Consider the following 64,607-nt stretch of genomic DNA (forward strand, 5'->3'; position numbering starts at 1 on the left):
CCGTATACCCACTGTATATCAACCGTATACCCACTGTATATCAACCGTATACCCACTGTATATCAACCGTATACCCACTGTATATCAACCGTATACCCACTGTTTATTAACCGTTTACCCACTGTATATCAACCGTATACCCACTGTATATCAACCGTATACCCACTGTATATCAACCGTATACCCACTGTATATCAACCGTATACCCACTGTATATTTATACATCTGCTCATTCTCTTATAGCGCTATGCTCACTCTACCTAGTTGTATATAATGCAGGTAAACTTAGTATCAACTCAGTTGCCTGTATTCTGTCTCTAAATGTTGTCTATCACTAGTAGCACCGTATCACCATGTACAATTCTGAGTATGTGTAAATGTACCTGGTGAACAAAGGTGATTCTGATTCTGAAAGTGAGCAGCATTGCTGGAGAAAGCACATCAAGTCTAACCAGTCTGGTCAGCCAGTGTCTGGGCTGGGCGAGGGATTTCCTCCATGCTGCTTCGGTGTGCTCTGCTGCTCACTCCCTGCTCCATGTACAGGACAGGACGTCTGTGTCCCAAATTGCACCCTATTCCCCATACAGTGCACTACTTTTGGCCAAAAAGTGGGGTGTCATTTCAGTAGGCCCTGTGTGCGGACAGTCACAGGAAAATGCTCCATCTTATTGTAAGTGACAGAGCTCCAGACAATGCAGCTGGCTGCGTGGCAGAGCTGAGGCTAAGGAGGCAGGCTGGGTAGATGAGGGTGGCTGGGTAGAGGGAGGCAGGCTGGGTAGATGAGGCAAGCTGGGCAGAGGGAGGCAGGCTGGGTAGATGAGGCAGGCTGGGCAGAGGGAGGCAGGCTGGGTAGTTGAGGCAAGCTGGGCAGAGGGAGGCAGGCTGGGTAGATGAGGCAGGCTGGGTAGATGAGGGTGGCTGGGTAGAGGGAGGCAGGCTGGGTAGATGAGGCAGGCTGGGCAGAGGGAGGCAGGCTGGGTAGAGGGAGGCAGGCTGGGTAGATGAGGGTGGCTGGGTAGAGGGAGGCAGGCTGGGTAGATGAGGCAAGCTGGGCAGAGGGAGGCAGGCTGGGTAGATGATGGTGGCTGGGTAGAGGAAGGCAGGCTGGGTAGATGAGGCAAGCTGGGCAGAGGGAGGCAGGCTGGGTAGATGAGGCAGGCTGGGTAGATGAGGCAAGCTGGGCAGAGGGAGGCAGGCTGGGTAGATGAGGCAGGCTGGGCAGAGGGAGGCAGGCTGGGTAGATGAGGCAGGCTGGGCAGAGGGAGGCAGGCTGGGTAGATGAGGCTGGCTGGGCAGAGGGAGGCAGGCTGGGTAGATGAGGCAGGCTGGGCAGAGGGAGGCAGGCTGGGTAGATGAGGCGGGCTGGGCAGAGGGAGGCAGGATGGGCGTAGGGGGAAGAGGAAGAGAAACAGAGAGACAAGCTGGCGTGCAGGCCAAGGCAGGCGCCATGATAGATGATCTCATTAATCTGGGTAGTGAGAAGGCTGGACACTTCCTTCCTGAGAAACTGAACATCCTGACCCAAGGCTCTGCTTCCTCGCTCTCTCATTCTCTCTCGCTTCCTCTCTCTCGCTACCCAGCATTTCTCCCGAATATATCTTTATCTTTCTCTCGTCCTCTGTTGCTGAACCTCAATCCCTTTATTTTGGTTTTCTCTAAATGTCTTTGTGTATAATTGTATTTTTCCCTCTTTTCTCTGGATGAGTGATACACTATGGAAAACTATAAGACAATGACTTCGCTTTAGTACCGCATATCATGTCCCTTTTCACCTAACAGAATATGCACCATAAATACCCTAAACCTGGATAAAAACAGAGATTCTTCTTGGTAATGTTGACCTTCACCATGCTGGAGTTGTCACTAACAACAATGCCACCTATCCATCATGGCTGCAGTCATCATGCCTCACTACATGTCGAAAGCAATGCAAAGCCTGACATAAAGGAAACAATGGGAGGAAAATATGCCATTGAGCAGCTCACTCTCTTACCCAAACACTGACCTCACTCCTCATATGACTCTATAGGCCTACTATGCTGCAATCTGCATGCACCGTAGGCAACAACACTCCCACAAAGTCATTATTGCCAAGGAGCCCAACAAGACCTCATCCTTCAAGTGTGCTTGGATGGATAAGGAACGTGCTAAGCAATTGGAACACACATCTGATCTGGCAGTGGACCTAGATGGGAGATCTAGAGACTGTCAATCAACTGCACTTAATAACAACGGCCTCAGTGTTGTGTAACACCTGATCCATCTGAGGCCCATCTGGGCATTTATTACAGCATGGTGCTGCTTTTGGTCTTTAAATAGCACACACACACACACACACGCATGCACACGCACACACCACTGTCAAGCGAGACCAATTAAGAAGCTGACAGAAGCTGCAGTGTCTTAGTTTGGGAGCCTATGGATTTCTGAAACAGACGCAGATTAAAGGACTAAGAATATCAACACAACATTCATGTTGGAGGAGAGACAGCAAGACCAGGTGACCATGCTGATTGTGGAAGCAGAGTTTGGATGCAGACTAGAGTTGCCTCTGTGAACGCAACTCTCTGTTTCTCTTTCCCTCTTTCCCTCCTTCACACCTTCTCCCTGATGACTAACAGAGCAGTGTGACTCTAAACCACGTGGTTTCCATGCACACGGCGCTGGGATGACAAGGGGATTTTCACCAGGGTTTTTTAAGGGGGAAAGGAAGGAGGGTCCAGCTCCAGTTCCTCTCCTCAGTCTGGGCGTATGGCCTGGCGGTATGCTCCTCTTACATGGAAGGAAATACTCCACATAGCTGCAGACCAGGCCTGGGTAGCGGAGGCCAAGGAGCCGCCCTGTGTCCGGCCCGCTCCGCACCATTAAGATTCAGTGTGTGTCTAACCTGAGGCAAACTGACACAGTGACATGTGACAGGCTGTCCCCCCGAAACATCCCCGTCTGACATTAAAACACAAACACAACAGGAATACCCTCTGCAGCTGACCCAGGGATCCAGTGTCATGGCTGGGGAGGGGCCAGAGGGGAGAACTGGCATGATAGGCCTGTCTGGTGGAACCTCATTCCATTCCCCATGTTTGCTCACTCAGACACCAGGGCCGGCTCGCCCTACCATCCGGGAAAACACACGCACGCACGCACGCACGCACGCACGCACGCACGCACGCACGCACGCACACACACACACACACACCACGGGGGATTTTATAGTGCAAAGTCAACACTTGGAAGTGAGTGGCTTTCAATCCAAAGTGAGTGTGAACGTGCTACATACGGTGCATGGGAAAAACCTCTGCTACTGCTGTCCAAACAGTATTGACTGTATGCTAAGATCTAGTGCCAGAGGTACTATGTATGAGAGGATAAGTAGGTCTCTGACGCTGTTCTGTGTGCATACAGTCTATTTATAGAACTTCAATGGCCAACGTCCTGCTGGAGATAGACTATAGACAAGCTTACATAATGACAGACATGCTAGATATCAAGGCAGTAGAAAGTACTGTGGGATGATATAATGGCAAATGCTACTACTGTAACTGGAAAAATGATGGCCGCATCCTTTTAACATCTCACTAGTGACTTCACAGCACGATGTGCACTGTACTGTACAGTGACAGTGTTATGCAGTTCATCACTCTCATAACACCCTCCTGCCTCATATACAGCATATTTAATTGCCAGTGTGGGAACTCTAAAATGAAGCAAAGTTGAGCAGGCAACATCCCAATGAATACATTGAGAAAACAGTGCATATATCTTCCTCTGGAAATCAACATGAAAAAAAGGGTGAGATGTGTTTTATATCAGGGAGAGGAATTAGCCCTAAATTGCCACGTCTACTGAATCAGTTCACTTGAAGTTGAGTAAGTTCTGCCCAGGCAAAACGGTTTTTCCACTTTTCTTTAGGGGGTGAAATATTATTGCAAGGGTGGATAATTCAACAGATAAATTATTAAGCCATTCTACACTTGTGAATAATTCATTGTGTATTTCCCATTGGAGCTGGCATGGCGCGCACACACACACACACACACACACACACACACACACACACACACACACACACACACACACACACACACACACACACGCACACACACACACACACACACACACACACACACACACACACACACACAGAGCGACAGAGAGAGAGAGAGAACCACTTGGCCCATAGCACTCTGTGACTACAGTAGTACACTTACTGTCTCTTTTCTCAAAACTCTTTAGCATGCCCCTCTTAGCGCAACTCTTTAGCATGCCCCTCTTAGCGCAACTCTTTACTGTGCAACTCTTAGCGCAACTCTTTACTGTGCAACTCTTTAGCATGCCCCTCTTAGCTCAACTCTTTAGCGTGCCCCTCTTAGCTCAACTCTTTAGCGTGCCCCTCTTAGCTCAACTCTTTAGCGTGCCCCTCTTAGCGCAACTCTTTAGCGTGCCCCTCTTAGCGCAACTCGTTAGTGAGCTCCTCTGAGCTCAACTCTTTAGCGTACCCCTCTTAGCGCAACTCTTTAGCGTGCTCCTCTTGGCGCAACTCTTTAGCGTGCCTCTCTTAGCGCAACTCTTTAGCGTACCCCTCTTAGCTCAACTCTTTAGCGTACCCCTCTTAGCGCAACTCTTTAGAGTGCCCCTCTTAGCGCAACTCTTTAGCGTGCCCCTCTTAGCTCAACTCTTTAGCGTACCCCTCTTAGCGCAACTCTTTAGAGTGCCCCTCTTAGCGCAACTCTTTAGCGTGCCCCTCTTAGTGCAACTCTTTAGCGTGCCCCTCTTAGCGCAACTCTTTAGCTTGCCTCCTCTTAGCGCAACTCTTTAGCGTGCCCCTCTTAGCGCAACTCTTTAGCGTGCCCCTCTTAGCGCAACTCTTTACCGTGCAACTCTTTAGCGTGCCCCTCTTAGCTCAACTCTTTAGCGTGCCCCTCTAGCTCAACTCTTTAGCGTGCCCCTCTTAGCGCAACTCTTTAACGTGCCCCTCTTAGCTCAACTCTTTAGCGTGCCCCTCTTAGCTCAACTCTTTAGCGTGCCCCTCTTAGCTCAACTCTTTAGCGTGCCCCTCTTAGCTCAACTCTTTAGCGTGCCCCTCTTAGCTCAACTCTTTAGCGTGCCCCTCTTAGCTCAACTCTTTAGCGTGCCCCTCTTAGCGCAACTCTTTAGCGTGCCCCTCTTAGCTCAACTCTTTAGCGTGCCCCTCTTAGCTCAACTCTTTAGCGTGCCCCTCTTAGCACAACTCTTTAACTTGCCCCTCTAGTGCAACTCTTTAGCGTGCCCCTCTTAGCTCAACTCTTTAACTTGCCCCTCTAGCGCAACTCTTTAGCGTGCCCCTCTTAGCACAACTCTTTAACTTGCCCCTCTAGTGCAACTCTTTAGCGTGCCCCTCTTAGCTCAACTCGTTAGCGCGCTCCTCTGAGCGCAACTCTTTAGAGTGCCCCTCTTAGCGCAACTCTTTAGCGTGCCCCTCTTAGTGCAACTCTTTAGCGTCCCCCTCTTAGCGCAACTCTTTAACTTGCCCTTCTAGCGCAACTCTTTAGCGTGCCCCTCTTAGCTCAACTCTTTAGCGTGCCCCTCTTAGCGCAACTCTTTAGCGTGCCCCTCTTAGCTCAACTCTTTAGCGTGCCCCTCTTAGCTCAACTATTTAGCGTGCCCCTCTTAGCTCAACTCTTTAGCGTGCCCCTCTTAGCTCAACTCTTTAGTGTGCCCCTCTAGCGCAACTCTTTAGCGTGCCCCTCTTAGCTCAACTCTTTAGCGTCCCCCTCTTAGCGCAACTCTTTAACTTGCCCTTCTAGCGCAACTCTTTAGCGTGCCCCTCTTAGCTCAACTCTTTAGCGTGCCCCTCTTAGCGCAACTCTTTACCGTGCAACTCTTTAGCGTGCCCCTCTTAGCACAACTCTTTAACTTGCCCCTCTTAGCTCAACTCTTTAGCGTGCCCCTCTTAGTGCAACTCTTTAGAGTGCCCCTCTAGCGCAACTCTTTAGCGTGCCCCTCTTAGCACAACTCTTTAACTTGCCCCTCTAGCGCAACTCTTTAGCGTGCCCCTCTTAGCTCAACTCTTTAATGTGCCCATTTTACTGAAGCTCCACTCCTAACCCACAGCAGCACTTGAGATGGTTGGTACATATCTTTACTCTGGTGGAAAAACCAGCCTCACTGTAAATCTGTATCTTGTCTGGACACATGCCAGTGTTTGCACATCTCATATAAAGACAGACGACTCCAAAATTGCCTCATGGGCCAGATGCCTTATACTATTCTAAGACAAGTAAATGCAATTTGATTTAACACAATCAAATACTGTGTATTCTTGTGCATGGACAGTGATTACATCAGCTGATTCTTAGGGCACGCACACACACACACACACTCATACAACCTCCTCAAGTCTGAGATGTGGTGGGAATAGAGAGGGTGTTTTATCCTAGCCTGAAGTCCCTGAGACTGCTGCTATCATGCCAGGGTCCCAGAAGGTACTTTTTCGCATGGAAACTCTCCTTATCTCCCCCAGCAGACAACCCAGTGTGCCCACACAGAAAGGCCTGTCACCTGGGGAGAGAGTGGGAGTAGAGATCCACCTAGACCCAGGGCCCCTCTGACATCCACCCCCCAGACCACTGCAGCCTGGAAGACAGGGTGTGACCATGACAACAGCTACTCCATGTAGCAGCCTTGTAATAGGTATATCTATGAGTTTCCAGTATTTAACAGCCTGGAGATGGGTAGGAATGCTGTGGGGACAAAGAGCAGAGTAAAGAACGGAGATAATAACATGAGCATGACACTCACAAGGACATGACCTCATCTTATAGGGACATGACCTAATTTTAACGAGAACTAGGAGATCTGGGTCAAAGGTTGAAAACACAGAGGAGGTGTGTGATTGGACTAGTTCAACCATGACCATTTATCAACATGAACCTTTTAAGCTGAGTTGGTTTAACTGAGGTTGAGTGGTTTAACAAGATAACGTCTACAGTAGAACAATGCTGAAACCATCTTCTGTCAAACTAAATGTTAGCCTACATAACGATAATAACATAACTTGTTACTCAAAATGCCAAAAGGGTTATCCAAGTAATAACATTACTCAACATTTCATGATTGATGAACATGACACTTTTACACTCCATAATAAATCACAGTAATTACATGTGTATAAATAAAATACTGTCTCTCCGCTCTCTGCACTGACAGTTTACTTATTCACAAATTCAAAACAGTGCTATGAAACCGGCCTGACAGGGCAAGGGAAACCACTGGGTGAGCCACAGCATGCAAATCTGAAACAGCCCTCTCTCTCTCTCTCTCTCTCCATAATCAGTCAATCAATAACATTAGCATTTGACTTAGCGACCAAATTTTTGCGTGTTTGACCTCTTGACCTCTCACCGTTGGACATAGAAGTGCCTGTATGGATTTACATCCTCTTGAGAGACAGGGCAGCTTTAACAAAACAAAGGAAAACAAACTCAAAGCAGAATGTCTCACTTCCACTACTATCCCCCGTAGAGAGGCTCCCAGATGCATCCCCAAACTAGCTAAACAAGCGCCTTATTGTCTGTAGAAAGCAGTCAGAAGCTGCCCTTCCTGTTAGCCAAGTGAGCTAAGAGGGGACTCAGCAGCAGAATGACCAAACAACATGTGATCCCCATCTAAATAGTTTCCAGCATGATATCAGCCTGAATCGCTCCCGCCTACAAAAGGCTGCATTGTGTGCTGGGCATCAGGCTGATGATGTGCATGGGGCTGAAGGAGGGTCATTGTTGTGGAGACTGGTCCAAAATTCCTCCTCAACATGAGAGAAGGAAGGGGAAAACCAGGCTGACTGAAGGATTCATTCCTTTATCGATCAAAACTGGGGTGTCAGCAAGTTCTGTGTTTAGCTAATAACTGTCTGTGTGCATGGAGTTCGTTAACCCCATCATGGTTAGGAGGGTGTAAATGTGGACAGACTCCAGCTGTATCGGACAGACAGCGTATCTTGTTATGGAGTCCTTCAGACGATTTATTCTGGAGGTGATACGGCCTGCCACCACCGTATTACTCACTGTGGGCACTCCTAGGTTTATTTCCACGCTCTGGCCAATCAACACGAGTAAAAATACTTCACAAAGAGACGCCATCCACTGTGTGACCTCACATCCTCCCTGAAAGACCACCAGCATGGAGAGGTCAGATGACTGCTTATTTAAGACGTGCTGGGAGGAAGTGGGGAGGAGAGGAGGAGCTGAAGAGACCTCCAAATGGGAAAGCAGGAAACACACTGCTGTCTGGGAGGCTTCTCCACAACGTCCACCGCGCACAGCACAAGAAACAACACACACTAATCAATTTCATCCCAACACCGGCTATGAGGCATTCCTCCCCTCCAAATACCACAGTAGAGAACAACAGCCACCCCTCCCTCCTCCCTCTGTCCTGTCCCGTCAGCTCCATCTGGCATCTCCATGCAGTGTGAAATCTAAGCTGTTGTCTCTATTGAGGAGAGCAGATGAAGTGTGGCCTGTTGCTCTGGGACAAAGGAATTAGCCAGACTACACACGGATTTAGCCAGGGGAGAGAATGGGCATTTGGCCTGTCCAAATCAGCCCTCTGATCTCCAATCAAAGCCAATGAGGTCAAACCTTCTGATAAACTGGCCAGGGAGGGACTGGCAGGAACACCCACCCTCTGTCTGTCTGTCTGTCTGCTGGAGTGAGGGATCAACTGACACACCATCAGAACAAACAGTATTTGTTTACTAAACTCAGGTTTAGTCTTTGAATACTATTTGAACCCAGGTCTGACAAACCGCCAGAGAAAATTAGCTTCACCATTATGTCCTAAAAACATAGGCAAATACTGAAAGGTTCATTTAATGACATTTATAATCCCATGGATTCATTAATTTATCCATTTACTACTAAAACTTTCATTCATATATTATATTAAAACGTTCACTACTTGGTAATTAGTTTTATTCCAAAGGGAATTCTACAGTGATTGTAATATGATTCAAAGCCTCTTCTAATCCCTTCATACAGATTTGCTTGACCTTTATGGTTAATTAACAATTCTCTATTCTCTCTATCTTTCATTCGTTTTGGGTTTGGAGTGAGTCAAATATGTATTGGGTTTGCAGTGAGTCAAATATGTATTGGGTTTGGAGTGAGTCAAATATATATTGGGTTTGGAGTGAGTCAAATATATATTGGGTTTGGAGTGAGTCAAATATATATTGGGTTTGGAGTGAGTCAAATATGTATTGGGTTTGGAGTGAGTCAAATATGTATTGGGTTTGGAGTGAGTCAAATATATATTGGGTTTGGAGTGAGTCAAATATGTATTGGGTTTGGAGTGAGTCAAATATATATTGGGTTTGGAGTGAGTCAAATATATATTGGGTTTGGAGTGAGTCACATATGTATTGGGTTTGGAGTGAGTCAAATATATATTGGGTTTGGAGTGAGTCAAATATGTATTGGGTTTGGAGTGAGTCAAATATATATTGGGTTTGGAGTGAGTCAAATATGTATTGGGTTTGGAGTGAGTCAAATATGTATTGGGTTTGCAGTGAGTCAAATATATATTGGGTTTGGAGTGAGTCAAATATATATTGGGTTTGGAGTGAGTCAAATATGTATTGGGTTTGGAGTGAGTCAAATATGTATTGGGTTTGGAGTGAGTCAAATATATATTGGGTTTGGAGTGAGTCAAATATGTATTGGGTTTGGAGTGAGTCAAATATGTATTGGGTTTGGAGTGATAAAATGCAAATGAATTACTTAAAAATCATACAATTTGATTTTCTGGATTTTTGTTTAAGATTCCGTCTCTCACAGTTGAAGTGTACCTATGATAAAAATTACAGACCTCTACATGCTTTGTAAGTAGGAAAACCTGCAAAATCGGCAGTGTATCAAATACTTGTTCTCCCCACTGTATATTGGGTTTGGAGTGAGTCACATATGTATTGAAGAACACCGTACTCTTCATGATATCACTTCCTCAAACCAAGAACATTCTTGCAAGGAAGGAAGTGACCTCAACTGGTTCAGCAGACGTGCGGTTTCTGGTGAAACATGTACACAAATGAAAAATAACACACAGAATACACACAAGCAGATCGAAGGAATTGATTTCCTGACCAGCATCACAACAAACAGGGTCTGAGGCCTAATACCTGCTATGACCAGTCGTAATATTAAGACTGGGGGCTTCCTCTGGGATGTTACAGCTAGTGATAGGGGCAGAGCACTCACTGCTAGTGCTTGAGCAGAGGACAGGCAGGCAGGGCATGGGATGGTGTCCTCAAAGCCAAGTGACAGGGGATGGAATGTCCCAGAGCATGTGACACATGCCATCTTTCAGCTGTAACCCCCATCACAGCAGGGGCCATAGATGAACCACAGACTACTACAGCATACTGCTGCTATGTAGTACCCGTCTCCATATGGCAACAAGGCAATTCTACAATTGGGGGCAACAATCTGAGGTCTCAATTTATTCAACACATATACAGTCACTTACACAGTAGCTGTTGAGGATGTGTACTATGGATCTTTAATCTTCTACACAGAGTGACTCCAACCAGACAAACCCATTTACCTTTGACATATACACTACCGGTCAAAAGTTTTAGAACACCTACTCAGGGTTTTTCTTTATTTTTACTATTTTCTACATTGTAGAATAATAGTGAAGACATCAAAATTATGAAATAACACATGGAATTATGTAGTAACCAAAAAAGTTTTAAACAAATCAAAATATATTTTATATTTGAGATTCTTCAAATAGCCACCCTTTGCCTTGATGACAGCTTTGCAAACTCTTGGCATTCTCTCAACCAGCTTCATGAGGTAGACACCTGGAATGCATTTCAATTTACAGGTGTGCCTTCTTAAAAGTTAATTTTGTGGAAATTATTTCCTTCTTAATATGTTTGAGCCAATCAGTTGTGTTGTGACAAGGTAGGGTTGGTATACAGAAGATTGCCCTATTTGGTAAAAGACCAAGTCCATATTACGGCAAGAACAGCTCAAATAAGCAAAGAGAAATGACAGTCCATCATTACTTTAAGACATGAAGGTACATTAATACAGAACATTTCAAGAGTTTTGAAAGTTTCTTTAAGTGCAGTCGCAAAAACCATCAAGCGCTATGATGAAACTGGCTCTCATGAGGACCGCCACAGGACAGGAAGACCCAGAGTTACCTCTGCTGCAGAGGATAAGTTCATTAGAGTTACCAGCCTCAGAAATTGCAGCCCAAATAAATGCTTCACAGACACATCTCAACATCAACTGTTCAGAGGAGACTGCGTGAATCAGGCCTTCATGGTTGAATTGCTGCAAAGAAACCACTACTAAAGGACACCAATAATAAGAAGAGACTTGCTTGGGCCAAGAAACACGAGCAATGGACATTAGACCGGTGGAAATGTGTCCTTTGGTCTGGAGTCCAAATTGGAGATTTTTGGTTTCAACCGCCGGGTCTTTGTGAGACAAGTGTGGGTGAACGTATGATCTCAGAGTGAGTATTTTTGTGCTTGATACACTGCATCATAGTCTCCTGAGCACCATCAACAGACCGTGATAATAAAGTAAAAACGTTACAATGACGACGCGGTTTAGACGCTATGTCTGTATTTCATATCACTCAGTATTTAATATGTGCACCGTATTAGATGAAGAGGAGAAAAATAAGCTAATAATCTCTGTTTAGTGATCTTTTTTTGGAGCTACATTTGGCCATTCTCTCAGCTCTCACATGCCCTGGAATCTCCCCCACACATAACATTTGATTGACCTGTTTCAGACAAGCCCCTCACCTGTATCCTTACATCTTATTCCCTAATCTAACAAGGTGCCATAGGATCCTCTATCATCAAGTCATCTCTGAGGAAGTGAAGCTGGCCCTGGGGGATCATCAGAAGGGAGGCCAGCCAGGGTTCAGGTCTGAGGGGTCGGGGAGAGAGAGCAGGGGCGGACGGGCCTGCTGCAGCCAGCTGTGCTGCACAGAGAGTCATGGAAACTCCCAAACACAGGCACAGGAAGGCTGGGGCTATGGCTGGGGCAGACCCCATGGGAGATACAGTAGGCTGAAGAGGGCCTCCTCCGTCCTCACCCTGTAGATTGGGCTGAGGAAAACACAGACTCCTCCACAGAGATGAGCTCAATGTGTTGACAGGGGAGATAAGGGGGGACAAGGGATGACACATATCCCAGCTTCCCAGGTGTGCTCGTCATTGTGAGAGAATCCAAATAAACCCTCATCAGTCAGGTAACAGGTTATGGTGTGACTGAGTAATTAGGAGAGACAGAGTGGTGGTGATGAGTGTACATTAGTCAACCCCTACAGCAGCAGAACCAACTTGACTCACTGTATCTGGGTTACGTCCCCAGACTGAAGAACCTGACAGACTCTATTCACTGATTTCTTTTTCTGTTGAATCGCTGCTCTACATGCAAATGTCCTTCACTACTGTGCTCGCAACCAGAAGAATCCAGAAGACGGCTTCATTATTGCAGTGCGTGACGTGATCAACTGGGTGGCAACACTGGCATCACTGGTAGGCTTTACATCATCTTCCTGGCACAAGGCAATGCCAAGCACAACCACTGACAACTGGCCAATGGATGGAAGAGTTGGCATGGATCTGAAGTGTAGCACAGGCAGCAGACAAGAACAGGAGAGTAAACTAACGGGAAGGACAAGCAGAATTTCAGGATGACGTCATTACCAATTTCAATTGTTTTGACACAAAGATCTTAAAACACAACAGAACAGTTCAACTACAGAACCTTCCTGTGCTGTAGCACTTGGACGACTTCACTACTTCAGAGTGCTTTAACAAGAACAGCCAAGGCACACACTCCCTTACAGCAAGTAAGGGACCATGGTGGTCCCTCGAAACTGGAAATGTCAAACCTGCTGTCCAAGGGTAGCAGTGTGCTTCAAGTTTCAAGTACAAAGTGTACTCGGAGTGATCCAAGTGGTCTCCCTGTCAGTTATCATTAGTCATTCCTGGATCCACCTCCTCCCATAGGGCCAGGCAAGTCCAAGTCACAGAGCTGTTCAAAAAGCACACCCTCATTTCTTGGAAACTCCGTTACAGAGTGAGTTGGGCCCAAGGTATGTGATGGAGGTGGTGGTGTGGACTGTTGGTTGAGACTGTCCAGATATTACTGTGTATGACTCTGTGTGCTCTTCCATGCAGGGGAACAGTCTACTTGAGTTTATAGCGTGATACACTAATAGGGCAGGGTTTCCCAACTGGCGGCCCTTGGGTGATTTTCTTTGGGTTAGGGTTTGGGTTAACCCTAACCCCCCAAGTTTACTAAGCAAAAAAATGTGTTTTTGCTGTTGGACATAAAAGACTGTAAAAACACCAGCAAATCAGCTCCAAGTGATCTTCATTATGGAAATCTGTTCCAAAGTATTCCCACGCACAATAGAGCGTAATACAGTACCCTCTGAAATTATTAGGATAGTGAATCATTTTTTCTTCTTTTGAATCTGTACTCCAGCACTTTGGATTTGAAATGATACAAAGACTAAAGTGCAAACTGTCAGCTTTAATTTGAGGGTATTTTTATCCATATTGGGTAAACAGTTATGATAGCACTTTTTGTACACAGTCCCCCCATTTTAGGGGACCAAAAGTATTGGGACAAATTCACTTATTTTTGTATTAAGGTAGTCAAAAGTTTATTATTTGGTCCCATATTCATAGCACGTAATGACTACATCAAGCTTGTGACTCTACAAACTTTTTGGATGCATTTGCTGTTTGTTTCGGTTGTGGGTTGTGTTTCAGAGTATTTTGTGCCCAATAGAAATGAATGGTAAATAACGTATCGTGTCATTGGAGTCACTTTTATTGTAAATAAGAATAGAATATGTGTCTAAACACTTCTACATTAATGTTGATGCTACCATGAATACGGATAGTCCTGAAGGTATTGTGAATAATGATGAGTGAGAAAGTTACAGAGGGACAAATATCATCCCCCTGCAAAAATGCTAACCTCCCCTGTTATTGTAATGGTGAGAGGTTAGCATGTCTTGGGGGTATGATATTTCTGCGTCTGGAACTTTCTCACTCAACATATTCACGATAGTGAAACTCATGGTCATTGTATCATTTTTGTTTGGGCTTCTTGCGGTCAATTTGCAGTCTACAAATGATTTGTAATTATGTTACGGCCCCCTGACCATCCGCTCAAGAAAAAATCGTCCCGTGACTGAATCTAGTTGATGATCCCTGCACTAGGGTCTGACGGCTTGCTGTGCCAAAGATAGGGTCGGAGAAGGCAGGCCGCCCTATTTAAAAATGTGCTCTCAACTGTAACAGTCCTGGGATAGTAACTATAGTTGTCCCTCTCCAATCCTTGTGTCTGTCTGGCCATTCAGTCTTTTAAAGAGATAGTGAGTGTAGGAATCTAACACTATGGACAGTCTGACAGTAGAGACCTGTACTAATGGGCTCTAACTGAAAACTGAAGAACAAAGATTTCTCTTGAGGATTTTGCAATAATGGACTTTGTGGGTGTACATCAGAACGCCCACTTCCTAGCAAAAAGGCGAGGAAAAGTGCTGAATGTGGTATATGTTATTTTTAGTCCTGCACTCAAGATTCCTGTCAAATAAGAACAAGACTGACAATAGTTCCACTAACTGTCCACTTGACAACCATTAAAAAAATGAAGCCTATATTTCATCTGTTTTGAGTGGCAGGATCTGAATTGGACTAGAGATTCTGACTTGTTGTGTAAACTCTGTGTTATGAGATATTACACAGGATCTGCACTATCCACATGCCAACAGCTATGGAACAATACGTTCCTATGGACCCCTTCTTTTTATCTGTGAAAAAGACAAACACCCTTATAGTTTCTGTCTACAGACACAGAGCTGGAAGATCAAAATACACAGAGCAGTTCCTCCTCTAGTCTGCTTGGTGGGAGCACCCACAACATTCCCATAGTCCTGAGAATGACGAGTGCCGCCGAGTTAACCAGTCTCAGACCAGACGCCACCCCATTGAGAACAACAACCAATAGAATCCATAAAAACCCCAGCAGCAAGGATCATGCCCTAAATTCCATCTCATCAGACTAAGCCCCACCTAAAATCAGCTTTAAACAAATAATAACATTAAAAAATCTATATTAATCCCTATATTCAGTTAAAGGAAGTTCACATTCTGCCCTGTAGTCATAACAGGAAACATCGGTAATTGAGTTTCTTGGGATTCCTGACTGTGGATCCCAACATAGGCCATGGCTGAGTTTTGATAGATGAGGTGCTAACATAGGGACTAAGAGAGAGAGAGGAGCAGGCAGAATGGCTTGCTGGCAGACAGAGCCTTGGAGACCAGAGGTAGACCTGAAATAGCATTACATCACATCTGACTGAGTTTGCAGTCCCGTCTGTTGGCCGGGCCTAGCCTCTGCAGCACAGGCCCTACGTGCCACCTCCAAGATGTAATGGGAGGGTTACAGTTAGCTGCTTCACGGCTGCTTTCCTGGGACTCACATAATCAAGGCCTGAACACTGACAGGAAACTCACAGACCAAAGCAATGTTCCATTTATTCATACACGGCCAAACTCAAGACACCCGAGGGAGGATGACTGTGAATACAAACAAGTAGCCTCAATGGCCACGCCAACTCCTCACACGACACAAAATGGTGGGGGATTGGTTTTGATGAGGTTTTTTCATTGTGACTGTTGGGAACTAATGTGAAGGTTTGTGTTTTCACTTGCATGTAGAGAAAGGCTTTCAGTGTCTGACAGCGTGAGGAAAACATCTTCCCGTTCACAAGTATTCCACATAAAGCCTAATCCCCACGGCATATTCTCCACGGTTCATAGATTGACGCGACAAATCATTTTTTCAACGTCTGAAAAGAGTGGTCTGTTTTTGCTTATCAACCATTCCTGAAGCCTTGACACAATCTGACACAAACTCCAGGCCGACTACAAGCACATCAAAGTTATTGACGGTCGTGGTTGAGCAAGCACCAATGGGGCCCAGATCAAAGAGAGCGCAGAGGCAGTAAATTGTTCTTCTCTCGCCATTATTCTTCAGTGAAACTATACCTGCCATGCTTGTAAAGCACCGTCTATCTGTCTGCCGTAGTGGGAACACTCTTAACTGATCTGCTGAGCAAAAACACCCCGCTTATTGTAACTAAAGCTGCTCACCAAGTTGGTTGACATGTTTAACTGCAAGACAAGAGATACTGTTGCTTTGCCCTATATTTTACAACTGCAAGCACGGTTCCACAAACAGAGGAATCCTCATTTGAGATATGGATACACATACATAACTCAGATTGTTGGGTGTGTGATTCACGTGAGAGTTCCGTGTTAGGATTTAGCCCACACTAATGCTATGCCTGTGGTTGAAAATGTCTTCTCTTCAACAATTGATATTACTTTGATTAATACTAACACTATAATTACTAATAAGAGAGCAATAATAATGAGCTATTACATCATCCCAATGGCATTATAGCACGCCATAGTCATCACTACATGATTATAATCTCTGGGTTTCACATGATGTAGCAAGGCCTTTTGAAGCCGCAGCAGGCAGCCTGGGTTGATTTAGAGAAGCATGTGCTCAGCACACACACACACACACACACACACACACACACACACACACACACACACACACACACACACACACACACACACACACACACACACACACACACACACACACACAAAGAGAACAAGACAGAGAAACACAGAGAGAGAGAGAGACAGAGAGAGAGAGAGAGAGAGAACAGTACAGAGACTAGGGTAAATACCTGAAGGCCATGGGCAAGAACAATGTAGTTTCATAACAAGACAGAATGGTCTTATAGACTAGATGTAACATAGTAAACGTATGATATGTTATGTTTGGTATGATTACATAAGATAGAAGTTGCTTAAGGCAAAAACAAAAGGAGGGTGGTTGGTCGGCGATAGGTAGGTGGGCCCAAAGGTTGCGTGTCGGTAACATATTTGTAACATATTGTACGTTTTGCAAATTCGTAAAATATTGTACGAAATGGATGATGGACATCCACAAATGAATACAAACCATACGAAATGTAACATATCGTACTAAATAGAGTGTCTTGGGTTTACGTACAGAATCATACGAAATGCTCTGAGACCATGTTAATCAAGAAGATCATTCCAGGAAATATGGAACTGCTTTTTTTTTTTTTCGTACCAAGGGGCTGCATCATCTCATCGACTGGACGGAGCAGCAGAGGATCTGCCATGACACATCCACATCTGAAAACGGGTCAGCTTTTCATCATGATCATCATGAGGGGATTAGAACAAACACCTACACAGAACACAACCTCATGGCTGCCTTAGAAGGCCTTACATATAATAGAGATGCATGCACGCTACCATGCTAGTGTCCCTCCCCTAAAGATAAAAACAAAAAACAAGACCGGAACAAGTCTGGCACCGTCTGGTGGGTTCAAAACAGGACTCCTGAGGGTGAACCCGGTTCAACCCAGTAACCCAAGTTAAAACAACACCACATGGAGAGAGAGTGAGTGTTGCACACTTAGCAAGACTGACTGATAGATAGACAGATACTGCACCATGACTCATGTGGGCATGACTACAGTCCAGTGTGCCCCCTCAGCAGCTCCCTGCTACACCCACATACCAACCAACCAACACAGGCCTGGCTAGCCCATTCCCACCTGCTCCCTTCAATGCCAGCTCCAGAACCCCTCGGTTTTTCCACGGAATACGCTCTCACAAAATGCCACACACCTTCCTCCACACATGCCTCGTGCTGTACACACACACACACACAGGCAACCCCCCCCCCCCCCCCCCCCCCCCCTCCCATACACACAGTCTCTTTCTCAGTGGAAACATTCCCTGTACCTCCGGTCCAGTTGGAACGGTAATAGAGGATGAACATGACCGTCACTATCACACATCATGGCCCTGCCTGCTGTATCTGTGTCATGACATCAGTCCTCATGATGATCCTCTGGATGGCCATGTGCTGCCTGCCTGGCCTGCTGCTCCTCTCACTTTGCCAAAATAACTCAGCACATCTGAATACATCTCTCATTCCTGTTGCAGACAGGGGGCTATTGTAGTGTCCATTGATCTGGTAGCACAGTGGAGGCAGACGCCTATGCTATATTGTGGAGTCTAAACAGTGGCATTGCATTCATGACATGTATGAAAATGTTAACAAGCAATCAATTACCTAATAATAACTATCAATAGTTCATAACAGAATATTGATAATGGTCGTCATGAACAATCGTTGGAGTACAAGGTGAAAGAGTACAGCCATAATAATTGTATTCCAATGATTTTGCTTAGAAAACACCTGAAACCACTTATTCCAGGAGAAAAATTATCAGAGGAGAACTGTTACATTCATCACCTGACAAAAGACCTAAGGTGTAAGCCTGCGTAATAGCAGTCATATTATGTAGTAATGCCTTGCTATGTGCTCCTTTACAGACCGGGCGTGCTACTGTGCTACAAATGAACATGCAGGACTGTCGTGAAGCCTATAGGCGCTCGCGGAAATGACAAACATTTATAGAATAGAGGCACTGGTATTGAGGTGATGACAAGCTGTCATTCACAATCACAAATATGCTAAACGAATGACAGGTATTATATTGTATAGCGATACACGTAGATCTTTCCAATCTACAGCACAAATGCATGTGAACCAGGAAATTCAAAACAGGTTCCAATATCAAATAGTACAATTCGTTCGATACATTCCCTTTGGATCGTGTGAGTAGGCTATCGATCCCGGTGTAGGCTATCGATCATACAACTGTGCGCACACGAGACAGAGGGACAGATCGCTTATTCAGGATCGTCTTCTTAACATTCTATTTCTGATGTTTTAAATCCTATATAGCCTAGCACTCTAAACCCAGCCTATTCATGTAGTATACAAATAAACTTACCCTTATCAAAATCAAATCCTATGTTTCCCGTTGCGGAGAAAAAATCTGGTTGTAAAGATTTCAGATCCCAGTTACTGAAATGTGATGTCACTTCATTCTGAGAAGGAAAAATAATTATTTATTTCGAGTCAAACAAGAGTCCATTTCTATATCCTGGAACTAGTGACAAAACGTTAAGACATTCCCAGATATGTCTATTGGGCTCCTATTTTCACAGGCAGTGTCCAGCGCATTCCCACACCGCAAGGCTCAACAAGGGTAAGTTTTCTTCCGCCGGTAATTCAGTTTCACCGACCGAGAACCCCGCCCTTGAGCATAGGACAAGACCGTCAAACCCACCAGCCAATCGGTTTACATGGGCAGCCACTGCCGCGCTCGGCGCTAACCGGCTGACGGGCGTGACTAAGAAGAGATCAGGTTATTAAAAATATTAAAGAGACAGGATCGTAACAAATCATGTACGCTCTCATTTGGCACTACCCAGACATTGGCCCATCCAGGGAAATCATATGACATGACATCATAGGACATACCTGACCAGCCGTGATCAATTAATAGTTGAATCATGTGTCAACTGTAACTGAAGGTTATTAGCTAACTTAGTATAACACCCCTCTTCATACCTTTGTAGGCTACTGATTTTGTAGTTAAAGTAAGGCCATGATCATTTCAACAGATCTGTTCAATATCTGTTCTTTATATCCCAGTGATAACAACTTTATTTGTAAAGCATGTTTCAAGCATTAATCAAACTGAAACAAAACAACGGTCCTAACATGTTAATGAATAACAGATGTGGACAGAATGACTCTGCATAGACATGGATGGTCCCGTGTCTCAAGGGTCGCTGTTGTGAGAGCAGTCATGTGATACTGTTTCACATCACATCCTTTTAGATAACTGAGCCTAGAAGCTTGACATAACTCAAACCCCATCCTGTCTGTGTTTGGTCAATTCCATGGACAAGTGGCTAGACACCTCTAAAAATAGATACATAAATGACTATCTTAGGCAGCCTGTCCTATAATAACCTACTGTAGCCTAATGAATTCCCAAGATAATTGTATAGAATAACATCTGTGCTGTCGACTGTGTAAGGTTCTAAATTATTCTATCCCTTGAGTTTTAGTTAGGCATTGATGGGCATATGAACAGGCGCTACATATGAGCATGTCTTCATGATTACTCACTCTACTCTCCAAGCCTCATGTGCCTTCCTTTCCCAACCCACGGACCCTGTTCCCATACGCCAGCCATTTCCTCCTGAGAGAGACACATGAAAAGCAGAAAAACACACACGTTTGTTTGACTAAATTGGTCTTGTTCTTTCATATTTTTACAGCCCTGATTCAAATAAAATTGTATTTGTGAAATGCGCCAAATACAACAGGTGTAGACCTTACAGTGAAATGCTTACTTACAAGCCCTTAACCAACAATGTAGTTTTAAGAACAATAAGAGTTAAGAAAATATTTACTAAATAAACTAAAGTAAAAAAATAAAAGAGCAACAATAAAATAACAATAACGAGGCTATATACAGGGGGTACCGAGTCAATGTGCGGGGGTACAGGTTAGTCGAGGTAATTGGGGTAATATCTACATGTAGGTAGGGGTAAAGTGACTATGCATAGATAATAAACAGCAAGTAGCAGCAGCATAAAAAGGGGGGGTCAATGCAAATAATCCAAGTAGCCATTTGATTAGATGTTCAGCAGTCTTATGGCTAGAATCTGTTACAGTCTTTTGGACCTAGGCTTGGCGCTCTGGTACCACTTGCCATGCGGTAGCAGAGAGAACAGTCTATGACTAGGGTGGCTGGAGTCTTTGGTGATTTTTAGTGCCTTTCTCTGACACCGCCTGGTGTAGAGGTCCTGGATGGCAGGAGGCTTGGCCCCAGTCATGTACTGGGCCGTACGCACAACCCTCTGTAGCGCATTGAGGCCGGAGACCGAGCAGTTGCCATACCAGGCAGTGATGCAACCAGTCAGGATGCTCTCGAAGGTGTAGCTGTATAACCTTTTGAGGATCTGCTGACCCATGCCAAATCTTTTCAGTCTCCTGAGGGGGAATAGGTTTTGTCGTACCCTCTTCACGAATGTCTTGGTGTGTTTGGACCATGATAGTTTGTTGGTGATGTGGACAACAAGGAACTTGAAGCTCTCAACCTGCTCCACTGCAGCCCCGTCGATGAGAATGGGGAAGTGCTCGGCCCTCCTTTTCCTGTAGTACATGATCATGTCCTTTGTCTTGATCACGTTGAGGAAGAGGTTGTTGCACTGGCACCACACTGCCATGTCTTTGACCTCCTCCCTATAGGCTGTCTCATGAATGCATTTGTTTATAGAGATACTTCCATTTTCCTCCAAGAGTGGCTGAAACTCTTATGTAGACCCAACCTCTTTTAAGCAGTCATGTGTTTTCCCTGTTTCCAGGTCGGATTTGTTTTTCATGTCAGCTATTAACAATCTGTAGCAGACGATCACCTACAATTACAGTGTGGATCAAATTAACAATTTGATATTCAAAGTACTCTCTGTTCTTTAATTCATTCCAAGGGAGGTTTTTGTCCTGGAATAGTTGTTTGGAGCTTCTAAGTGCTCCTCAGAGAACGAAGTATTTTGGTTCTAATGTAAAGACCATTCAATTCCATGTTCTCAGTGAAAGCTCATATCCACTCTGGGCATTTAGAGTAGGGAGTCTGATACGGGGGCAGGAGGTTCCAGAGATAATGACAGCCCTAGCGGGTTTCTCTAGATTGTGACTGCTGGGTACAGTAGCCCCAGGTTCCTCTCCTGGCAGGGGTTACCTCAGCCCGGGATTCCCTCCCTCATGGCTTTCTGGCTCCACTTCTCCATCCAAACACTCTCTCTTGACCAGAGAGTCTGGAAGCCCTGAGGCTGTCCCTGGCTGAAGTCGACACTTATTCATGAAAAGCAACAGGTTGCCTAGCAGTGTCTTGCCTCCCCTGTAAAACACTGACTCACTAGCTCCCAGAACTGACCACAAGACACACATGGCAGGTGTCACGTCAGGAGAGTGGCAATGAAACCTTGCAACACCTCGAAAGTGGCACGACTACTGAACATTTTTGCCATTTTCCACCTATAAAGAAAAATGTTTAGTCCTGAAGAAAATGTCAGAAACACAGAAACATACTGTATGCTTCTGAGCCACTATTAGCATTGTGGCGGCAGGTAGCCTAGCGGTTAAGAGCGTTGGGCCAGACACCGAAAGGTCGCTGGTTCGAATCCTTGGAAAGATTTGCCGTTCTGCCCTTGATCAAGGAAGTTAACCCCCAACAATAACTACTCCCTGGGCGCGGATGACATGGACCTCGATTAAGACAGCCCACCACACCTCTCTGATTCAGAGGGGTTGGGTTAAATGCAGAAGACACATTTCAGTTGAATGCATTTAGTTGTGCAACTGACTAGGTATCCCCCTTTCCCACTGTATATGTTCTGATATACCTTGTGAGTAAGTAAAATACAAACGGCAGAACTCTCTTCAATACATACATTAAAGGCCTGTGAGGTAGCGTAGAGAGTTTCTGATTGATGTACCATGAAGTAGCTGTGATTAACGGTAAACTTTCACCGGGGTCGAGGAGAGGGGGAAGTGCGAAAGAGGTGAAGCCAGGCCAGGGCATAGGCAACTAGCGATTAGACAGCTGACGCCAGACCTCTAAGAGCACTCCAGCTCCCCTGAAGCTCCATCAATCACACACAGATAAAAGGGTTGAGCTGCAAAGGCCATGTTTAAGCAGAGGAACACTGCCAGACGGATAACACAACTATTTCCTCCTGTGTCAGCCAACCACAGATGTGGGGGAAGGACCATTATTTCTGAGGCTAAGCTAAAGCAGCAAGAGAGACAATAATTCCTGGGCTACGCAAGCAGTACAGTGAGGATATGGTTCATTCATGGGTTAAAGCCATTCTCATTCAGGTAGGGAAAACGGATACATTCAGCAGGCTGGGGGAGTGGAGGCATCGGAGAGACAGGCAGGCTGACAGTCTTCAAAGCTCCATTGAGATATCATCCAGACAGCAGACTGATAGTTCCATCAGGGATCTGAAGCTTAACAAATAGACTGGGGAAAACAACAGCGAGTGAGACCATGTAATGCGTCAATGCATTAACATCAGCAGACTGACTGCATAATCTTATAGTGTACAGCTTTGAGATAATGAGGCTTTTTTCTACATTTCTTTAGGGTCTTGGGTGATTCACTGCAGTGCATTTTATACTCTATTTTAGAATAACTTCATAAATTCCATAAGAGTGAATGGATCTGGAAAGGGTATAATGTAAACTGACATATAAGAGCAGCTAGCATGAAGAGACTCTGCACACTGCTCTAACCCATCTGGACAAGAGGAATACTTATGTAAGAATGCTGTTCATTGATTACAGCTCAGTATTTAACACCATAGTAACCTCCAAACTCGTCATTAAGCTCGAGACCCTGGGTCTCGACCCCGCCCTGTGCAACTGGGTCCTGGACTTTCTGACGGGCCGCCCCCAGGTGGTGAGGGTAGGAAACAACATCTCCACCCCGCTGATCCTCAACACTTGGGCCCCACAAGGGTGCGTTCTCAGCCCTCTCCTGTACTCCCTGTTCACCCATGGCTGCGTGGCTATGCATGCCTCCAACTCAATCATCAAGTTTGCAGACTGGTGGTGGTAGGCTTGATTACCAACAATGACGAGACGGCCTACAGGGAGGAGGTGAGGGCCCTCAGAGTGTGGTGTCAGGAAAATAACCTCACACTCAACGTCAACAAAACAAAGGAGATGATCGTGGACTTCAGGAAACAGCAGAGGGAGCACCCCCCTATCCACATCGACGGGACAGTAGTGGAGAAGGTGGAAAGTTTTAAGTTCCTCGGCATACACATCACGGACAAACTGAAATGGTCTACCCCCCCATACAGCGTGGTGAAGAAGGCGCAACAGAAATTTGGCTTGTCACCGAAAACACTCACAAACTTTTACAGATGCACAATTGAGATCATCCTGTGGGGCTGTATCACTGCCTGGTACGGCAACTGCTCCGCCCACAACCGTAAGGCTCTCCAGAGGGTAGTGAGGTCTGCACAGCGCATCACCGGGGGCAAACTACCTGCCCTCCAGAACACCTACACCACCTGATGTCACAGGAAGGCCTAAAAGATCATCAAGGACAACAACCACCCAAGCCACTGCCTGTTCACCCTGCTATCATCCAGAAGGCGAGGTCAGTACAGGTGCATCAAAGCTGAGACCGAGAGACTGAAAAACAGCTTCTATCTCAAGGCCATCAGACTGTTAAACAGCCATCACTAACATTGAGTGGCTGCTGCTAACATACTGACTCAATCTCTAGCCACTTTAATAATTAAAAATTGGATGTAATAAATGTATCACTAGTCACTTTAAACAATGCCACTTTTTATAATGTTAATTAACATAACCTACATTACTCATCTCATATGTATATACTGTACTCTATACCATCTACTGGATCTTGCCTATGCCACACAGCCATCGCTCATTCATATATTTATTTATATGTACATATTCTTATTCATTCCTTTACACTTGTGTGTATAAGGTAGTTGTTGTGAAATTGTTAGATTACTTGTTAGATATTATTGCATGTTCGGAACTCGAAGCACAAGCATTTCGCTTCACTCGCATTAACATCTGCTAACCAATAACATTTGATTTGATTTGAGGGTAGAGCCTGTCAAAATGACTTATTGACAATCTACTCTCAGTGGCTGTGATGTTCAATGTAAAGCCACAGCCTCTGCTCTATCAAGATCCAAAGTCATCTCACTTGTCAAATGTTTCACCCTCCATACACCCTGTAACCCATACACCAGCTGCCACTGAGACATCTCAACAACTACCCTATACAGTGATACTCTGCAAAGTTGACTTTTGTATATACAGTACCGGTCAAACGCTTGGACACGCCTACTCATTCCAGGGTTTTTCTTTATTTAACCATTTTCTACATTATAGAATAATAGTGAAGACATCAAAACTATGAAATAACACATATGGAATCATGTAGTAAGCAACAACAAAAAAATCTACAAATCCAAATATATTTTATATTTGAAATTCTTCAAAATAACCACCCTTTGCCTTGATGACAGCTTTGCACACGCTTGGCTTTCTCTCAACCAGCTTCACGAGGTTGTCACCTGGAATGCATTTCAATTAACAGGTGTGTCTTGTTAAAAGTTAATTTGTGGAATTTCTTTCCTTCTTAATGCGTTTGAGCCAATCAGTTGTGTTGTGACATGGTAGAGGTGGCATTTAGAAGATAGCCCTATTTGGTAAAAGACCAAGTCCATATTATGGCAAGAACAGCTCAAATAAGCAAAGAGAAAGGACAGTTCATCATTACTTTAAGACATGAAGGTCAGTCAATACGGAAAATTTCAACAACTTTGAAAGTTTCTTCAAGTGCAGTAGCAAAAACCATCAAGCGTTATGATGAAACTGGCTCTCATGAGGACCGCCACAGGAAAGGAAGACGCAGAGTTACCTCTGCTGCAGAGGATAAGTTCATTAAGTTCATTAGTTAACTGCACCTCAGAATGCAGCCCAAATAAATGCTTCACAGAGTTCAAATAACAGACACATCTTAACATCAACTGTTCAGAAGAGACTGCGTGAATCACTACTAAAGGACACCAATAAGAAGAAGAGACTTGCTTGGGCCAAGAAACATGAGCAATGGACATTAGACTGGTGGAAATCTGTCCTTCGGTCTGATGAGTCCAAATTTTAGATTTTTGGTTCCAACCGCCTTGTCTTTGTGAGACGCAAGAGTAGGTGAATGGATGATCTCTGCATGTGTGGTTCCCACCTTGAAGCATGGAGGAGGTGTGATGGTGCTTTTCTGGTGACACTGTCAGTGATTTACTTAGAATTCAAGGCACACTTAACCAGCATGGCTACCACAGAATTCTGCAGCGATACGCCAGCCCATCTGGTTTGCCCATAATGGGACTATCATTTGTTTTTCCACAGGACAATGACCCAAAACACACCTCCAGCCTGTGTAAGGGCTATTTGACCAAGAAGAATGATGGAGTCCTCATCAGATGACATGGCCGCCACAATCACCCGACCTCAAACCGATTGAGATGGTTTGGGATGAGTTGGACCGCAGAGTGAAGGAAAAGCAGCCAACAAGTGCTCTGCATTTGTGGGAACCCCTTCAAGACTGTTACTACATGATTCCATATGTGTTATTTCATAGATTTGATGTCTTCGCTATTATTCTACAATGTAGAAAATAGTAAAAATAAAGAAAAACCTTTGAATGAGTAGGTGTGTCCAAACTTTTGACTGGTACTTTATACTGAATATTGAATTCTAACCCAATGAAATCTCACATTCTCACAGTTTATAACACATTAATAATAGACATGAAGAATACAAACGAAGCAGCCGCAGGTTGCATTCAGATCAAACAACCAAACAAGGAGAAAACCATCCATCCCATTCTCACATTGAGCAGCTGGATAAGTAGAGCAGAGTGAGGCCTCTAAAAGAGTCATAGGGGTAAAATAAAGAACAAACAAAAAACAGTTTTGGCTGCAGGCACACAGAATGTGACGATTCCCAAGCTATGATCAGAGCATTAGCAGCCGACTGTGGGCTGCAGACAGCCTTGCTTCCCCTCCCTCCCTCCCTCCCTCCCTCCCTCCCTCCCTCCTCCTCCCTCCCTGCCTGCCTGCCTGCCTGCCTGCCTGCCTGCCTGCCTGCCTGCCTGCCTGCCTGCCTGCCTGCCTGCCTGCCTGCCTGCCTGCCTGCCTGCCTGCCTGGACTAATGGCTGTTGTTTAACAGGAGGGCTGCAGGTGTGACTGGAGACAAGGACGCTGTTATCAGGCTACACCAAGAAACTCAATGGTCAGGGGGAGAGGCCCCTTTGTGTGAAATCATCCTCCTTCTAAAACTATGACCTCGCTCGCTCAATCAATGACACATACTATTACTATTATCTGTGAGCAACAGATGCTTGTGTGTTTTGCTTATAATATTGTTTGAGAAGCTTGCGAGGTGATGTTAATATTTTGTCGTTATTGAGCACGGTAGGCAAATAAACCTGATTTAAGCCATATCTGCACATACAGTTAAGTTGTAAAACCACAACCACATGTTAAACAGTGACTAAGGGTCAGCATTATGCAGCTACAGTGACAGCATAGAGTCTTTAGTCATTTAATTTGTCTCTTTCAGCTCTTTCAACCTCTTGATTCCCACTCAGCCTCTTGACCGACTGAAAATACCTCCCACATCCCAGTTTCTGTCACGATCGTCTTGCGAAGAGAGTGAGGACCAAAATGCAGCGTGTGGAAAGTACATCTTCTTTATTAAAGAAAGAAGACGAAAACGACACGAACACTATACAACTAAACAAAACAACAAAACAGACGACCGTGAAGCTATTCAACATAAGTGCAGACACTAAACACTTAGACATAGACATACCTAGAAACATTCACTCAACACAAACTCATACACTACACCCAACACCCCCTTTACCATATAACCACCCAAAACGACAAAACACAAACATTCCCCATGTCACACCCTGACCTAACTAAAATAATAAAGAAAACAAAGAATACTAAGGCCAGGGCGTGACAGTTTCTGTATCTCTAGTTTGATCAGAATAGGCTGCTTTCTTGAGAACCACACAAAGTTGAGTGACTAAATGTGAGCAGGTTGGACAGATGTTTCTGATCAAGCGTGTCTCTGACAGTTAGGCGCAGCCAGCCAGGGCCCTCTCGGAGACTCTTGTTGAGCAGTAATCCTGCCTCTCCCTCCCACTGAGGATCTACGCCCACCTGACACCTCTGTTGCACCACACAAGAAAAGAGTCGCGTGAAACATTCATGATCATCTATTAAATATGAATCCCATCAAACAGAGAGGAGGCAGATGAAGATTAGGCTTTGCCGTCATCCAAAGGCCTCGCATATGGCTTCTTCTCATCAATTAGTAACAAGAGACCTCGGTGACTGGTTTTCATTAACAGGTGAAAGATCAACTCAAGACTGGATTGCTGATAAAGGTGATTGAGCGCTGTAGAGAACACCTGGGCTAGAATCCATGGAATGTTCTGAAGAAGAAGTCTGATGCCAACTGAAACAAACAGGTAGCTGTAGATAAGATTATGTGCCAAAATCACTTGGGTAGCCACAACTGCTTCTGTAGTTGAATAACAGCATGGAGAACCACTTCAAATGCAGAAAACAGACTATGATCCTAAGCAAACAGCATTTGTGAAAGACATACAACGTTTTTTGGAAGTATGTCAACTATAGTTTAATTCAGTAAAACATGACACCGCCCTTTCAATGTAGAATCAATGTACCTATTTAATGGAGAGAAACCTAAATACATTACTGCTCAAGTGCTTGAGCAGAGGGAAGAGAATATTAAAGAATTCAATTAAATGTTTCTAGCATTTCTCTCTGAAGCACTGATTCACTCAGCTGCAGTTTTGTCCTCTGAAAAATGCAAGTCTATCCAACCAAGAAGAAGCAGCAAGCATGCCATTGACCTGCCAGTGTAGCAAAATAAAAATTTTAAGCCACTACTAACTGAATGAAACCACCGATACTCTGAGATTTACAATATTCAAAGAGAGGCAGCACGCGAGAGCGAGACAGTGCGCACGAGAGAGAGAGAGAGAGAGAGGAGGGAAAACTAGAGTACAGTAGTGCAGGACTATGGAGCCTCTGATTAGTAACGCTTGGATCTGCTTGTCAGCTGACAGAGATATCAGGTTAAATTTAGCAAAAGTTCAGTGAGGCGAGCAGAAGAGGCAGTGTCAGAAAACACTGTGTTCTAAAGTTGTGGCTACTTGCTTTAAAACTTCATGTTTGGGTTTAGTTATGATTTATTTACATTGTGTGGTACTGCAGCAGCTATTTTCATCATAGTTCCTTTGAGTCTAACATTGGACTCAGGTCTGTGTACTGTTAGTTGTCAGCTCTCTGCTCTTCTAAATGGGTTATTGCCGTGCTTAATTCATGGTGTTTGTCCTTAAAGAGTAACGTGAGGGATGATGAGCTGCTGTGGAGAGAGTTAATACACTGAACAAAAATATAAATGCAACAATTTAAAATATTTAATGTAAGGAAATCAGTCAATTAAAATAAATGCATTAGGCCCTAATCTTTGGATTTCACATGAATTGGAATAGATATATGCATCTGTTGGTCACAGATACCATTTTTTTTTAAGTTAGGGGAGTGCATCAGAAAACCACCATGTAGCCAATGGCCTCTGCATAAAAACAAAAACAAACGAGTTAACCTCCTTCGCATAGAGTTGATCAGGCTATTGATTGTGGCCTGTGGAATGTTGTAACAGTCCTCTTCAATGGCTGTGCGAAGTTGCTGGTTATTGGCAGGAACTGGAACACACATCGACCCAGAGCATCCCAAACATGCTTCATGTGTGAGGATGCAGGCAATGAAAGAACTGGGAGATTTTCAGCTTCGAGGAATTGTGTACAGATCCTTGCGACATGGGGCTGTGTATTATCATGCTGAAACATGGGGTGATGGAGGCAGATGAATGGCACAACAATGGGCCTTGGGATCTCGTCACGGTATCTCTGTGCATTCAAATTGCCATCGATAAAATGCAATAGTGTTCATTGTCCGTAGCTTATGCCTGCCCATACCATAACCCCACTGCCACCATGGGGTACTCTGTTCACAACGTTGACATCAGCAAACCACTCACCCACACAACGCCATCTGCCTAGTACAGTTTCAACCAGGATACATCTGTGAAGAGCACACTTCTCCAGCGTGTCAGTGGACATCGAAGGTGAGCATTTGCCCACTGAAGTCAGTTACAGTCAGGTCAAGACCCTGGTGACGACAACGAGCATGCAGATGAGCTTCCCTGAGACGGCTACTGACAGTTTGTGCAGCAATTCTTCAGTTGTACAAACCCAACTGAAGAATGTGTACAAACTGCACATTTTAGTGGCCTTTCATTGTCCCCAGCACCTGTTGCACCTGTGTAATGATCATGTTGTTTAATCAGCTTCTTGATATGCCACACCTGTCAGGTGGATATAGTATCTTGGCAAAGGAGAAATGCTCACTAAAAGGGATGTAAACAAGTTTCTGCCCAAAATTTTAGATAAATAAGCTTTTTGTGCGTATAGAAAATGTCTGAGCTCAACATCACTTTACATGTTGTATTTATATTTTTGCTCAGTGTAGTATGAAGATAATATACATTTGGCATATGGGGAAGCCTAATGAAAAGCATGCAGGATTTAATACTCCCAAACAGTATGGCTTTGCTCCTTCTCCTTGGTGTGGTACACTGAGCACACTAAGCCAAGCAGGTGCTCCACTGAAACATGAGAGGGTTGCCATCTGTCTGTTTAAAACATTTAATAGGTAAATCATTACATATCGCACCATGTGAAAGCACAGTTAATATGTTGTCTTACAGAGATGCCTGCATCGACAGCTTCAGGGGATTTCTATGAGCGCAATACATCTTCCAAACACCTTTTACAAACTGCAAGCAAATTATTTCCTAAATGCTGTGTCAGAAGTCACTGGTGGGTCAGAGTGAATTCCTCCTGGGTCATGTTCAGTAGGGAACACCGTAGCAAAACCTTTTTCAATGGAAAACAAAAATGTATTTATATTCTGTATTCTTAATGGACTAGAATACAACCCTCATGTTATGGCTTTATGATTGGTTAGTGGCTTAAAATATGCTTGAGTAAATCCAAAGTATACTGAACAAAAATATAAACGCAACATGTAAAGTGTTGGTCCCATGTTTCATGAGCTGAAATAAAAGACCCCATCCCATCCCATGTGTTTACATCCCTGGTAGTGAGCATTTCTCCTTTGCCAAGATAATCCATCCACCTGACAGGTGTGGCATATCTAGAAGCTGATTAAACATCATGATCATTACACAGGTGAACCTTGTGAAGGGGAATATTTTTGTGCATACAGTATGGAACATTTCTGGGATCTTTTATTTCAGCTCATGAAACATGGGACCAGCACTTTACATGTTGCATTTATATGTTTGTTCAGTGCAATTAGGGGGCTATGAGTCACAGTGCTATAAGATATTTAGACAGCCTGTGCTGCCTTGCGCTGGCTGATGCATTCTGGTTGTTGTACGGAGACCAACCATCTGTGCATCACAGACAGGTCATTGGCGTCCCTGCAAAGAAGCATCGTCATAGCTATGTTCATCTCAGAGATGAAAGAAGGCCAGAATTCAAAAGGACAGCCAAGCTCTACCCGCCACTACCCACCCAGCCCATTTAACTCATCAGTGGCACTGCCAAGCTGCCAGGCCCGGCCCAGAGCCCATCCACACTGCTGACAGTCCCAGGAAACACAGATAACCTAGCCAACAGACAGAGCCAGAGCATGGCAACGATGGCCTCAGCCAGACTATCAGATCAGATATATGACAGAGTCATCCAACCATCCCTGGCCTCTACTACCAGAGCTATCCTGGGGGTTTGTGTCTGGCGTCCACCTCGGCTCACCATCAGTCAGTCACAGACTTGTCGCCAATAGGAATTAAAGGACACCTGGTTTCCACATTGGCCACACATGATCTTCCAATAACATCAACATGCTGCCCTCAAGGCATAGAAGTGTTTGATTTGCAATGTTGATGTACTCAAAGTACTAAAGTAAGGCAAGGAATTGAAGTACTCATAAATGTTTGCGCTCTCTGTTATTTTTGGATAATGACCAGCTACCCTTTTCTCTATCGCCACATAAAAAAGTAGAGCATTTCCATGTAAAAAAAAACAAAAAAACTATGAGCACTAATATGTGAAGTTCATATTAGCATATCAAATTTGGTGTCAAATGAAAGCTAAGAGTCTGTGTTTTAGAAATTAAGGCATACAGTGCATTCGGAAAGTATTCAGACCCCTTCCCTATTTCCAAATTTTTTTACGTTACAACCTTATTCTAAAATGGATTAAATAAAAAATGTTCCTCATCAATATACACACAATACCCCATAATGACAAAGCGAAAACAGGTTAAGAATTGTTTGCAAATGTATAAAAAAATATATAAAACAGAAATACCTTATTTACATACGTATTCAGATCCCTTGCTATGAGACTCGAAATTGAGCTCAGGTGCATCCTGTTTCCATTGATCATCCTTGAGATGTTTCTACAACTTGATTGGAGTCCACCTGTGGTAAATTCAATTGATTGGACATGTTTTGCACACACCTGTCTTTATAAGGTCCCACAGTTGACAGTGCATGTCAGAGCAAAAACCAAGTCATGAGGTCAAAGGAATTGTCTGTAGAACTCCGAGACAGGATTGTGTCGAGGCACAGATCTGGGGAAGGGTGCCAAAATGGAAGAAGTTTAGAAACACCAAGACTCTTCCTATAGCTGGCCACCTGGCCAAACTGAGCAATCGGGGGAGAAGGGCCTTGGTCAGGGAGGTGACCAAGAACCCGATGGTCACCCTGACAGAGATCCAGAGTTCCTCTGTGGAGATGGGAGAACCTTCCAGAAGGACAACCATCTCTGCAGCATTCCACCAATCAGGCCTTTATGGTTGAGTGGCCAGACGGAAGCCACTCCTCGGTAAAAGGCACATGACAGCACGCTTGGAGTTTTTCAAAAGGCACCTAAAGGACTCTCAGACCATGAGAAACAAGACTCTCTGGTCTGATGAAACCAAGATTGAACTCTTTGGCCTGAATGCCAAACGTCACATCTGGAGGAAACCTGGCACCATCAAGCATTGTGGTAGAGCGTCATGCTGTGGGGCTGTTTTTCAGCGGCAGTGACTGCGAGACTAGTCAGGATTGAGGGAAAGATGAACAGAGCAAAGTACAGAGAGATCCTTGATGAAAACCTGCTCCGGAGTGCTCAGGACCTCAGACTGGGGAGAAGGTTCACCTTCCAACAGGACAACGACCCTAAGCACACAGCCAAGACAACGCAGTAGTTGCTTCGGGTCAAGTCTCTGAATGTCCTTGAGTGGCCCAGCCAGAGTCCAGACTTGAACCCGATCGAACATCTCTGGAGAGACCTGAAAATAGGTATACAGCAACGCTCCCCATCCAACCTGACAGAGCTTGATAGGATCTGCAGAGAAGAATGGGTGTGCCAAGCTTATAGCGTCATACCCAAGAAGACTCGAGGCTGTAATGGGTAATGGGTCTGAATACTTGTGTAAATGTCATATTTCAGTTTTTATTTTTAATAGATTTGCAGAAATGTCTAAAAACCTGTTTTTGCTTTGTCATTACCGGGGTATTGTGTGTAGATTTATGAGGGGAAAAAACGATTTAATCCATTTTAGAATAAGGCTGTAACGTAACAAAGATTTGAAAAAGTCAAGGGGTCTGATTACTTTTTGAATGCACTTTATATACATTTTTCAACCATTTTCATTCTACGAATTAGGAATAAGCAAAGGCTTTGATTTCTGGTCAAATGGGTCTAAGGAAACATCTGGCAGAACAAGTCTTAAAAGGTATCAGAAGTACATTAAAACACAATAATGTTGAAGACCCCTGCCATCATTCTCTAACCAGATGTTAATCAACTTAATTTACTGTAGTTCAAAAACAAAAGTTGTTTCATCATAGCTGACACCCTATTCTTTCTGCAGACATCTTTGAATCTTAATTCAGAGTAAACATTTAACAGGGAGTTTGGAAAACGTCACATAAACTGAGGGGAATTTTACCGTCATTCTGTTACCAAACTTTACATCTAAACGTTTGAGTAAGTCTGTTTTTGTTCAATTTTCTGTGGAAATTGTTAAAACTAGTCCTTGTGCATAGAGTTGTATGGTTTGTTTAACTTTGCAATCAATGGTTTTTGTTTGGCATACTATTAAAGTGAATAATCGAAATCGCATTCTGTTATTCCATTACCGTGGAATTGCCCAGTATACATTCCCAAATTATTGAGAGATAATAAAATCAAAGTTCTTGATAACGATGTTATCTTCAATAAAACCAATCAGATCTCCACATATCTTCTAACTCTGGACCATTGGACCATTAATTCTTGGACGGACTCTCTTCTCTGTATACATCAATGATGTCGCTCTTGCTGCTGGTGAGTCTCTGATCCATCTCTACGAAGATGACACCATTCTGTATACTTCTGGCCCTTCTTTGGACACTGTGTTAACAACCCTCCAGACGAGCTTCAATGCCATACAACTCTCCTTCCGGGGCCTCCAACTGCTCTTAAATACAAGTACAACTACATGCATGCTATTCAACAGATCGCTGCCTGCACCTGCCCGCCCAGCATCACTACTCTGGACGGTTCTGACTTAGAATATGTGGACAACTACAAATACCTAGGTGTCTGGTTAGACTGTTAACTCTCCTTCCAGACTCACATCAAACATCTCCAATCCAAAGTTAAATCTAGAATTGGCTTCCTATTCCGCAACAAAGCATTCTTCACTCATGCTGCCAAACATACCCTTGTAAAACTGACCATCCTACCAATCCTCGACTTCGGCGATGTCATTTACAAAATAGCCTCCAATACCCTACTCAACAAATTGGATGCAGTCTATCACAGTGCCATCCGTTTTGTCACCAAAGCCCCATATACTACCCACCACTGCGACCTGTACTCTCTCGTTGGCTGGCCCTCGCTTCATACTCGTCGCCAAACCCACTGGCTCCAGGTCATCTACAAGACCCTGCTAGGTAAAGTCCCCCCTTATCTCAGCTCGCTGGTCACCATAGCAGCACCCACCTGTAGCACGCGCTCCAGCAGGTATCTCTCTCTGGTCACCCCCAAAACCAATTCTTCCTTTGGCCGCCTCTCCTTCCAGTTCTCTGCTGCCAAAGACTGGAACGAACTACAAAAATCTCTGAAACTGGAAACACTTATCTCCCTCACTAGCTTTAAGCATCAGCTGTCAGAGCAGCTCACAGATTACTGCACCTGTACATAGCCCATCTATAATTTAGCCCAAACAACTACCTCTTTCCCTACTGTATTTATTTATTTTGCTCATTTGCACCCCATTATTTCTATCTCTACTTTGCACATTCTTCCACTGCAAATCAACCATTCCAGTGTTTTACTTGCTATATTGTATTTACTTCGCCACCATGGCCTTTTTTTGCCTTCACCTCCCTTATCTCACCTCACTTGCTCACATTGTATATAGACTTGTTTTTCTACTGTATTATTGACTGTATGTTTGTTTAACTCCATGTGTAACTCTGTGTTGTTGTATGTGTCGAACTGCTTTGCTTTATCTTGACCAGGTCGCAATTGTAAATGAGAACTTGTTCTCAACTTGCCTACCTGGTTAAATAAAGGTGAAGTATTTTTATTTTTTTTAATTAGATCACTTGGTCACACAAGAGCAAGTGATAAAAGTACTACAGGACAGCTGCCATGACATCATAAAAACGAGCCATGCAAATATTAGATCTGGGAATGTTTATGCCATTCTTAAGTTACTGATATCAACTTACCCCCACTGGCAACTTCCTGCGTGCCCTTCACCTATTTCTGCTATGCTTACACATAAGACCACCACTCCACAAGCACACTGCTGTCTCTGGCAGGCCTCCAAAACGTTTGACTGACTGACTGATCCACACAGGGAGGCACTGCTGGGGTGCAGAGATCAGCAGTTAGTACAGCTTGGTCCCCCTTGCCTCTCCCTGCCGTAGGGTTCTGTCATCAGCACCAGCCAGACGTGCTCCCAGCCGCCTGGCCTACCGCCTTCTCCTCCTGCTCCCCAAAGACAGCCTGGGGAGCCGGGTGGCGCAGTGGTCTAGGGCACTGCATCGCAGTGCTAGCTGCGCCACCAGAGTCTCTGGGTTCGCGCCCAGGCTGGGCTGGGTTCGCGCCCAGGCTCTGTCGCAGCCGGCCGCAACCGGGAGGTCCGTGGGGCGACGCACAATTGGCATAGCGTCGTTAGGGAGGGTTTGGCCGGTAGGGATATCCTTGTCTCAGTATGTAAAATGTATGCACTCTACTGTAAGTCGCTCTGGATAAGAGCGTCTGCTAAATGATGTAAATATACATCACCACCCAACCATGCATTGCATTTCTCCGATTGAAATATACAGTTTCATCTTTTCTCAGGAGTGGCAACAGACCAAAACTAGAGAGAAAGGCCAGCCTTAATATGAGGAAAGATATAATAAAGAACATACACTGCTAGTCCAAGATCACTTATCTCCCATAATTTGATCAGCTGCGATATGGGCTAGCATAAATAAACCTAGTCCTTAAGGCCACACATCTCCACATCTCCCAGTCTATCAGCCTCACAACAGATGATAGGCCTGACAGTTGACTGACAGCTGGTTTAAATGGACTTGTTTTCTAGGAGGTGCAGTAACCGCTTTCAGCTCTGGGTCTTCTATCCCTCTTATCCAGCTTGATCCTAGCAGCCTGTTGCTTGGTAACAGACTGCGACCACTTCCCTCTCCCTTAAGCGCAAGAGGCCTGCCTTGGAAAGGCTTCAGAGGGGCCTGTCACTGAACCATGGGACACAGGCTCCACCATGTCCCCCTCTACTCCTGTGTTCCTGTGCTGGTTTAGAGCAGCTGAGCAGGCTGTCTTTGGGGAGCAGGAGGAGAAGGCGGTAGGCCAGGCGGCTGGGAGCACGTCTGGCTGGTGCTGATGACAGAACCCTACGGCAGGGAGAGGCAAGGGGGACCAAGCTAGAAACCCCAAAGTCTGTCAATCCCATCAGAGTTACTAACCATCACACAATGTCAAGCAAACCTGGCCAACATGGGGCCCACTCTCATCCTGCAAAGTTAAGTCCTAGAAGAATGTGAAAGCCAAAACGGGAGTGGAAAGTGACCCTGCATCATAATACTGAAGCACATCTTTCTCAAATCATCTGCTGTTTCTATTTTCTAGGATTGTTGTTATTGCAGGCAGTTTCAGTGAGTAATACTGAAAGTGGGAGGTAGGCTGAAAGTATAATTAATTTCTTCCCTGTACTGGAACTCATAGGCCTGCACCAAACATTTTATGGGGCTAATCATAGAATTACATATAGAATCCCTATTAATTCAATAGGATCTCTGTGGGCCTATTCATAAAGATGAATCATTTAAAATGTATTACCTTTTATTGTGGCATAAACACAACCAGTCATGGTGTTTTCATCTGATTGTCAAATAATCACTTCAAAGGGCTCCTTTACTAGGCTACCAGTGCACGTTCATTCACTTGCAACATATTTCCAGCCTCCAAACAGTGGTGAAAGGAAAGAGACATCTATTACATAAAACACCAAAAAGTGTGATGACATTTGGTGATTGTCATTAGGCCAGAATTTATGCGTCCACTGCTGTCCGTGCGTGTCTCGGTGTCGCCCACTCATCTCTGCCTTGCCAAAATGTCAGTGTTCTCGTCGAACCACATCGCATTTTGGAGCGTAGGCTATAGGCTACCTCACGTTTTCATGTCCATTCCCTCATTTCTCATGCATCTGACTTCCGTGATAAAAAAGGGGTGTAATAGCATACAGTTTTGTTGCCATTTTGTTTTAATTATGTGATAGGCTCATGTTTTAGCAGTATGGTGTACCTCCACTATTTATTTTGCTGGGACGCCATACCGGACCGTACCACCTGACTATGAAACACCATGGCACATTCAAAAATAATAGCTAATTTCATATCACTACCTCTGAAAGGCCTCCTAAACTGTTGTGTCACAAAAAAAACATTTTAAACACGAGGATAATGGATGGACTGCTGTACTGTACTTCATTCCCAGTGTGCCATGCTGTGTTCACACTCGTGTCACATTCTGTTATAGACGGCCAGACTGGCACATTGGTCAACACAGCCTGGGGCCAAGCTGCCTGGTGCAGACAGCCCTCTTCCTGGGCCAGGGTGGGCAGGCACGAGGACATCAGAACTATTTATATCTGCTTATTAGACCAGCACTGTTTTCCTAATGAAGTTGTGTCAAATGAGAAGGCAGAAAGAGGAAAGAGTGGACCCAGGTCTACTACATGCAGTACAAAATGCCCCTTTGAGATTGTACAACTCAATATTAGGAAGGTTTTCTTAATGTTTTGTAATGTTTAGATTGATATAATACAAAAAACTCAAATTGAGAGTAGCAACGTGAAATGCCATCTCTAGGGAACCATCCAGATGCTCTAAACGTGTGCAATGTGAAGTGATATCCATGGAATGTGTTCAACAAACCACAAAAAAAGTTTAAATAACTTTGGCATGGGTCAATAACTATGAATGTTATGAACGTAACCAGACAAAGGCCATTACCTCGCAAGGCTGCAGGCCCAGACGGCATTCCCAACCGCGTCCTCAGAGCATGCGCAGACCAGCTGGCTGGTGTGTTTAAGGACATATTCAATCAATCCATATCCCAGTCTGCTGTTCCCACATGCTTCAAAAGGGCCACCATTGTTCCTGTTCCCAAGAAAGCTAAGGTAACTGAGCTAAACGACTACCGCCCCGTAGCACTCACTTCCGTCATCATGAAGTGCTTTGAGAGACTAGTCAAGGACCATATCACCTCCACCCTACCTGACACCCTAGACCCACTCCAATTTGCTTACCGACCCAATAGGTCCACAGACGACGCAATCGCAACCACACTGCACACTGCCCTAACCCATCTGGACAAGAGGAATACCTATGTGAGAATGCTGTTCATCGACCAGCTCAGCATTTAACACCATAGTACCCTCCAAACTCATCATCAAGCTCGAGACCCTGGGTCTCGACGCCGCCCTGTGCAACTGGGTCCTGGACTTCCTGACGGGCCGCCCCCAGGTGGTGAGGGTAGGTAACAACATCTCCACCCCGCTGATCCTCAAACCTGGGGCCCCACAAGGGTGCGTTCTGAGCCCTCTCCTGTACTCCCTGTTCACCCATGACTGCGTGGCCATGCACGCCTCCAACTCAATCATCAAGTTTGCGGACGACACTACAGTGGTAGGCTTGATTACCAACAACGACGAGACGGCCTACAGGGAGGAGGTGAGGGCCCTCGGAGTGTGGTGTCAGGAAAATAACCTCACACTCAACGTCAACCAAACAAAGGAGATGATTGTGGACTTCAGGAAACAGCAGAGGGAGCACCCCCCTATCCACATCGACGGGACAGTAGTGGAGAAGGTGGAAAGTTTTAAGTTCCTCGGTGTACACATCACGGACAAACTGAATTGGTCCACCCACACAGACACCGTTGTGAAGAAGGCGCAACAGCGCCTCTTCAACCTCAGGAGGCTGAAGAAATTCGGCTTGTCACCAAAAGCACTCACAAACTTCTACAGATGCACAATCGAGAGCATCCTGTCGGGCTGTATCACCGCCTGGTACGGCAACTGCTCCGCCCACAACCGTAAGGCTCTCCAGAGGGTAGTGTGGTCTGCACAACGCATTACCGGTGGCAAACTACCTGCCCTCCAGGACACCTACACCACCCGATGTCACAGGAAGGCCATAAAGATCATCAAGGACAACAACCACCCGAGCCACTGCCTGTTCACCCCGCTATCATCCAGAAGGCGAGGTCAGTACAGGTGCATCAAAGCAGGGACCGAGAGACTGAAAAACAGCTTCTATCTCAAGGCCATCAGACTGTTAAACAGCCACCACTAACATTTAGTGGCCGCTACCAACATACTGACTCAACTCCAGCCACTTTAATAATGGGAATTGATGGAAATTATGTAAAAATGTATCACTAGCCACTTTAAACAATGCCACTTAATATAATGTTTACATACCCTACATTACTCATCTCATTATGTATATGTATGTACTGTACTCTATATCATCTACTGCATCTTGCCATCTTTATGTAATACATGTATCACTAGCCACTTTAAACTATGCCACTTTATGTTTATATACCCTACATTACTCATCTCATATGTATATACTGTACTCTATACCATCTACTGCATCTTGCCTATGCCGTTCTGTACCATCACTCATTCATATATCTTTATGTACATATTCTTTATCCCTTTACACTTGTGTGTATAAGGTAGTAGTTGTGGAATTGTTAGGTTAGATTACTTGTTGGTTATTACTGCATTGTCGGAACTAGAAGCACAAGCATTTCGCTACACTCGCATTAACATCTGCTAACCATGTGTATGTGACAAATAAAATTTGATTTTGATTTGACCTTATCAGGATCAGCTAACAGACATATTCTCATTCAGACATGGCCAAGACAAAATATTCATAAAATAACAGGAAGCTGACACAATCTGATGTCACTGTGAATCCATCCCCCCAGTCACCTGCTTTGAGTCTCGCTGGCAGTCCAAGCAACACAGCTGGAAGGTATTCACTGTGAACAAAGAGAAATTGTGAAGGGAAACTCAACAATCATCCTAGGTTTACACAAAGGTCAAGTCACTCATTTGAAACATCCCCCTGTAAGTGACTATGATCTGCTGTGCCTGTAAGCATAGATTTACAATGTAAAATTGCACAACCACTTGTTAATGTAGCTAAGGTAGCCTAAATAGTGATTTTCTTTTGTGAGTTGATGTAAGAAAATAAAGAAGTAGAATGAGAAAAAGAAGTGGAAATTAAAACATATTTTCCCCCACCATTCAATCATATAATTTACTTCACATAAATTAAATTCTCTATATAAGAGAGCACATTTTATAAGTACATTTTTGGATTGAATTTGTTCATCTGATGTGTGTGGTCCCTTTAAGAGGAGTCAAAAGAAAATGCTGCGCTTATAACCAAGTGGGCATCTGGTATTTACTACACTGGTAAAAATCCAGTTGAACGAACCTCCAACTGGTAATTACTAGTGGTACAACTGGTAATTACTAGTGGTAAACTCGTGTACTATCTCCGAGCTCCGATTTCTCACACATGATGAACTCTGACGTCACATATTAAGGAAATGGTCTCAATAACAGAATTTTCGGCAGTAAAATGCTACAACAAAATAGTATTTATAGAAAGAAATCTATTAATGTGTTTTTTAACACTATAATTTGCTTGCGAGCATGATAGCTGTACTTTTTGTCGATGGTTGACATGAGCCAATCGGCGTTTCTCAACAAGTTGAAAGCACGTGAAATCACCCAACTCGTATTTACGACTTCACAACGGTAATTACCACCTTCCCATTAGTTACAAACGCAGCAGAAGCCCCAGCATCCCACGCGATACAGCTGGCTAACTAGCAAGCCAACCCGGCTTTTGACAAATATTTCCTATAACAAATAATTTGTGGGTGCAAACCCAATTTCAGATTAATACATAGGAAACGGACATTATTGATGTTGCATACTGAATAGGCCTGTATGTTCTGGCTAACATAAATGTGCCTCAACAACCCTAACGTTACATCGTTGCAACAAGCCTTATAGGCAAAAAAAACATGTCTAGTTAACAAGCTAGGTCACAGATGAAAGTTATAAGTATCTCTGGCTAGGTAGCTATTTTTACTCGATTACAAGCTCAGGTACATCAAGCAATGTAGCATGTCAGGGCGAAAGAGGACCAAGTAAAAAGGGGCGTGTCACTGAGACAGGTGAGGTCTACCGTCCATGACCATGAGAGCAGTGATGTTGATGATGTCAAACCAGGGACAGTGAAGAGTCAGTACTTCTCCAAGGAGGGGGACCCACAAAGGCTTGGAGAAGAGTTCTTCAACCAGCCCTGTATAAGTTTGGCTAAAGCATTCCTGGGGAAGGTACGTTCCCTAGAATCAAACATCATTTTAACCCAAACCGCTGTTGAATAACCCTTGATCAGATACAGATTATAACACAGTAGGTAGGTCTATGACTAGGGCAGCCCTTGTGATGGGAAGGGGGCTCTTTGTGGACTAATGTCTACCTCTGATATAGCTACAGATTGTTACACCAGATAATGTGATTGAACTTTTTTTGCTCCCTGAAGTAATCCAACAATGTGTATGCCGCCATCTTGTCTATTTCAAGTATTTTCTCATTGATCGAGACTGGTGGTTGTCCACCCTAAGGTGCTCGTGTCATGAAGGACAGACACCTGTCTCGATCAATGAGAGAAGACTTGAAATAGACAAGATGGTAGCGTACATATTGTTGGATTACTTCATGGAACAAAACAATTATTATCTGGTATAACAATCTGTAGTCACCTCTAAGGATTATTGTTGCAACTAAGAGTTGTAAAGGTCATCTATATTAATCCTGAACAGAAACACTGCTTGCATTCAAACGACCAGCAAATTTCAAAGCCAGGAAGTGCTTGTGTATGCAGAGTGACTATTAATAATCATAGCCATGACTCCTTTGCACGTTGCTTCTTTTTAAGCCCTCCAGTGGCTGAATCCTGTGCATGTTTGTGTTTAATTAAGCTATGTCTGGACCAGTTTACAGGAAGGCTGTAATAAAAAGTATGAAAGCCATTATCATGTGGCAAGGCTTCCGGGCTGGTTGTTAATTGTCAGAGAAGCTTGGTTCCCCCCGGTGTGATCATGCATTCCACCAAACTTCCAGCACACACTGCCTCAGAACACTGTGTGGTTTGTGAACAGTCCTTTGCTCAATACTGAAATAATTGCTCTCCTCAATGGTGACTTCTTTCAACGGCACTGAAAGAAACTCTGACTGTGAGTAGTTGGTGCTGACTGAGATCCAAACAACTGTTGGGAGAGGACTTATCTTGTAGGGAAATATTTTTTTCCTTCTCACATTAACCTAATTTTATACTACTTTGTCCCCTCCAGCTCCATCAATACTAAATGCCTTCTCAGTGGAGTCTCATGGCCTCTTTTGATTTTGTATTTGTATTTATTATGGATCCCATTAGCTGCTGCCAAAGCAGCAGCTACTCTTCCTGGGGTCCAGCAAAATTAAGGCAGTTTATACAATTTTAAAACATTGCAATACATTCATAGATTTTACAACACACTGTGTGCCCTCAGGCCCCTACTCCACCACTACCACATATCTACAGTACTAAATCCATCTACAGTACTAAATCCAGTACTAAATCCACATGTGTGTATGCATGTGTCTGTGCCAATGTTTGTGTTGCTTCACAGTCCCCGCTGTTCCATAAGGTGTTTTTTGAATCTGTTTTTAAAATCTAATTTTACTGCTTGCGTCAGTTACTTGATGTGGAATAGAGTTCCATGTAGTCATGGCTATGTAGTACTGTGTGCCTCCCATAGTCTGTTCTGGACTTTGGGACTGTGAAGATGCATGGGTGTCTGAGCTGTGTGCCAGTAGTTTAGACAGACAGCTCGGTGCATTCAACATGTCAATACCTCTCATAAATATAGGTAGTGATGAAGTCAATCTCTCCTCCACTTTCAGCCAGGAGAGATTGACATGCATATTATTAATATTAGCTCTCTGTGTACAGTTGAAGTCGGAAGTTTACATACACCTTAGTCAAATACATTTAAACTCAGTTTTTCACAATTCCTGACATTTCATCCTAGTAAAAACTACCTGTCTTAGGTCAGTTAGGATCACCACTTTATTTTAAGAATGTGAAATGTCAGAATAATAGTAGAGAATGATTTATTTCAGCTTTTATTTCTTTCATCACATTCCCAGTGGGTCAGAAGTTTACATACACTCAATTAGTATTTGGTAGCATTGGCTTTAAATTGTTTAACTTGGGTCAAATGTTTCGGGTAGCCTTCCACAAGCTTCCCACAATAAGTTGGGTGAATACTGGCCCATTCCTCCTGACAGAGCTGGTGTAACTGAGTCAGGTTTGTAGGCCTCCTTGCTCGCACACACTTTTTCAGTTCTGCCCACAAATTTTCTATAGGATTGAGGTCAGGGCTTTGTGATGGCCACTCCAATACCTTAACTTTGCTCTTGGTTGAGTGTTGTAGTCATTTCAGTCGCTGTAGTAGCTGACGTGTATAGTGTTGAGTCATCCGCATACATAGAAACTCTGGCTTTACTCAGTCAGTGGCATGTTGTTATTAAAAAAAAAAAAAAGCAAGGGGCCTAAACAACTACCCTGGGGAATTCCTGATTCTAACTAGATGATATTTGATAGGCTTCCATTAAGACAAGTAACTCTTTATTCACATTATAGCAGGGGGTGTAAAGCCATAACACAAGTTTTTCCAGCAGCAGACTTTGATTGATAATGTCAAAAGCTGCACTGAAGTCTAACAAGACAGGCCCCACAGTCATTTTATCATCATTTTCTCTCAGCCAATCATCAGTCATTTATGTAAGTGCTGTGCTTGTTGAGTGTCCTCCCCTGTAAGCATGCTGAAATTCTGTTGTCAATTTGTTTACTGTAAAATAGCATTGTGTCTGGTTAAACACAATTTTTTCCAGAAGTTTACTAAGGGTTGGTAACAGGCTGATTGGTCGACTATTTGAGCCAGTAAAGGGGCTTTACTATACTTGGGGAGCGGAATGACTTTAGCTTCCCTCCAGGCCTGAGGGCACACGCTCTATAGTAGGCTTAAATTGAAGATGTGGCAAATAGGAGTGGCAATATCTTCTGCTATTATCCTCAGTAATTTTCCATCTAGATTGTCAGACCCTGGTGGCTTGTCATTGTTTATAGACAATAATTTGATCATAATTTGATTTGATTGATCTAGCTAAACATGGTGGGAAAATGTGTGTTGTGTATTCCTGTATCAACATTGGAGTCCAGTTAGCAGTTGCACAGCCATTGGCACACATACACCATCAGCAGGGCTTATTGTGACCCCACACATGTAATCTAGTTCTCTTCAGAGACAACAATAGATCAAGTTCCTACTGAAGACTTACCCACTGAGGGTAAGCCATAACACAAGAAAGTATTTATTTAGGCTATCCCTTGTTTGTGCTGCAAGTTATCGGTGCGTCGGAGTGCAGATGGCACTGAGCTGAGAGGGAGGGTGGTGGAGACTGAGGCCTACCTGGGAGGAGAGGACAAAGCTTCTCACTCTGCTGGGGGAAAATGGAACACAGCGATGTTTATGAAACCTGGCACCATGCCAGGTTTCCCATATGTATACCCCATCTACGGCATCTACCTCTGGATGAATGTTTCCAGTCAAGGTAAGACCATACAACAAAACAGTACAACAGCCAGGCTTACCCTGAAGGCAGTGGAACAAACCACCATTAATAAACCAAACTGCCATTAAAACCACACGCAGTAAAGTTCAGTGTGTTGGCCTTATCTGTAGGAAAATCACCTCATTAGAGACTAAGTAGTGTTGCATCTCCCAGGCTCCCCCATGTTACTTTCATTAGGCCATAGTTCTCTTTTTTCAATTTTTTTCTCATTATTGAAGACGTTATATTATATGTTGCACCATGTTATTATCCATTCATTCACACTGGAGAAAGGGCAAAGGAAGGAGACAGTATGGCTCCACTCTATCGTTCCCTGTGTGTGTTCTCTCTAGGGGAGGGTGCTGCCGTGCTTCTGCGCGCTCTGGAGCCTCTACATGGCCTGCCTCTGATGAAGCAGCTGCGGATAGCCAGGCGGAGGGAGGGGCCCCGGCCCCTGAAGGACAAGGAGCTATGCAATGGTCCCTCAAAGCTGTGCCAGGCCCTGGACATACCACGCTGCTTCGACCGGAGAGACCTAGCCTCAGACCCAGAGGTGTGGCTGGAGAGGGACACCCAGATAGGCCCGCAAGAGCCAGACCTCAGGGAGGTGGTCTCAGCAAGGCCGGATCGGCATTGACTCTCATGGGGAATGGGCCATCAAACCCGTGCGCTTCTATCTGCGTGGTCACCACTGTGTGAGTGTAGTGGACAAACAGGCAGAGACACAGACTCACTCACTGGCCAACAATGTGATATCAGACTTTGCGTCCTCCACAGTGGACGTATGTGATGGTGACACAGGACAGTGTTGAAACTGGGAATATTTTTGGAATTGTATCAAACCATGATGAGTATATACTTAATGTTTTTTTTAATCTTAACTATAACCAGGTTTTTACAGACATAATGCAAATGAAAACATGTCAGCTATGAGCTATTTCAGTAATTTGGTCTAGCTATGGGGAAATCATTGCAAAAGACCCAAAGCCAAAATGTTTGCTCTGAGGGGAATCCAGATGAAATATATCATTACTTCTACTTAGATACACACATTGTTTCCCAAATACAAATCCCACAGATATGGAATATGCCATATTTGTATGCTACAAATGATTAAACTACATTCCAAACATCTGTAAAATATTTGATCTAGCCCCCCCTCCCTGCTATCAAAGCAACTAGAATTTCCATTCCAGTCATTCTCATTAATAAACATCCTTGCTTGAAAAGTTCTCTTGGAATCATTGATGTCACAGATGTTTGGAACGTCTTGCTCCTCCTCTCAAAGCAAAAACAGCATGTCTGATGTTTGGCATCTTTTCATTCTTTCCCTCCCACTGAGACTCCTGGGGGAGGCAGCCTTGCCTGCAGCCTGGAATTAGCATTAGGGTTGTTTTCCTACATTGTGTTTGTTGGAGATGATTTAGCACTTTTGGGATTCCCCCAAATGGAAAGGCTCAAGTGGAGTACAGTTTATAGGTATCAGTAAAGCTCTTCACACACTGTTATTCAATAATGTACAGTAGTATTGAAAACAAGGCATTGAACGTAAAACATCTAAGAGCGAAAGGGACAAATTAAATCATCTAAAAGCTATATACATTCATTCCCAGTCCCCCAAGCAGTGCAGACAGTTATGCTTTTATAAATCTTATTTTTTGGGGGTGCATTGATATGAGTACAGTTGGCTGAAAGCAGCAAGCACCATAATAAGGCCTTTGTACAGCAGCAGTCCGTGTCATTCTGTCCGTCTGGTATTTCAGAAAGGGTCCTTCACCTCATGACAGACCTGTCTACCCTCTCTACTCCAGAGGAGACTGGAAGAGGGAGATGACAGGGTCCTCATGGTTGGTGACCACCAGAACACTTCTGAATTTGTCAAAGAGGGTCTTCAGCTGAGAGCGCCTCATGTTTTCGTTATACATGATCTCCTCCAGGTGATGGTGCCCTCGGAAGTAGTGCAGCAGCCTGGAAAGAAGGAAGGAACATCACACAACAGGCAGATAAATGAGACTAAAGCAAATTCTCCACCAAATCATTAGCTGAGTAAATCTAGCATGAAGCAACACTTGTTAAAGCCAGTAATCACATTAGTGCATCCTGCACACTATGCAGTCACACTATTGATTCACTGCTTAGGGCTTTGGCATTTTCCTTCAAGCTTTTTCTCACTTCTGCAACTCAACAATTGTTACACAACTGAAAAATAACATTCTCTTTCCCATATATTCTTACATGAAGACAGGATGAGAATTTTTTATTTATTTCAAAGCCTTGAACAAAAATCCTTTAATTCCCCACAAGACCAAGCTGACAGATGTATGTTTGTTCTGAAGATATATGAGTCACAAGAGCCTCCAGCCCAGGTCCTTCAAAACGACCCAGCCCACCTGTCATACTGGCTGTTACACAATAGAGGGCTCCATTACGCCACTGAAATACAGTAGCCCACCTTGGTGCCAACTAGTAAAGGGCAGGGGACATACTGTACCTGGCAAACATGCGCAGGTCTTCAGGACTTTGTGCAGCCGGGATATTGAGGATGACCTGGCGTTCGTGCTCGGTCAGGCTGGCCAGTAACGTCTCGGTCATCCTCCTGTTTAGTGGAGAGTCTCCACCAGGAAGCAGTTCTGCACTGGAGTTATCCATACTGGGACTGGTCAGGGTCATGTCATCACTGCTGGCTACAGAGAGAGAGAGAGAGTGAGGGGTGGAGAGAATGAGAGAGACAGACATTGATTAAGGAGAAGGAATGACAGACGGGTTGATGATTAGCTGACTAGAGGCACAACTGTAGCAGGTAACCCTATTGAACAGGTTAACCAGGTACGGTAGTACATAAAAACATCCTCTATCATAAAGATAGAGAGTACTTCAACACTTCATCCCCAGAGTGCAAGACAGCTGGTTTAAGGGGAAGTTCACATACTTGGAGATCCGAAGCTGAGTGCGCTGGGCGTGCTGAGGCTGCGGCCCCCCACCCGGGCCACCAGGGGGAGCTCCTCGTCCCGCAGCAGACCTGGCTCCTCCTCACTGGGGGGCACCAGCAGACACACATAGGTATGGAGCTGGATCAGCAGGCGCCGCTGGAGCATCCACACCACCATCTGGATCAGCTGGGCCTGGCCAGAGGAAGGCGGAGAGGGAAGGGGGTGGAGGGGAGAGGAAAGGAGAAGGGACAAACTGGGTTAGAGACACCACTCAAAGAAAAAAACTGAACAAGTGGAACTGGAAGAAGCATCACCCTGTAACTGGGCGCATCTGTTTCAGACAGACAGGTTCCAACCTGGCCCAAAATAGAGCCAAAAAATAGCTGCGTGTTCTGGTCCTGTTCTCATGAAAATAGATGTTGAGAAGGATGGAGTTGATGTGATGTCTTTTATAATTTATCTTCTTCGCTTAGAGAGCTCGGCCAAACCAGGATGGGTCTGGGAGAGAGCCCAGATGTTCTTTCTGCTTCAGACATCAGCATTTCTAAAGTATCAATTATATGCTGAGTAGCTTTCTGGAAGCTAACTTTTAGTCAAAATGAGCGTGTGTATTTCCTAATAGACCTACCTCCTGCACAGACGCATCCAGTGGGTTCCTAAACTCAGACAGTGAGAGGGGCAGGGAGAACTTGGCCAGCATGGAAGGCAGGTCATGACCTGGGAACTGCTGGCCAAACGCCTCAGCCAATGGAGAGTACCTATGCAAGAAGAAGGAGATGGTGATTTCTTACTTATTCATATTGTACCCGTTACAAATGTTCAAGCAGGAGAGAATCTTTTCAGTCTACAGTACAAAACACAGACGGACCATGAGTGGCCCAAAGAAAATCTAATTCAGTCAACAAAAATAATGGGTTAACATGATATGACATCACATTTTGTTATAGATTCACCATCCAATCATTAGGTCATAATTCAACATTAGCACCCTGATGCTCATGATGACAGCTTATTATGTTGGTATAAAATGGATGTACAGATTACAGTGTCTGGTTCATTAGTTTAGCCACCTCTCAGCACACACCCTGTTAATGAGGCATGGCAGGAATGAGAGGAGAGAAAGGGAACACGAGGCTGTTCAAACACACACACACACACACACACACACACACAGATACTCACAGGCTGATGTTGGCGTGTGGGGACAGCATGTAGACATTGTTCTCACACAGAGGGTACACTATGATGGCTTTTCCCCAGTACACCAGGTGAGCAGCAATCTGGAAGATCTGCACACACAACGAACAGAAACAAAAATGCAACTGTGAAAATGCATTATTGGGCATGGACAGAACCTGTCTGTATAGAAATGAAATATTACTGAAGAGAAAGAAGATTCCTAATTTACCCCACTAGATGGCAGTATGAGAACAGCAACATTATGACACCAACACTATGATGTGACATTGAGGACAGTTTGTAATGACTTGCTATTCTTTATATATACAATTCTTTATAATGTAGCATGTTAGTGTTCAGCAACTTACAATCAAATATAGTCCCCTGTTGAAAAGTGGGCCGATGTCAACTAAACCTGGCTTCAAATACTATTTAGGGTATTTCAATTGCTTTCAAATACATTTGGAAGTAAGTATTTATATTTTATTTTTAAAGACAAGTAGTTGAATATTGGAACGTATTTGGAAATACACTCCTATGCATTAAACCTGGGCATTTAAAAAGTGTTTGAAATTAGTATTTGAAAATGCTTTCAAATAGTAGGCTATTTATAGGAAATTATTTGAAATACATTTACATATTTCCAATAGAAGTATTTTATTCACCACATTATTTGAAAATACTCAAATACACAGAAAATAAGTATTAAAATAATAAACAATCAAATACCCATGTATTTGAACCCGATCAAATACCCATGTATTAGTGTGTACTGATGCAAGGTGTTCCTACCAACCTGTAGCAGGTTCAGGTCTGCATCCTGTGCCAGCTGTTGCAGGTTCTTGACTGCAGAGCAGGTCTTAATGAGGCGCACCAGAGCAGGAGAGCAGTCCAAAGGCAGCTGGGCCAGCAGAGCTTTCTCACTGTCCAGCAACAGCAGAGCATGATACGGCCTGGGGGACAACAACACATACATTTAACACAGAGCCCATGTTAATGACTAATTATCACTAGTTACATTCTATATAGTCCATGAAGTGTATGGAAATCCTTTATTGCTAGAAATGTACACATTTTTCTCTCTTGGAAAATACTCATAATATATAGCTATCATTATGGCTTATATTTAAGTTTCAATGCATGTTTTACTAAGGGCAAAATTGTAGTTGTATTAGTATTTTGAGATGAAGACGCTGTAACATTGGTCTGACTAAACATAAGCATGTGAAAGGCAGAAGTAAATAAAGAATGCCATTAGGTGGCGCTGTGGCCTACAGGAAATGATTGGTGGAGCTGCTCACCAAAATGCAGTTAAAAGTTCCACATAAAGAAGCAGGCCACAAGAGCTAACTGTTGCCACAAAGAGTTCTCTCTCACAGCCTCGGTATATTACTGGAAAACTTTCCATAATGCAGATCTGATCAACTAAATGTCCACATACAATGAAAACCTACAAAGTTCTGCCGTCAGTTAGAACTTGTAACCCACACGTCACAAACAGTGTTCAGTAGCTCACAAAAGGACAAACTCACAGGCATACACACCTTATGGCCTTGAGGCTACGCTCCAGAGCCTCTGGGGGTACGTGGTTTCCCCCTACCCGGTGGATCTTGTGAGGTAAACAGAAGCTCACCTCCAGCCAGTTGTTGATATGGAGCCTCACCACCCCTGTTGTACACAGGCTAGAAACACAACACAGACTCTATTATTACACCTGCACTGTTAGAACAAAGAAACTATCCACAAATACATGACTTTGTACGGTGTTTTTACAAACCTGTCATATGCTTCCTTCAAGTCCCTGGCAAGCTTGCATTTAGGAAGGATTTGTCTGAATGGTGACTGAGGGCTGCCATCAGCTAAGAACGAAAACACAGAAAATCAAGTCACATGCATTGACCTCTCCATGACATTGTAAATCCATGTCGCGTGAAGACTTTGACGAAGACACCTCTCATCCCATCTTCTTTGGAACAATATGGAGAGGAAAATATATGCATTGTTCTGTAAAATGCTATCAGAGTAAAGTAGGTACTTCATGGTATATGGTACTTAATGGCGGGTACTTTTTGGTACTTCTACTCAATACCCATCCCGGATCCGGGATCATTCTCATCAGAAACGCTGACTAGAATAGCCTAGCGCAACAGGGAATATCATATAATATAAATACATGAAATCACAAGTCCAATACAGCAAATGAAAGATAAACATCTTGTGAATCCAGCCAACATGTCCGATTTTTAAAATGTTTTACAGCGAAAACACAACATATATTTATGTTAGCTCACCACCATATCCCAAAACACAACGCCATTTTTTCACCGCAAAGATAGCTTTCACAAAACCCACAAATAGAGATAAAATTAATCACTAACCTTTGAACAACTTCATCAGATGACAGTCTTATGACATCATGTTATACAATACATTTATGTTTTGTTCGAAAATTTGCATATTTATAGCTACAAATCGTGGTTTTACATTAGCGCCATGTTCAGAAATGGCTCCAAAATATACTGAGAATTTTTAGAGAGCCACGTAATCTAACAGAAAAACTCATCATAAACTTTGATGAAAAATACATGTTGTACATATAATTAAAGATACACTGGTTCTTAATGCAACCGCTGTGTTAGATTAAAAAAAATAACTTTAGTAAAAAGCACAGCATGCAATAATCTGAGACAGCGCTCAGCCATTCTCCGCCATGTTGGAGTCAACAGAGTCAACAAAAATACGAAATAACATCATAAATATTCCCTTACCTTTGATGAACTTTCATCAGAATGCAGTGCCAGGAATCCTAGTTCCACAATAAATCGTTGTTTTGTTTTAGAATGTCCATTTCTTCTGTCGAATTAGCAACTTTGGCTAGCATGTGTAGCTCACGTGTCCATGAAGATTTGACGCAATGAACGAAAACTTCTAAATGTGATAATAAAAGTCGAATAAACTGGTCAAAGTCAGTTGAGAATCAATCTTCAGGATGTTTTTCTCATATATATCCAATAACGTCCCAGACAGAGCATTTCTTCGTGTCTATCTAACGATTTGCAGACAAAGATATGACATACCCAAGTGCGTGGCCAAAAACTGGCAATATGACTGACCTGTCACTCCAAAGGCTCTCATTCGGTCCCACATAATGCTAGACACTTCATTCCACGTTCTACTGCCTGTTGACATCTAGTGGAAGGCGTATGAAGTGCATACATATCCATAAATATTAGGCAATTGAATAGGCAATGTCTTTCACAGCGACCCATTTCAGAATTTTCACTTCCTGTTTGGAAGTTTGCCTGCCAAATGAGTTCTGTTTTACTCACAGATATAATTCAAACCGTTTTAGAAACTTCAGAGTGTTTTCTATCCAATAGTAATAATAATATGCATATCATATGATCTAGGACAGAGTACGAGGCCGTTTAATTTGGGCACCATTTTATCCAAAAGTGAAAATGGCGCCCCCTATTTCCAAGAGGTTAATGGCGGGTACTTTTTGGTACTAGACTCAAGCACTGAGTGGTGTGTTTTGGGTAATGTAGTATGTGACTCACTCTCGGTCATGTTGGTGACCTCGTCCTGCACGGCCAGCATCAGCTTGGCCTCTCTGGTGAGGTACTGGCAGCGGCGCTCCTCGTGCTGCAGGGCGATGGCGATGCGCCGGGACAGGTTGTGCATGCAGCTGATGACAGACGGGTCGGCGTTGGCCTGTAAGGTGCACCAGGACAGAGAGACGGCATTATGAGACACTGGTGCAAAGCAACTGGAACACTGATCACACTTCAACACTTGGTTAAAGGGATACTTCGAGATTGTGGCAATTAAGGCCCTTTATCTAATTCCCCATAGTCAGATGAACTCGTCGATAACATTTTTATGTCTCTGCGTCCAGTATGAAGGAAGTGAAAGGTCGTTTCGTGAGCCAATGCTTAGACTTAATAGACTTCCAGTCATTGCGTTTGAGCTAGTTAGCAACTTCCTTCAAACTGCACGCAGAGACTCTGAAATATCGAAATATCCCTTACATTTTTTACTACTAAAAAGTACTTTATTATTAGTTTATAGATGATTATAAATCTGTAATAGTTATAACACATTGGTTGAAATTGTGAGCATCTACTAAATTATTACATTGTAATTGTAACAAATAGGGAATCTATGGTCCGGCAAGTCAGTAACTCAAGATATCGGTTTGTTTACATCACATGTTGACTTTAAAATATTGTAATCTCTAAGTAACTTCAAAACAGCAATATTAGCAACATAATCCATTTTAGAAGTTCAATAATAGCTTAATAAAAAAATGTGAGTGGTAAAATGGCCCTAGTTCCAAACTGCTCATTTAAAAATTGTGCATACTATAAAAAAAATTATATCAGATATTTTATCAATACATGCATGTCAAATTTTATTTATTGCAGTTAAATCATTTTGGGTGAACCGACATTGAGTGACATTACTGATATGAATATAAAAATATGAATCAATAGCGTATTTAAACAAATTACTCATATTTCAAAATAAAAACCAAACAAGTCAAAAGGGCAGGACATCATTTTCTGCATGGTCATGTTAGGCGCAGAGCCGTGGAAAGTGCCAGTGAGTGACAGGCTGGGTGGGTTGCTGGGCAGATATGAGGTTAGAACATGACTGTGCACATTCCGCCCAGTCTCAGCTGTGCAGGGCTAGGCAGCCTCCAGTGAATCAGCAGTCTGCCAGGCTCAGTCATGCCCAGGGGACGGTAGTGCCATGCTGGGTAGAGTGATTAAACAGAGCCCACTGCCCCCACCCAGCTCTCACCCTCCTTTCCACCACAGATAGACCCCATGCTGGAATGTTATCACCCCAAGAGACCCATCCTTTTCTGGGAAAGCACTCTCCCTGACCTGGCCTCACCCACCCAAATTACCAGCCAATTTATTTTATTTAATTAGAGAAAATGTATTTATCACCAATGAATGTGGTGTTTGTAAAATAAGCACATAATGTGGAAAACATTTAGCTAATCCAAACCTGAGTATTAGCACTTATTCATCAAATTAAGATGAATATTATTGGCATGACAGTAATTATATTCAAGAGGAAAGAGAAAGCTATTTATGGAAAATAAAATAAAAATTATGTTCTTACTCTCAGAGCAAACACAACACTGAACAGGATCATGGTGGGCATCTCCCTCTTAGGTGAGGGGTCTGTCTTGGACACCTGGACAGAAAGAAATAAGATAATAAATATAATAGATATAAGATGTTCTAAATCATTCTATGATCAATGGCTTTGCACATCACTATTTAAATCATAATACTTGCTATTGTATGTATTGAAATGTATAAACAACACAGTGAAAACATTCATGTTAGTCCTGTGGCAAAGCTCTCTAGACAAGAATAAACAGCTGTAAATGGCTCCTTTTATTCATGCCTTTTATACTGGTATTTTCATCTTATTTACAAAAATACATAAATATATAATTGCACTTTTTAAAGCTTGGTTTATTATAGTAGGTATTCAATTAAGCTTTGAAATAACATTCTATGAGAGCCATAGCTCATGAATTGTTGGTATAATTTCTGAAAAGGAACATTTTGTAAGGATTCTAACATACAACTCAGGCTCGGTTTTTAGGGGATCACACTGATGAGAAATTGCTATTTGGATACAATCAACAGCATACAAATCACATGGATTAAATACATGTCTTTATGGAAAGCAAATGATTCACTGCACCAGTTGAGTAATTTGTTATCAGGTTCATCAGGACACTAATTTCAACCCTCTAATAGGCTACATGTAGTCCAGCGAATGGAATAGTACCTATCATCAACCTACTTAGGTTAGATATGTTTAAGTTACGTTACAAACATTTCAATATTTGTCTAGAATTTCACTCCAAATGATTTCTCCACTTCTCACCCCTTATATTCAATCCATTCTATCTTACTTCTGTGAATTGTCAAATAATGATTGTGAAACACTGAGATGTAAGGCACTTCTTCCACTAGATGGAGCGTGGGACCTGAATTCACAGTCTCAGAGTGGAATTAAAAGGAGAATTGCTGTTTCAGATCGAGGGGAGAAGAACTGCCCCCTCTCATTGAAGCCACGAAGTTCAAAGCCGACCGCAGTACTGCACAAATTGTTTGCAGAAAATAGTGATTTGGAAAATGTCAATCTTCGTGGTCAATCTTCGTGTAAATAAATGAAAATATTCTAAGACACGCATGGTACCAATAATTAATTATATTACACCAGATGTATGTCCTTGAACTGATTATTTTAAAACGAAAAGGTCGCTGGTTCCAATCCCCGAGCCAACTAGGTAAAAAATCTGTCAATGTGCCTTTGAGCAAGGCACTTAACCCTAGCTGCTCCTGTAAACCGCTCTGCAGAAGAGCATCTACTAAATGACTAATGGAAGCCTGCAGTACCCCGGTTGGCCTTCAGCTTGATATATTCATTGAGAGGGGGCAGCACTGAGCTAGCCTGCAACGTCACTTTCTGGAGTAGCTCAAACTGTGCATGTTATATATCCATGAGATGCCATATTAACCGACTTCCTTGGCTTCAAATGCGCTATTGAGTCTTCACAAAGGGATGAATTGTGTCACGTGATTGATGGCTTTGTCCATCCATTCATATACAGTCATTGTTCAGATCTCATGCTACTACTGCTGGACTGACTGACAGAGAATCTCTGCGGTGAATGTGTATTTATGCTCAGGCCATCACAAATTCACAAAAAAGTATCTTACCTGAATGGTGTGAGGATGCTGGAGGAGGGTGGGGTGCCCAACGAAACGCACATTGTCTATCTTCAGCTCAAACTTCTTCCCACACATATCAGACTTGGTGGCCAAGATAGTGGCGAGGATGATGTCAGAGAACCTTATTGGAGAAAGAGAGGAGAAAAAGACCTAAGTAAACCAGCCGAGAGTAGAGCAGGAAGGGAGGAGAGCAACAAGATATCTGAGAAAGTGCCAATTATATCTAATTCGGTTTCATTGTCTTTGTTTTATTATTTAGTCCATCAACCTATAATGGTAGCCATAGTGTGACTCTGGATAGGAGGGTTAGGTCAATCACAACCTGATTGATAGATCACAGTTTGAGAGGAGCTGGTGTAAATAGTACTTGGAGAGGAGAGACGACAGTGAATAAGCCCCCTCTGGCAGAGAAGGCGAGGGCTTTGTAAAGGGGAGGTGACAGATTCATGCTGGTTTACATAGCTCATGCTGCAGGCCGGCCCCATCATCAAATACAAATTATATCATCATCATTAGGTGGTATTATTCCACCAGAAAACCGAAACGGGACAGATTCTAATCCAATCTTAATCATGGCTATGTTTTTGTTCTGAGAAATAAGTGAGGATATTACTATGGCTCTGCTTGGTTTAGCCATGTAAAATAAGTCTATGTATCTATTCAGAATTGATTTCCCAAAAATCAAATATCATCAGATGAAGTGGATTCTAATGCTAAATTAACTGAAGAATCTACGTTGCTGGTTTTGGAGCAATCATTTAACAAGGCTTAATTGAAATGCAGGATTTACCAAGATAGACCAGTGAATCATTCCATTTGTAATAATTCAACAGGAATTTCAGATATTAAGGTTGGCGTAGGCATATATATGTACACACACACACACAGGATATATATATATATATGCAAGACAAAACAGGAAGGAAGGAGTGAATAAAGACAAGGGTGTTCTAAACAAAGGAAAGGTGGTTTTAGAATGATGTGGTCTTACCCTGCTACCAACTGTTCATCAGTTAGTGGAGTTTGTTCTCTGAAATGGGAATAGGGCCATAAAAAAAAAAACGCAAACAAAAGAAAAAAATGCAGCAGACAATTGGACAGAATGCATAACAGAAGGACATCGCAAACAAAGCTAAACAAGATTACCACTTGAGAGTGACTTGAATAAATATTTTAAAGCAAATTGATCTATTTTTGTACCAAAGACTTGATTACAGAAAATGTTGTAACGCTTCACGATGCATTGCTCTTGTACCGGAGTACAAATGCTATAATTAACCCAGTAACAATGTTATGAACATGTTATTACAAAGTAATTTAGCATTTGCTTTGTAATTGCATAGTAGCCAACATTAGATTTTGTGGTTAGTGGACTCAACTCCATTAACATGCAACAACAAAGCAATAACTAAGTAACAACAAGTTACTAGAGTAATTACCATGTTAATATCATAGATGGGTTGAAATAGGTAAAGAGTAGGCCAAACTTGATGTAAATAGGCCTGTAGCTTTTATTTGAGTAATTATCAATTGTAGGCATCTGTATTTTTGTTAAATTCTTCCTTTTAAATTAAATGAGTGACTGAAATTTTCATTTAAAAAAAATCTGTATCTTGTGGCCACTATTTTGCATGCCAGCCATTTCTTATTATCTGAATGTCACTTGAAAATTAAAACGCAAACACTTTAAAAGCCCACATGTTAAACAAAAGGCACTTATGTAACAAGGTTAAAAAGCTCATGTAACCTATCCATTTATTTGACATACATATAGAGTGACTTTCATAATCACATATTCCAAACAACAGATAAGGGGTGTATTGCCATGAACCAATGCTGTAATATCACAGACACATTTGCAAGAAGGCACAAATACAACCCTAGCCCTCTTGGGTGAACTAGAGCCAATAGGACCCTAGCCAACACACATGCCGCCATTGTTTTAATCAAATGTTGACTAATTTTGTTCTGATATGAACATATCCTAAACTTGACTGGTTAACAAAACGTATGATGAATATGCTGAAGCCTGTCACACTGGCGCAGTGTCACACAGTCCCCTACCCCATTCATAAATGGCAATGGCACCTCTGGCAGTCTCTATGGGGGTGCCACAGGGTTCAATTCTTGGACCGACTCTCTTCTCTGTATACATCAATGATGTCGCTCTTGCTGCTGGTGAGTCTCTGATCCACCTCTACGCAGACGACACTATTCTGTATACTTCTGGCCCTTCTTTTGACACTGTGTTAACAACCCTCCAGGCGAGCTTCAATGCCATACAACTCTCCTTCCGTGGCCTCCAATTGCTCTTAAATACAAGTAAAACTAAATGCATGCTCTTCAACCGATCGCTGCCTGCACCTGCCCGCCTGTCCAACATCACTACTCTGGACGGCTCTGACTTAGAATATGTGGACAACTACAAATACCTAGGTGTCTGGTTAGACTGTAAACTCTCCTTCCAGACTCACATCAAACATCTCCAATCCAAAGTTAAATCTAGAATTGGCTTCCTATTCCGCAACAAAGCATCCTTCACTCATGCTGCCAAACATACCCTTGTAAAACTGACCATCCTACCAATCCTCGACTTCGGTGATGTCATTTACAAAATAGCCTCCAAAACCCTACTCAATAAATTGGATGCAGTCTATCACAGTGCCATCCGTTTTGTCACCAAAGCCCCATATACTACCCACCACTGCGACCTGTACACTCTCGTTGGCTGGCCCTCGCTTCATACTCGTCGCCAAACCCACTGGCTCCAGGTCATCTACAAAACCCTGCTAGGTAAAGTCCCCCCTTATCTCAGCTCGCTGGTCACCATAGCAGCACCTACCTGTAGCACGCGCTCCAGCAGGTATATCTCTCTCGTCACCCCCAAAACCAATTCTTCCTTTGGCCGCCTCTCCTTCCAGTTCTCTGCTGCCAATGACTGGAACGAACTACAAAAATCTCTGAAACTGGAAACACTTATCTCCCTCACTAGCTTTAAGCACCAGCTGTCAGAGCAGCTCATAGATTACTGCACCTGTACATAGCCCATCTATAATTTAGCCCAAACAACTACCTCTTTACCTACTGTATTTATTTATTTTGCTCCTTTGCACCCCTTTATTTCTATCTCTACTTTGCACCTTCTTCCACTGCAAACCAACCATTCCAGTGTTTTTTTTACTTGCTATATTGTATTTACTTCGCCACCATGGCCTTTTTTTATATTTTTATTTATATATATATTTTATTTGCCTTCACCTCCCTTATCTCACCTCACTTGCTCACATTGTATATAGACTTATTTTTCACTGTATTATTGACTGTATGTTTGTTTTACTCCATGTGTAACTATGTGTTGTTGTATGTGTCGAACTGCTTTGCTTTATCTTGGCCAGGTCGCAATTGTAAATGAGAACGTGTTCTCAATTTGCCTACCTGGTTAAATAAAGGTGAAATAAAAATAAATGCTAACTACTTTAGCACATAATGATGATAGTATCTTCTGACTAGGGGAGTTTTATTGAGAGCCCAAACACTTGCTCTAAACATTAACAAGCATTGCCTTTCATATCAGTGAGAAATACTTTTTTATGTTTTATTAAAGTTACTACACACCTTTATAGGGTTAGTGTTCCCACATGGCCAAATCTCCATGTTACAGAGCTTGTTGATGGAAGACATTGGCCGCCACCTGTGAAAATTGTCTATCTAGCGTGCTCCGAACACCTGTGTGTAAGCTAACTGAGGAGGAAGTGTAGTTCATCAACTGGGGGCACACAAAGTGTATGGATCTGTGTAAAACTACTAAAGTAAGTGTATCGTTATTTGAAAGATTATTTCTCGCTGACATGAAAGATAGGGGGCATATCAGCATACGTTTTGAAAACAGCTTCAAAAGCGATGATTATTGACGTTTTTAAACCTTAAAACACAGCATCGGAATTGTAGTTTACACCGAGCCAAATGCGGGCGAATGTAATGGCTGAAAATCCGACACAAGGAGAAGGTTTTTCGAAAGCTAACAGTCCCCATTCAAAGGGATGTTGTTTATTTCCCCATCGTGATATAGACCTAAACATGGAAACAATATGTAGGTGACATAATATGATGACCAATACCTTGAATCTCCATCCGGGTCTTCAAGAACATCTCCTGTAGTGTTCAATGCATATGGACTTCGCTGTTTAGCTATTGGGCAAAGACATCAGATTAGAAGATTGTTGATTAGAAGATTGTTTACCAAATCTTACATATCACACCACATAGCAAGCTAACGTCACACACACACTACTTACTCGTGAGTGAAGATGTGCAATCTGCAACCCGTTGAAATGGGTACCTAAAGAGCAATTTGTTCCCTCGGCTACCCGAAGTAACCAAAATTACACTGATAGGGCTTGTCTTTTCACCACATTTGAAGAAGCTATTTTCAGACTGTTTATACATAGATTTTCGCTCGCCTTGTAAATCAAATGAAGATGAATGAATGTACATATTTTAACGTCGAGTAAGCAAATTGTTTGTCAATTAATATTTAACATTACAGTAGCTAGCTACATGGTTATAAGAAACCTAGCTACCACTTGCCAGACTTTCCAACAATTATTAAATATAGCTAGCTCGCATGCTAGCACCGAGCTAACTAGCTTGTGCCAGCTAAGAAATGTTGAGGGTTAATGTTACCTATCGCAGCACCATTAGCTACATTGATTAACTACTTAACAACACTCGGTAATATACTGGTGACAATATATTTTAATACTTATATAATTCCGTTATCTGCTAGATGTGTTGTTGTTTCTCTACTCCAGCTCAGCGCTGCCTGCCAATGTTGTGTGTTACACTGATATGTGATGTAGACCGTAACAATAGTTCCGCTAGTGGGGTGGGAGATTACAGTGACTATGTGAGATTATCGGTCGATTCTAAAACAAATACCCTGTTGTAAAACTCGCATTTTACCAGTTAACATCATCACTGTTATTTTTCATATTCAATAGCAATGCAACTGTACTGTAGCCTCGCGAGCCAGCATGATCACGTGAGGCTAATACAACTGGAAAGCATAGAGCAGGGGTTATTAAACGTTATCACCTCGAGACCCAAATAAAACATCAAATCAAATGGTATTGGTCACATACACATATTTAGCAGGTGTTAATGCGGGTGTAGCGAAATGCTTGAGTTCCTAGCTCCAACAGTCCATTAGTATCTAACAATTCACAACAATACACAAATCTAAAAAAGAATGGAATGGTATGGTATTAAGAAATATATAAATATTAGGATGAGCGACGTCGGAGTGGCATTGACTAAAATACAGTAGAATAGAATACAGTATATACATATGAGATAAGTAAAGCAGTATGTAAACATTATTAAAGTGACTAGTGTTCCATTATTAAAGTGGCCAGTGATTCCATGTCTATGTATATAGGATAGTAGCCTCTAAATTGCAGGGTTCAGTAACCTGGTGGTAGCCAGCTAGTGATGGCTATTTAACAGTCTGATGGTCTTAAGATAAAAGCTGTTTTTCATCTCTCGGTCCCAGCTTTGATGCACATGTACTGACCTCGCCTTCTGGATGATAGCAGGGTGAAAAGGTCGTGGCTTGGGTGGTTGATGTCCTTGATGATCTTTTTGGCCTTCCTATGACACCGGGTGCTGTAGGTGTCCTGGAGGGCAGGCAGTGTGCCCCCAGTGATGCGTTGGGTAGACCGCACCACCGTCTGGAGAGCCCTGCAGTTGCGGGCGGTGCAGTTGCCGTACCAGGCGGTGATACAGCCTGACAGTTTGCTCTCAATTGTGCATCTGCAAAAGTTTCTGAGGGTATTAGGGGCCAAGCCACATTTCTTCAGCCTGTTGAGGTTGAAGAGGTGCTGTTGTGCCTTCTTCACCAAACTGTCTGTGTGGGAGGACCATTTCAGATTGTCAGTGATGGGTACGCCAAGGAACTTGAAGCTTTCCACCTTCTCCACTGCTGTCCCGTCGACGTGGATAGGGGCGTGCTTCCTCTGCTGTTTCCTGAAGTCCACAATCAGCTCCTTCATTTTGTTGACGTTGAGGGAGAGGTTATTTTCGACCTCCTCCTTTTCGCCATTGTTGGTAATCTGTTGTGTCGTCTGCAAACTTGATGATTGAGTTGGAGGCGTGCGTGGCCACGCAGTCATGGGTGAACAGGGAGTACAGGAGGGGTCTGAGCACGCACCCTTGTGGGGCCCCTGTGTTGAGAATCAGCAAATTGGAGGTGTTTCCTACCTTCACCACCTGGAGGCGGCCCGTCAGGAAGTCCAGCACCCAGTTGCACAGGGCGGGGTTCAGACCCAGGGCCCTGAGCTTAATGATGAGCTTGGAGGGTACTATGGTGTTGAGCTATAGTCAATGAACAGCATTCTGACGTAGGCATTCCTCTTGTCCAGATGGGATAGGGAAGTGGCAGTGTGAAGTGCGATGGCGATTGCATCGTCTGTGGATCTATTGGGCCGGTAAGCAAATTGAAGTGGTGTCAGGTAAGGTAGAGTTCATATGATCCTTAACTTATCTTTCAAAGCACTTCATGTGAGTGCTACGTGGCGATAGTCATTTAGTTCAGTTACCTTTGCTTTCTTGGGTACAGGAACAATAGTGGACATTTTGAAGCAAGTGGGGACAGCAGACTGGGATAGGGAGAGATTGAATATGTCAGTAAACACTCCAGCCAGCTGGTCTGCGCATGCTCTGAGGACGTGTCTAGGGTTTTCCCTTTGTAGTCCGTGATTGTCTGTAGACCCTGCCATATACGTCTCGTGTCTGAGCTGTTGAATTACGAATTACGTTCTAGCGTGTCTCAATAATGACCAATCTACACTGAACAAAAATATAAACGCAACATGTAAAGTGTTGGTCCTATGTCTCATGAACTGAAATAAAAAAATCCCAGAAATGTTCCATTTGCACAAAAAACGTATTTCTCTCAAATGTTGTGCACAAATGTGTTTATTTCCCTGTTAGTGAGCATTTCTCCTTCACCAAGATAATCCATCCACCTGACAGGTGTGGCATATCAAGAAGCTGATTAAACAGCATGATCATTACACAGGTGCACCTTGTGCTGGGGGACAATAAAAGGCCACTTTAAAATGTGCAGTGCTACAGATGTCTCATGTTTTGAGGGAGCATGCAATTTGCACGATGACAACAGGAATGTCCACCAGAGCTGTTGCCAGAGAACTGAATTTTCATTTCTCTACCATAAACTGCCTCCAACAATTTGAGAAATTGAAAGCGAATGACAAGTGACTATTGCTGGTGGACAATTTAATGCGCTCAAATACTTTGAATCACGTTTGCTTACAGTTCTATATGTACTGTTTAAGACATTTTTCTTTTTGATCAACGATGAGTTTCTGCTCGCTTAAAGTCACACTCGCAAGCTCTCAAGTTTAATTTGCGCTCTTGACTGGCCTGTGCACTCGCGGGACCGCTCCTCCGCTCAACTATTTTCTTCTCTCTCGACTCACAATGCAGAGGGCTCCGTATAGCGCCTCGTTGACATGATTGGTTGACTGTAGGTAGAGGCGGGAGGTCCAGTATAAAACACAAACTCACTTCCTTGGCGACTTCCTTCACAACAGCTCTGCTTTGCTAAACAAAGGAGTATGAAAACCCTGACGACTGCGGAGGCTGCATGGGGCAGTGCAGAGCCTTTTACCCACTAATGCCAGACAGCCTAAAATAATGAAAGAAAAACCTTAATGTAGCCTATAGTTATTAATTGCTCAAGAATTATACATTCATTGATTTTTAAATGTCTTGTTTTCTCTTTCAACCTGCCCGCCAACCACACTGTAAATCCTTATGCTTTACTAGCACAAATATATTGAGTAGACTGAACTTAAATATTTCCAAATGTTTGACACACTCAAACACTTTAAGTGCTACTGTCTGTTTATCATATATGCATAGTCACTTTAACTATACATTCATGTACATACTACCTCAATTGGGCCGACCAACCAGTGCTCCCGCACATTGGCTAACCGGGCTATCTGCATTGTGTCCCACCCACCACCCGCCAACCCGTCTTTTTACGCTTCTGCTACTCTCTGTTCATCATATATGCATAGTCACTTTAACCATATCTACATGTACATACAACCTCAATCAGCCTGACTAACCGGTGTCTGTATGTAGCCTCGCAACTTCTATAGCCTCACTACTGTATATAGCCTGTCTTTTTACTGTTGTTTTAGTTCTTTATCTACCTATTATTCACCTAATACCTTTTTTGCACTATTGGTTAGAGCCTGAAAGTAAGCATTTCACTGTAACCTGTTGTATTCAGCGCACGTGACAAATAAACTTTGATTTGATTTGACACAAAATTTGATGAGAAGTCATATGAACTTTACATTTTTAAGTTGACCTAAACAAGTACACACTTTTAAGTATTTATAACATATTATTTTTAAGTGACAGTAGCTTAGTTGTAAAAGTGAATATAACAAAACACAGCTTGCACATTGAATATTTATTTGCTTGTAGATGCAACTTAAACGCAATTGTCACAAAACAAAACGTGATTTTTACAAGTTAGCATAACATTTGTTTTACTTTAAGTACCTTGAACTCAAATGATTTCACTTTCTCACACAAAGAAATTCTTTGAAACAACAGTTAAGTAATTTTGCACACAAACGTAATTAGTGCAATTTACA

General features: G+C 43.3%; 2 protein-coding genes and 1 pseudogene across 3 annotated transcripts in view; 1 reads left to right on the plus strand and 2 right to left on the minus strand.

Annotated features, from left to right (window-relative positions):
* Positions 1-19,263, minus strand: part of LOC120034415 (inactive rhomboid protein 1-like) — a 53,293-nt gene extending 34,030 nt beyond the window's left edge. Inside the window, exon 1 of the mRNA XM_038980959.1 lies at positions 18,958-19,263. The gene's annotated coding sequence lies outside the window, so the exon portion shown is untranslated. The remainder of the gene's footprint in view (positions 1-18,957) is intronic.
* A 17,273-nt stretch (positions 19,264-36,536) lies between these two features.
* LOC120033987 lies at positions 36,537-45,844 on the plus strand (annotated as a pseudogene).
* Positions 45,738-60,740, minus strand: LOC120034316 (GATOR complex protein NPRL3-like). 2 transcript variants are annotated; one of them, XM_038980820.1, is made up of 14 exons: positions 60,207-60,740; positions 60,030-60,099; positions 56,903-56,941; positions 55,900-56,032; positions 54,278-54,352; positions 52,702-52,855; positions 50,919-51,000; positions 50,686-50,823; positions 49,938-50,094; positions 49,145-49,251; positions 48,591-48,720; positions 47,962-48,154; positions 47,524-47,716; positions 45,741-47,000 (listed from the first exon to the last, which is right to left on the minus strand). In XM_038980820.1, the coding sequence occupies exons 1-14, from the start codon at positions 60,403-60,405 to the stop codon at positions 46,835-46,837; spliced, it is 1,836 nt and encodes a 611-aa protein (XP_038836748.1). In that variant the 5' UTR covers positions 60,406-60,740; the 3' UTR covers positions 45,741-46,834. The 2 variants fall into 2 exon arrangements, with proteins under 2 accessions (XP_038836749.1, XP_038836748.1); XM_038980821.1 differs by lacking the exon at positions 56,903-56,941 and having other exon boundaries at positions 45,738-47,000.
* Between the last annotated feature and the right edge of the window lie 3,867 nt (positions 60,741-64,607).

The sequence above is a fragment of the Salvelinus namaycush genome, chromosome 41, assembly GCF_016432855.1.
Source record: "Salvelinus namaycush isolate Seneca chromosome 41, SaNama_1.0, whole genome shotgun sequence".
Lineage (NCBI taxonomy): Eukaryota > Metazoa > Chordata > Actinopteri > Salmoniformes > Salmonidae > Salvelinus > Salvelinus namaycush.

Coding starts and splice junctions, on each gene's coding strand:
- LOC120034316 (XM_038980820.1), bottom strand. CDS start 60,405: ATGTACATTCATTCATCTTCATTTGATTTACAAGGCGAGCGAAAATCT. Junction 52,856..54,277: donor GTGTTGTGTTTGCTCTGAGA/GTAAGAACATAA, acceptor TGCACCTTACAG/GCCAACGCCGACCCGTCTGT. Junction 48,155..48,590: donor TGGATGCGTCTGTGCAGGAG/GTAGGTCTATTA, acceptor TCCTCTGGCCAG/GCCCAGCTGATCCAGATGGT.